This window comes from Mesoplodon densirostris, chromosome 4, assembly GCF_025265405.1.
Source record: "Mesoplodon densirostris isolate mMesDen1 chromosome 4, mMesDen1 primary haplotype, whole genome shotgun sequence".
Lineage (NCBI taxonomy): Eukaryota > Metazoa > Chordata > Mammalia > Artiodactyla > Ziphiidae > Mesoplodon > Mesoplodon densirostris.
This window is the reverse complement of record NC_082664.1, coordinates 53,375,621-53,447,709: the sequence shown is the minus strand read 5'-3', so window position 1 is coordinate 53,447,709 and position 72,089 is coordinate 53,375,621. Positions and strand designations below refer to the sequence as shown.

The following is a 72,089-nucleotide window of genomic DNA, read 5'->3' as shown; positions in this document are numbered from 1 at the left end:
TTACCTCATCTCCTCTTTAGAAGAGAAGCAAATGTTGACAATGGCTTTCCCATCTGTTTCTATGTAGCTCTACCACTTGTTTGAGGGAAAATCATGTAGCAAAAGTGAGCTTCTTTCTGTTCAGAAGGCATAATATACCATAACGTAGCTTTAACATCTATTAATCAAAAACAACTTGTCATTATTATAAATATACAGTAAACATATCTACTTATATTTTATTGTATGTGCCATTCAGCAATTTTCAGAGTGTCAATTAGTTAATCCTTTGAAATTGTGCCAAAGGAAATGTCCAGCATGCACTACTGAGAATTGAATATTTTTCTTTGTTGCCAAGTAAAAGAGTAAAAGTTTACATTAAAAGGATAAGTTTCGGGTTTCCCTGGTGGCGCAGTGGGTGAGAATCCACCTGCCGATGCAGGGAACACGGGTTCGTGTCCCGGTCCGGGAAGATCTCACATGCCGCGGAGGAGCTGGGCCCGTGTCCATGGCCGCGGAGCCTGCACGTCCGGAGCCTGTGCTCCACAACGGGAGAGGCCACAGCAGTGAGAGGCCCGCATACCGCAAAAAAAAAAAAAAATGTAGAAGTTTCTTTCTTAGTTTTTTTTTGTTTTTTTTTTGGCCATGGCTCACGGGCCTAGCCACTCCGCAGCATGTGGGATCTACCCGGACCAGGACACGAACCCGTGTCCCCTGCATCGTCAGGCAGACTCTCAACCACTGTGCCACCAGGAAAGCCCTCTCTTAGTTTTTAGTGGAAGGAAAATATCGGAATCCACAACCACTTGAAATTGCATCAACTAGTTTACATAATACTCTTTACTTTTTAGTTTACTGACAATTTTCCTATAGTTTTCCTTTTAGTAGTCCCTATTTAATATAGTACAAATATTAAGAATATGCTTTTACTTATGATAATTATATGATGGGTACATTTTTAGTCAAAACTGATAATGAACTTTATGTTCAGTGATGATGAATGACTGTTTATGATGAGCCACCAACAATGTCTTATGAATACAATATTTAGAAGACTAAGTTAAAGGCATGCTTAGTAAAAGTTTGTAGTATAGGATGAAAATTGGTCTATTCAGAGATCAAATGTCACCCTTTAGCAACCTGTTCTAAACTAATGGTAGGAATATTTGGTTAAATATCTATTTAAAGGAAGCTTGCTTAAGTGGCAAATAGAAAAACCTCTGTCTACAAGCCTTGTTAATTAAACATTATGTATTAATGTGGGAACCATTGAAGCAGTATGCTGATAAATGGCTTTGTGATTCTCAGGTACACAATAAATAAATTCTAAGCATAAGAGATAGTAATTAAAATGACCCATTAGAAAATTGCTGACTTAACTATGTGTGGCTTTTATTCTAAAAATGTATATGCACAGTCTGGAGTGATCATCAGTGAGTGCATTGTTGTGAATTATTGTTGCTATGATTGACTATTCACTCAGTAGGGCTTACCCCATCCTCAGTCCATGAATCATGCCATAAAATAGCCCTATGAGGGAGTCATCTGACTATCCTCAGTTTTTCATTTTTCTATCATACTCAACTCAACTATTTCTAGCCTTAGGTCGTCTCCTTGTCAAGAAATGCAGGATTTTTTTTATTAGTCTGTTCTGGTGCATACAGGTGTTATTTTATCTTTTATGCCTCTGTGCATTTCCTTTAGGGTATATGATGTAATTTGGTAGAGGAAATACTGGAAAATAATTTATTTGTAAACTACTTTTGAAAGGTGAAGGAAATAAATATGAATCTTCCTTTTTTCTTTTATAACATTATTATACTCTCTGGACATTAGAAAGTATAGTAAAATATTTTTCAGCTCTAGTCATGGTAACACAGTTGTTTAGAAAGTATGTTTGTATGTTTGAGAGAATTACCTTGTCTGCAAATCTCAGAATTAAGACTTTTTGAGTAGCAGCCTGAACCCCTGGTTTCAACTCCTAGCTATGGACATGAAGTTATTCCAGGATGAATATGGATGCCCAAGGATAGCCTGATATGTTCCCAAATTCTCTATTTTCACTGCTTTCAAAACAGCTCATTACTCTGTGTCATTTTCAGTCTTGCTAATCCCTATCATTCACAGAGAAAAGGCATTCTTGATCGCTACTGTCACTAGCTCAACAAAAGTCCATTATTTATAAGATGTCCCTAACGTGAATTCAAGTATCTAAGTTTATAATTTTCTCAGAAGAAATTTAGTTAAATATTTGTTACACTAGAAGGCTAATAAATCTTCACTTTCAATCATGTGTTAATTATGTAGGCTAGAGATGATAAATACCACTTTAATGCATATACACACACACTCATACCCACGCACTCTTAAATGTACTCATGTTTGCTATTTTTATCAAATTCTAAGGGTAGTCAGTTTACATAATATTTCCTGATAGTTAATTTCTTAATCCAAGAAGTCTCAGAAATAGCTAGAACATAGTATAAGAAGCTTATATTGAGATTAAGTTTCTATTAAATTATAATGAGAAATTTGATGATATGTTTATGAAGAAGAGATTAAAACTTTCCATGAAAATCTGAAGCTCCCCCCTCCTCTGAATGCTTATTCACTTCACCCCACTAAAAATCCTTGTGATGTGAGATGTTTCTGGCTCTGCAGTTCAGTCATCAAAGTTCTCAGCTATCCTAGAGCTTGTCTGAATGCTTGGGCTTTAACCCTCTCTGTACCCAAACTAGAGACACTTCCATGAAGATTGGGCCCTCACCTCTTCTCCTCACATATTATGCACTGCTTTTTGGAGGGGTTAGAAAACACACTTAATTCCCAAACTTTTCTCTGCCATGATATCAGAGTCTCCCAGGGGCATGTGTATAACCTGCTGACATTTCTTCCTCCAGAGACTGTGGACCATGTAGGCACTGAAGGCTGTTTATCCAGCTCTCACTGCATGGCCCCCCAAATGACAAAACAATACAGAGTTTGGGATTGTTTTCCTTCTTTGGCTGATTCTGAAAGTCAAAAAATCAGCTATGTTCCTCTTTGGAGTCTTGTATCTGATAATTCTCAAGGTCTAGTACTAGCTACTTAGTCTTTTGATTTTACAAGCCTCTGGTTTGACTTGACATTCTTTCTTTCCCATAACCATCAATTTTATTATAGTGTTTAATAAGAATTTGGAGGTTACCCAATCTATATTTGGAAATTTAGTCTCACAGATATCAATGTGACTTTGTGAACGCAATGCATATCTTAAGGGCAGAATTAGAATTAGAATTTTTACCTTCTGACTCCCAGCCTAGTGTTTCTTCTCATATATTTCTTTTATTATTTTATAGCAAGTGGACTCAATAATCCCTTGGCTGACTCTAAAGGTATTTTTAATGTAATAATATGACAAGGCATTATAACATGATATGGTAGGTAGAATACTGGACCCCCTCCAATGATGCCCATGTCCTAATCCCTAAAATCTCTGAATATGTTCAGTTACATGGCAAGGGAATTAAGGTTGTAGATGGAATTAGTGTTGTGAATTAGCATACTTTAAGATAAGGAGATTATCCTGGTTCTTACAGGTAAACCTGATATCATCCCAAGGCTCTTTTAAATGTGGAAGAGAGAGGCAGGACATTACAGCCAAAGATATTTAGAGATGCTGCTGGCTTTGAAGATGGAGGAAGGAACCACAAGCAAAGGAAAGTGGGAGGCCTCTGGAAGCTGAAAAAGACCAGGAAATAGATTATCCCTTAGAGTCTTCAGAAAGGAGCACAACCATGCAACCATGCTGACACCTGGGTTTTAGCCATTTCAGACTTCTGACCTCCACCACTGTAGGATAATAAATGTGTTGTTTTAAGCTACTAAGTCTTTGCTAATATGTCATAACAACAATAGAAAATTAATACACTTAACTTAGTGGGGGAGAGGGTAAATAGTTAATTTTCAGACCTTTCAGGCTTACATACATCATTTGCTCTGGAGAATGATAGCAGTGTCTTCCTTTTATAGGTATAACAAGCATAACTATAGAGTCCATAAGGTAACACACACTGTCCAGATATTACTTCACTATCCTGGGTCAGAATGGTGTTAAGGACTTGAAAAGGACAAAAGTCCTTATACAGTTAGCTATATCTATGCTACACATGAAGAGGTGAATAAGAATATTTGTAGTTATGATACACACAGCTGTATTTTTCCCTGATAATACATATACATTCAAAACACATTCCCAATTTGCAGGAAGAGCAAGTTCTGTCATCAAGTCCAATCCAATAAGTACCATTAAGGGTTTGTCTTTCTATCTACTGTCTTTTTTTTCTTCAAAGCTGATTTATTGTTTTTCTGCTATTCATGTGATCTGGTAATCTATTCATATATTTTCCTATATTTTTCACTTTCCAGAGTTATAGATATAAGTGTATTTGCAAAGACTTCAGAACTATTGTTTTAATAATAAGATTATTGCTTTAACACTAAGAACACCAAGGGATCATTCATTGTACCCATTTACCCTACAATTTCCAATAATGGAGAAAGGAACTTATTTCTACTCCCAAGATGAATAAAAATAACATATGTTTATGATGTAACTGATAGGGTTTTCCATATGAATACTAATATAATGCTTACTTGGAGAACTGGACTCTGAACTTCCAGCAAGCCATTAAATTAACTTTCTGACATGATTTAGATTCTGAGAAAGCCTACGAGCAAAAAAAGGTGAAAATAACAAACATGAAAAAAATAGAAAATACAATGTGAATAATCTATTTCACAGCAGAATTTTCTTGGAAATGACCTCATAATTCTCCTTATATTTGAAAATAATAAATCTTTAAATTAACAATATAATACATATATAAAATTAAGTTCTACACGTCATGCAAGTGTAAACATTTTCTATAACAGGTTAATACATTCTGTAGGATAGAATCTTAAAAATGAATGTTTTATTTTCATGCTGGCTTTCCTATATACATTTATTATAAATTATATATTGAATTGTTTTTTTATTAGATCATGAGTGGATTTAAAGAGCAAAACATGCAAATTTACTTTTGTTTTATGTAGTAATATTTTCTTCGGGGAAGGCTACATAAATTCCCATGTCACATAATTTGCTTCAGTGCTAGTATTTTATAGGCATTTGCATAACCATATAAATTAGAATATATATATTCTTTAAATTATAATGAACAGGGAAAACAATGAAAATATTAAAGAAGGCTGATAAAGTTAATTAAGTGAACATACCTCAGTATGATATTATGTCTAATTTTATACTACTTTTAGAAAAAAGTCCTCAATTACCACAAATTATTTTAGGCAAATCTATGATACTGTGAATAATGTGTCTATTGATAACATCTGGTAATTAAGTACTTTCATCATAAATACATCTTTTATTCACATATATTTATTAATATCTCTAAAATAATATTCTAAAAATCTATTAATTTGAATGAGCTAAAAATTAACCAGTTTTCTGTATTTTACTGTGCTACTTTTAGATGAGGATATTAAACTGTAATCAGGATTTAAAATACTGTTTCCCAGTTTTCTTTTGCAATGTAGCATATGTTTTCTTACAAGTTTTTATATCTTGAGAAACTGTATCATTATTCTGAAGGTTTTTCTCCCACTATAAAATACCTTCTCACATTAGATTGAAAATTATATATATTTTAAAATAATATTTTATATTAGAAATATAATCAGTAGTCCTAGACAGAAAGGACTTTCAAAATGTACCTAGTTATATATATGAGGAAATAAATCCATAACAACTGAGCGGCTTGCTTGTTAGCTGCAGAATCAATAACAGAAGTCACCCAGCTACCCTTACAGTGTTACTCCCACAAAATGTTAAGAGCCTACCAGAACTGAACAATTGATTGCTTGAAAGAATGAGATTTGAAATGCAGTTCTGGCATAATCTACAAATGTGTAGATTTCCAGCAAGTCACTAAGATTATCTGAACTTGGTTGTATACCCTGATAAAATGTTGATAAAAGACTCAGAAGGATGTATTTTGTGATTGTGGCTACCGTGAAATACTGTGAATGGTAGAGTAAAAAATTGTATATAAGAAGACATAATCAAGAGTAACTGAAGTAGAATAGACAATTAACTTATAGGAACATTTTTAAATATTTAAGAATTAATATAAAAAAAAAGGTTACCAGGTCTAGACTCTGACTTCTGAGAGCTACAAAGTTATCAAAAGTAAACAATATCTGTACTTGATAAACTGTGCAGAACATTGAAAATGATGGATTATTTCCTAAATCATTTATGAGGTTAGGATAACTCTCATATCAAAAACAAGCAATGATGAAATTTAAAATGTAAATATAGACAAATTTTATTTACAGATATGTGTGAATTTGTGGTTCTTAAATGTTAAATGTGTATTTAAAGAATAACTCATTGCCAACCTCAGCTTGTTCCAGAAATCCAAAGATGGTTCAACATTAGAAAAATGTTAGTTCAATCTAGCATGTTAGTTGGTCGAAGAAATTGAAGAGAAACAGTAATCTTGCTTAAAAAGCATTAGATAAAATTAAACTCCTCAAATTAATAAAATCTGTTATTTAGGAAAGGTGAAACAGAAGAAATTGTATTTATTAATAAGACATATTTCCTGGAAACACGAAACACCAATCATCCTTATTGGTGAAATACTAGAAAGAGTACCATTTAAAATAGCCATGATATAATTTCCTTCAATCAAATAAAAGGCAATGTGGTATTGGCAGTTCTATCCAATGCAATAAGAGAGAAAAAAAGAGCTATAAATGTCAACAATGAGGGAAACAAAACTTACATTCAGACAATAACTGTATTGTTTAGAAAAGAAAATAAATTTTTAAATTATTAGAATCAAAATGGTTTAGAAAGGTAACCATATATGTCTTTGAAATTCAATAGTTCTCTTAATAATCTTTAATAAGCAAAGAAAGTAACATCATTCACTAAAACAATTATATTATAAATTATCTGGGAAGATAGAGAGAGAGAGAGAGAAAGAGAGAAATATTTGTATAAAGAAAACCATAAAACTTTAACTGTAAAAACTTCTAAAATGTTACTTCTTTTCAGTTTATACTCAATTAAAAGCAAATTAATTTCTCTAAATTTTTTGGAGAAATTTAATGTTCATTATGAAGAGAAAATATTTACAATACCACAAAATTTTGTAAAAAGTTAATCAGATTTCAAAATATACTATGAAACCATATATATTAAATCATCCTTATGATTAACAGAATACAGAATTCCAAAAGGTAAGATAGATGACAGCCAAACAAAGATTTGTTCAATCTATAAATTTCAAAAGTCATTGAAGAGACTGAGGGCAGCTTTCCCCATTAAAAAGTCACAATCTCTGGTCTAATCTCTGAATCTAAGTCTGTCTTTGGACCTGCATCCCAGTGGCTTAAGGGAGAGGCTGTTTCAAAGGAAGAGGAACCCTGCAACTACACTACAAGGTCAGACAGTAATTACTCTCTTCAGGGATCTGTGGAAGTTTACTCAGGTCATTGTGTACTGGGGAAAGGATAATACCCAGACATTCAAGGACTATGGGACCCTTGGTCTGAGTTGACACAGATACCTGACACCTCAAAGCATCAGTATGCTCCCATCTCTTATTCTTTCTAAGGTGAGGTGGTATGGAGGCCGCTAATAAATGGAGTCCTGGCCCAGATCTGACTCCCTTCGGGTCCTCGAAGTCCACAGAATACCCCCATGTGGTCACTTCACCTAGTCTTTGAAGTGGACTTAGTTGATATTTAGCAGAACCCTCACATCAGAAGAGTCTTCTCCATTCCTATGGGGTAAGAGTTACAGTGGGGAGATCCAAATAGAGGCCCTGAAATTTCCCCAGCCAAATTAGTGTACAAAAAAAATACCTCAGGGTAATACAGAGATGAGTGTCACCCTCAAACTGCAAAGGATGGAGTGTGGTGGTTCTCATCTTTTCCAATTTAATTCACCAAAATCCAGCTTATACAAAAACTAGATGAATCCTTGAGTATGAGTGTAGTGTACTACCACAAATTTAGCCAAGTAGTAACCTCAACTATAGTTGTTTACCAGTTGTATCTTTGCTTAGCATGTAACATGGACTCAGGTCCATGGTAGACAGCCATTCATCTAGTAAATACCTTATTTAGCTCTAATAAGAAGAAAGATCAGAGCAGAAGCACTTTGTATTCACAAGAGATAAACAACCATCTGTCCTAGAGTTAACTTTTCTATCATATTTGACAAATAAGTGTGGACCAGTTAGGCATCACATTGGTCTAATATATCAATGGCATCCTGTAAATCAGAACATATGAGCAAGAGCTGACAAGTACATTAGAGTCCTTGGTAAGATACAAGTGTTCCAGATGACAGAAGATAACCTTATGACAGGCTTGCAACACCACTGAAGTTTTTGGGAGTCCAGTGGTCTGGGGCATGCTAGAATATCAGTTTCAAACTAGAAGACAAATTATTACATCTTGTACCTCCCAGAACCTGAAAGGCCTCTTTGAGTTCTGGAGGAAGCATATTCTCCATTTGAGATTACTGCTCCAAGCCTTTCAGTGAATGAGATGGAAGAGTACTGATGTCCAGTGAGTCAGAGGAGTGAAGGACCCTTCAGGAGTTCTGGGCTATTGTGTAATCTATTCTGTAACTTGAGGCATACAAATTAAGAACCTAGAGGTTCTTAATTGGAAAAAGACATGATGTGGGGCCTATGACAAGGTCCAATAGGAGAACTACAATGTAGACTCTTGACTTCTGGAGTACAGCCCATGTCATTTGCAACAGAGAACTGTATCAGTGTATCATTTGAGAAACAGCTGTGGCATGCTACTGTACCCTGAAAGGTATGAGATGTCACATAACCATGTAACCAGAACCTCCAATCATGAGCTGTATTTTCTCAGACACATCACAAGTTAAGGAGGAGCCAGCAGCAATCCATGGTTAGATGGACATAATATCTGTATTGTCATGATCAGGGCAGAAGGGTACAAGTAAGATGTACAAACAACCAGCTCAGATGCCCTGTCACCTACCATTATTACGTTAGCACCACTCCCTCAATTCATACCTATGGGTGGGCAGTATGGGGGTATATCCAGCTAACGATGGAGAAACAAGTCTCAATTTTGTCACAGGACATCTCAGTATGTGGGTGTAAACTGAAATGACCACTGCCACACTGCAGTCCCCTTTGCTGGTGGCTCTGAATGTCTTTAACTGGTGGCTGCAGTGTGGTAACTTCAGGCTTATTGTGCCAAGAGACTGATAGGCAAGGCAAGACACCATCATCCTGGCCAGGTTAATTGACCCTATCAGAGGGAAAGAGCAGCCACTCTTATACAAGAAAGGCAGGAAAGAATAAATTTGCTATCTAGGAGGTACTACCCTGCCCCAAATCAACAGTAAATGGACAAGCATGCAGCCATGATCTGAAAAGGACACCATGACCAGGGAATCAGACTCTTTAGAGAGGAGGAGCTAGGTCACCCTACCAGGTAAGGCACCTAGATTAGCAGAAATGCTAAATTCAGTTTGCCTCAACAATCTTCTTCTTGTAAGTTTTCTCAAGAAAAGAGGCCAACCAGAATTCTGGAGAAGCTGACACTAGGTGTAGTGTATTTATTTATTATGTAAATAAGTGGGTCTAAGAGGTACAAAGGGTAAATTGTAGTGTATGCTGTCATGCGTCAACTAGATGCTACCTTCCAGGACCAAAGCACTCAATACCCAACTGTCAGGAGTTGTGTCAGTTGAGAGTTCACGTCTGACTCCTTTTCCACAAACTGCCTTTAGCCAAGATGGCTGCTTTACCCAAGGTTATGTCCCTCCCTGAGGGCACCTTGCTTCCAGTGACTAGTAAACATGAGGATTACAAAAGCCGAGTTCTTTTGAAACACTTAGAGACATCTCATGAATGGCCAATCCAGATTCAGAATTCCCCGTGGGATTGTCTAAAGTGTTTGTTGCAAAAGCTTATGTGTTCAAACTCTTCCTCTGCCCAATCCTGCTTCCATCACCCTCTTATAGGATTTGCTTCTAAGAGTGTCACCGAGTGACCCATCTGCAAACAACCTCTGTCAGAATCTTTTTCCTATGAAAACAAGGAAACTAATGTACAACAGATTATAAATTGGTAGAATCTATTTTTGGAGGGCAATTTAATAGTATCAAAATATAAGTGCATTCTTCATGATCTGGCAAATCACTTCTAAGAATGTAACCTACACAAATACTTTTATATGTTCACAAAGCTATAAAAGTGAATATTAAATATTACATTTAATACTTTAAAATAGAAATCCTTAATGACTGGCAATAAGGGAAGATATAAATAATGATATACACGTTACAGGATGCTAGTAAACATTACAAAATGAAGTTCACCTATATTTACAGACATATTTATAAAACATATTCTTTATTGAAAAAGAAAATTTTAGAGCAAGTCATGTAATATAAATTAGACATATTCCTTATTGATTATTCTGAGCCTTTTTATTTTCAATCAAATCTTAGTAAGTAGGACATACCCCAATTCCCAGAAAATATTCTATGTAGGAAATTATTCCTTCTTAAGGAGAAATCATTATATAATAAGCAGAACATCTCATACTTTGATTTTTAAAAAAGGTTTCATTATCAAATCTTTCATAAGTTTAATTCTAACTGAGATAGTAGTCCCACAGTTGTAGGGGATGGACAAGTATGAATAAGAAAAGATTGTGCCACCAGTTCTTTGGCCAGGAAAAATTGTTGTATGACTGTGGATCAGACTATCTGATTCTAAATAGATTTATTTGTTACATATGTAAGTTAAACATATTAACGTATTTCTAATACCAATGTGTTGATAATTTCAAATATATAATTTAAAAGTACATTTAAAAAAATCATTTTCAAAAAAGTATCGATAGGCTTTAGGTTACATTAATAATGTGGTGTTGAATACAGTAATAATTATCTGCTCTTGTACTTGAAATTTCATGATTATGGTTTATTAGATAGTGTTAATGAACAAATATTAATTACTTAAAAATGTCCAAAACCAACTTCCAAGTGTGGCAGCTTATTAAATATTTTTTGTTTTTGTTGATTGTTAGACTAAATGTCACTGTAGTTACTATTTCTTCTGACTGATTTAAGTGACATTTGACAAGTCTTACCTTTTCAAGTTATTTACAAGTAGATGGTTTCATTGATTAAAATTTTGTCCATACTAGCTAAAAGATATATGATAGTATAATTGAAATATGGATATTAATTCATTCTGTTGTATGTAGTATTAACCATTATTTATAACTTCACAATAATACTTAAATTATTTTTATCGTCCAGAAAAAAAAATCACTTTGTGTTTCTTAAAAACTCTATTTGCTGCTTTACTGTTTTCAAAAGTAAATGTCATAAGATTGGAATGATTTGATTGATAAATGAATGTAGTTTCTATTAAGCATCATCATAAGCATCATAAGCAATGCATTTTCAAGTTACTTAAATTTTTTTTATTTCTACACAGTACCAGAGCTTGATTAATGTAAACTAGACAAGATCTAATTAAAATTATTCAACAATAACAGAATAATGCAATAAACATTTAAAAATTACACAACTGAAATAAAGGAATGTCAAATAACCATAACTCAATGATTTAATTAATAGTGGCTACATGTAAGTTACCACAGGAAGATTTCTTGTTGTGATTAAAATAGAATAAAGGTATAGAAAGCAGAAAATATGCTTTTCCTAGAGTGGGATTAATTTACCCATAGCCTTTGCTTTATTAAAACATGTAGGTACATTTAATGCTTAAGAAAAATTTTTATCAAACATGTCCAAATGCATATTCTACTTTATCACAATTTTTAAAATAAAATAACAAACACAAAAAGACTATTTCTTAGCAATGCTCAAAAAACAATAACTTTATTTAAAATAATTAATTTTTGAAATGCCCAAGAGCAATTACATTGTAGGAAGTTCAACACAAATAACTGATAATTTTTCCATCTAATTTTCAAAAGCTGCAACCAGTCACTAGAAGGCAATAAAAGTGAAAGAAAAACAATATAGTCTAAGGCATCAGCATTATAATGACCTTTTGCTCCTCAAAATGGCCAAAACATAGTATGTTAGACTTCTGATCTAAATGTGAGAATGTCATTCACAATAAACAAATACCTAAATAAATAAGTTGCAAAGTTATATTGGCTCATTAAAAAATATTATTCTTGATGGAGTTGAATTTAAATATGGGAACTACAGATGATCTAGACTTGGAAGGATGTAAATAATGCCATCTAATCATATTCGGTTTATGTCTAGGTGAGGAATTTGAGTTCTTTTTTAAGTAAGGAAAACAAGGAAAGCTTAAGGAAAATATCGCCTTTGGAATTAGTTTTACCTGGATTTGAATCCAACCTGTGTGTCATTGGATAAATGAATAACTTTTTGAGCTTCCTTTTCTTCTTCTTTAAAATAAGAATCTGCCAGAATATTGTTTTGCTGACTGAGTTGTGTAGGAGAATATGAAACTTTACTTAAATGCTGTGCTCCTAAGAAAGTGCTGTGGGCTAAGAAAGATTGTCTGCACCTGCTTGTCTTCCCTCTCTTCTCATTTACACATCTATCCTCTGTAGAATAACATCTTTTCTATCACTCTCTTAAAAATGCTCTCATCGAGAAAATAATGGCATCCTTATTAACTATAATGGATTCTTTCTTCTCATTATCATATCTGATCTCTTAGCAGCATTTGACTATGTTAGCATTTTGAAACTTTCACTGAAATCCTTTACCTGTACTCTACCAGTTTTCATTCTGTTACTCTGTTTTTGTTCAGTATTTTAAGGATGTTTCTTTTCCTTTTCTCTTCTAAATATCAGTATTTCTTATGTTATTTTTCCCCTTTTCCATCTACTTTTATTTTCCCTGGATCTAAAGAATCATCAAGTCAGTTTCAAGGGGAATATTTTAGTGCCCCAAAGGGTTCATACCTACTTAAGGGAAAAATAACCAAAAAATATTCTAAAAGCACAAAGATGTAAAGGTGAAAAAATATATTACTTATGTATATGCTTCTTAAAAATGCAAGTGCCTGATGTACTTTAGCAAAGATACACACACACACACACACACACACACACACAGAGGAAGTTTTGGCAGAAGAGTTTTATGCTAGACAATTATGATTGATTGTATTTATTCAGGATTATCATTCCCTCTCTGCCCGTGCCATGCTTTCCTGTAGGAGGAGTATATTTTTCCATTGGCCTTTAGTTTGGCCATGTGACTGCTGCTGGCCAATGAAAAATGACTTGACCTTATACACCATCATCCAAGCAGAAGTTTTACATGCACTTGCATGGTTTGACTCTGTCTTTTTACTATTATTCTTCACCATGCAAAAAGTATGTACCTGATGGTGCCTACTCCTTTAGCCTGGGTCCCAGTTGGGAAGACACATGGGAATGAGCCTTAATAAGTACAGGTGAGCCATGACAACTCAACACAGCCACAGCCAAACAATAACCTTCACATGACATAAGCAAGAAATAAATGTTCACTGTTGTAAGAAACTGAGTGTCTTAGTTAGTTCAGGCTGGTATAACAAGTTACCATAGATTGTTAGAAACATTTCTCACAGTTCTGGAAGCTGGGGAGTCCAAGTTCAAGAAGCCAGTAGATATGGCTTCTGGTGAGATCCCTCTTTCCAGTTTCCAGTTTCATTATATCCTCACATGGTTGGGGGCAGAAGAGAGAGCAAGAGAGTGAGCGAGAGACAGAGAAACAGAGAGAGAAAAAGGGGGGAGGGGAAGGGTACAGAGGGAGAAGGAGAGGAGAAGCTCTCTCATGTCTCTTTTTATAAGGACAGTAATCCCATTTAAGAGGGCCCCACCCTCATGTCCTGATTACCTCCCAAAGACACCACCTCCTAATTCCTTCACATTGGGGTTAGAATTTCGACATATGAATTTGGGGATGCAAACGTTCAGTCCATAACACTGAAATATTGGAAATATTTGCTATTACTGTGAAGGCAGACTAATAAAATATTGAAACAGTTAAACATGTAGTTAAATGTGAATGATTGTGTTGTTCAAACACAGTGCATATGTAAAAAAATATTATTCATGGAAAAGAATATATGTATAATTCAATGTTGATTGTATAAACCATAGTAGATTTAAAATTCTCATGTATTAACAAAGAGAAGGATGTGAGTTAATAATTGGCAAAAGCATGTTAAGTGCTTAATTTTACTTAAAGTGAAGTGAAAAGACATTAATATCTAAAATTGGAAAAATACTGGTTAAAATATAAGCAATGAAATATAACAAAATATTTTTATGCAATATAAAATATATATAAGCAAGAAAACTAAATTATAAATCATTGGAAGATGTAAATGAAAAGAAAGTATAGGTCATGTGACCAATCACAGAAACAAAAGTAACAGCAAGAATGAATAAAATATGTTGATAATGATCATAATAAGTTTTAATAATGTACATAAGATAGGTATTTTGCATGCATACCATGCACTGCATGTGCATTAAAAACTTAATATACATCTTCTCAATCTTTATAAGATTATGAGGTAGGCACTATTATTAAGCCAGTTCACGATTTTGGTTAACAAGACATAAATCTAAAACAAAGTGACAATGATTGTTTAAACAAGAAAAACATAAACAAGTATATAAAATACTAGGGATAGAAGAATTAATATTTAAAAGCAATACAAAAATTATAAAGACAAGAAAATACCATCATCATTCTATATTAATAAACTCTGTGGTTCATAATGAATATTATTAATTTTGAATATCTGTTAGTATAATATGGAATGTATAAAACTGAAACAACTGAAAATATCAAAAGAACATGATAGGGCTTCCCTGGTGGCGCAGTGGTTGAGAGTCCACCTGCCGATGCAGAGGACATGGGTTCCTGCCCCAGTCCAGGAGGATCCCACATGCCATGGAGAGGCTAAGCCTGTGAACCATGGCCACTGAGCCTGCACGTCTGGAGCCTGTGCTCCGCAATGGGAGAGGCCACGGCGGTGAGAGGCCGGTGTACTGCAAAAAAAAAAAAAAAAAAAAAGAACATGATAGAAATGCATTATTGGTGGAACACTATAAAGCAGTCTTAATCTATAACACAGAGAAAAAATAAGCAGTAATAATATATTTACTAAGTATGATTAGTATATATGTTATAATTATACTATACAGAATATAGACTAATTTTAAAGAGTCTTGAGGGTCAGAAAAAGAACAAAAAATAGATTTAAAAAATAAATTCTGAAATATACTATTATAGAGACCACATTCTTTTGCTATAATCTTCTTTTTAAATTTATTTTATTTATTTATTTTTTTCTGCATTGGGTCTTCGTTGCTGCATGCTGGCTTTCTCTAGTTGTGGCAAGCGGGGGCTACTCTTTGTTGCAGTGCGAGGGCTTCTCATTGTGATGGCTTCTTTTGTTGCAGAGCACGGGCTCTAGGCATGCGGGCTTCAGTAGTTGTGCCACGTGGGCTCAGTAGTTGTGACTCGTGGGCTCTAGAGTGCAGGCTCAGTAGTTGTGGCACACAGGCTTAGTTGCTCTGCAGCATGTGGGATCTTCCTGGATCAGGGCTAGAACCCATGTCTCCTGCATTGGCAGGTGGATTCCTAACCACTGTGCCACCAGGGAAGCCCTACCATAATCTTATAACACTAGAAATGAATAACCAAGTGTCAGTATTTAAACTTTAGCCCCTTTGGATCTGTAAAACACAAGTTTAATAAGAAATACAAAATCTGATTATAGACAATTTTAAAATAACATATAGAATATATCCTATATGCTAATTTAGATGCATAACATTAATATAACAAACATATATGCATAACAGAACATATAAGCATATATAGGGTATATATGTATGTGTATCATGAATATATACACATAAATTTATAAATATATGTATAGTATGTGTGTGTATATATATATGTAAAATTGGTCCAGTTCTTTTTGTCCAGTCTAGGGATTGTCTCACATCGGTCCAGTGGTTACTCCTTGGAACATTAACTGTGCATAGCAAGGAATATAGTTACTTAGAAGGCAGGCCAACTTCCCTTTGAAGATAAATAGGCAAACAGTATAGCAAATATCTATTTCTAAATCCTAGGGACTAAAAATTATAGGCTATACTTGCAAAATATCTATAAGTTTAAATCCTAGCATTAAATATGTTATCATTAAGTTAGAAAAATTACATATATTGATCTAAGCATTCAGTTTACACAGCTGGAAAAATAAAACCAACACAAGGAAGAGATAAAAGCAAATATCAGTGAACTAAACCCAGGAAAGCTTAAGAACTGATCAAAAGTTTAAAGATAGTTCTTTGAGAAATATAATAAATAAATATCATTCGTCCTGGAAATTTTAATTTAAAAAAGAACTAGAAACAGGAAATGAACATAGTTGGATTTTTAAGTGCTAAGTAGTTAAAAATACAAGGAATATAGCTATAATCATACAACAAATCTGGTTATCCACTTGAAGTAGATTATAATAAAATATATGAATGAACACAGTTGACTCATTACATAATAAAATCCTGAGCAGACCAACAACCTTGGTGAATATTTTTAAATTAACAAGGAAATATATCCACACAGTTTCTGGAACCAAATAATTTCATAGAAGAGTTATTTACAACTTTTATGAAATAGCTTATTATCATTTCATATAAGCTATTCTGAAGCATAAAAGATGTAATCAACTCATTTTGTGAAGGTGGCATATCTTTTATACTTAAATATTAGAACACAAAAGGGAAATCGTAAAAGACAAATCACAGTTAAGAACAAGAATGAAAAACAAATTAGGAACTCACAGACTAAGCCATCTAATAATGAATTTCAATAAACTAGGTTTTATCTCTACAATAAAGGACAGGGCTTCCCTGGTGGCACAGTGGTTGAGAGTCCGCCTGCCGATGCAGGGGACATGGGTTTGTACCACATGCCACGGAGCGGCTGGGCCCGTGAGCCATGGCCACTGAGCCTGCGCGTCCGGAGCCTGTGCTCCATAACGGGACAGGCCACAACAGTGAGAGGCCCGCACACTGCATAAATAATAAATAATTGAATGAATAAATGAATGAATGAATGAATGAATAAATAAAGGACAATTAATTGAATCTAATAAATTTGATACTCATTAGAGCCCATTTAAAAAGGTTATATTTTATAATGCACTAAAAGTGATAGAACTGAAGAAACATTGCTGTTATGAATACACAGAAAAAGTAAGAACTCAGAAAAAACATTTTTAGATGTATTTTAAAAGACACTTATCAAAAATAGCTGAATCCATATTCTTCTAAGTGCACATGGAACACTCACAAACATATATGATGTTCTTAAACATGTATTATTTGGGAAGTTTACTCAGGATGAAAATAAGCATACAAAATCTTAATTTCTATAAATAAAATTCAGTTGTACATAAAACAATTTATTAATTGTGTGAGATATTACCAATCAGAAATGAGTGGTTTTAATTACATTACTGTACAGTTTTGGCCTGGTGGAAACTAGGGTGTAACATCAGGCCAAAGAGAATCCTAGCTATTGAAGCAATGGAATCGCTTTGGGTTACAGGGACATTTTTTCCCCAGAACCTAAGTTTTTTGAGATACAGACTGAAAACTGGCAAAGATGGAAAACATGCAGCTGAGCCAATAATTGGTACACCTTAGGATGTTTTTTAGGGCTTACATATGTTTCTACCAAAAACTTTCAAGAATAGAAAAGATCCTAAATAATATTTTGAATATTCCTTGGTGTTGATGTGGGAAGAAGTACCAAAAGTAAGGAGGAAGAGGCAGGGAGAGGGAATGGAGAGATCACTGACTAAACTCACGTATGGAAATCACTGATGGAAAAAGATAGGAAGTTATTTTGGCAGATAATTCCTATGTATACCACTATCTCCAAATTAATAAATAAACAACCCCTTTACTCTCAAACAGTTTCTTCTTTCCATCTTCATTTTTCTTGACATTTTTCTGTTCTTGGCACTTTTAATCATAAATAAGAGAAGGAGAAAATATGGAAATCTTCCAATGGCAAGGAAACTAACATTGTATATAATCATTAACAGCATACATAAGAACAATAATATCACCTTTTGAGCTCTCAAAATATGCTAAGCACTAAACTGGATGTTTGTTACATACGTTATCATAGTCAATCTTCATAAACAATTCTTTGAACTAGTATTAGCATTCACATTTTATCAAGGAAGTTATTTTCAGAGTCTCACAAGTAGTAATTGGAGCGATCAGAATCCTACGACAGTATCCCTTCCTTTTCACTCTCTCTAAAATCCTTGTCTCCTGACTCATAGGTTCCACTTTGGATGTCTGGGAGAGATGACTAAAGAATTCCATGTAATGATCATTATTTGTTTGTTTGATTTTTTTTTTTTTTTTTTGTCTGTACCACACGGCATGCAGGATCCTAGTTCCCCAATCAGGGATCGAACCAGTGCCTCCTGCAGTGGAAGCTCGGAGTCCCTGATCAGTATTTCTTGATCTGGGTTTTAAGAAATTTGAAATGACAACTCCTAGGGTGAATTGCCTCAGTATGGATGTGAAAGAATCCCCTGTGTCACAGTGGTGGAAATCATTTTTTCCTGTCTGTGGTTTAGGCTTTTGCAAACAGTTAGGCTAAATAACTCTCTATGCACTTCACACCACCTTATTTGCTCTCTGAACTTAAGACTGCATTGGGAAAGATGGAAGGACACAAGCATCTTTGGCTCTGACTTAGACATTTCATTCAGCCTTTTTCATACTTTACCTCATATATTTCACTATACAAAGAGCACTGAATCTGCAAATAATGCGTTTCTGGGTTTATTTACCTTTTTTTATTCTCATTTTTATATTTTAAGGCATAATACACAGATAATAGATCATATGACCAACAGTAATGTAGTATTTGTCTTCTAGTAGGACAGTATCTCTTACACCAGGGATGTATGTTTAACATATTTAACAAATATATGGAAAAAAAAACACAAACCAGTCAGAACAGATATGAGAGTAGGATCCTGGATACCTTTTGTTGTGCCAGAAATTCCCCCTGGATTTAGGCAAGGTCCTCAGAATCTCTAGGAAGGAGTCACAGTGAGCATATTGCATAAGTGACCCTCAGGGACTGGAGGCAAGAGCTTTTCACCAACCAGTAGAAAATCATTTCAGTAGTTAACAGCTGACATAGGAGGAGATCAACCCTGCCTTAGAACTACAAATTCCCCATGGCTTTATGTGGCTGATTCCCTCTAAAGATCCCATATAAATGTTACATTTTGCAATCTTAAGGATAAAAAAGACAGTGAGACTTTTTAACTAATTGAGTTGGTAGCTTTAACAAGTTGGTACCAGTCAATCTCTTTTTGTGATTGCATATTGAAAATGTGTTTTCTCCGCTTCATCAAGTCAGCATGATAGTAAATACAGGTGTGGAAAACAAATGGTTGGCATAAAATAAAGAGAAATACATGTGAATAGAATTTCAGGTGTGGGCTGCATAGAAAGACTCTAGTTTGTGTTACTCTGAGGACACTGGGAGTAATTCCTTCAAGTTTAGAAACCTCAACTAACAGTCATCTCACTGCACAGTTGTGTCAGGAAATTCTACTTTTCTGTATGTGTGTGTTTGTTTTATCTACTTTACTGAAATTATTCAGATTTTTCTAAATATATTCGGTAAAGACCTAAGATATGTTTACTATTAAATGAGTCACAACAAAAGTATTCTGGATGAGGATAACTATAGGATAACTGCCTATAATTAAATTTAAATGTATGTTATGCAAGAGATTTAAGATAATTTTGGTTACTCTGTTCATCTTACATGGTTTCATTCTCAACATTGTGAATTAAACAGCGGTATAGTATTCTCTTAAGGAGAATTAACTATAATAGTTCTGTAGCTCTGATGAAGTGTAAAATGTGGAGACAATAACACTTCAAACGAGAAAAAAAAATACATAAAAAGTAAAAGAAACCAAAATCTAACTTAATTACTTAAACAAAAACAAATGAAGTCTCCAGGGAAGGGATAAAACTATATATGATAATTTATTAAGCCTCAAAAGTGATATGTGCAGAAAAGCTCCAGTTCTACTCTGAAATAGCAAAGGATGAATGTCAGTAGGTATAAAATTACCATTTAAAACAAAATCTAATATTACTTTGTGTTCCTGAAACTGTTCAAATTAGTATGATTTGGATGCTGCAGTTAAACAGTTACAGTACTGACCCTACAAGTTTTCCAATAATTTACTGCATCTTAAACATGCTGAAAAGCTATTTCCTATAATCATTTTTTAATTTATGCCTTTGGAAACTATGAAATTATTTAGGAGGTGGCTGCAATAGAATGAAATTATTTAATTAAGCCTTTTTAACTGCTTAGAGTTGATCCTATAGTTAGAAAGGAGTAGGGTACAATTAATAATTAAATCAATTCTATTTTTCCTGTTTGTGGGTCCCTAAGCTATGAAAACTTTTGAAGATATAATGTAGTTAAAGCTTTACACACCAACGTTTTCTGGGGAAATCAAGGAAATATACATCAAGCACTTGGGGGATTTCATTTAGTTGACTATTTCAGACTCCTGCTATATGAATTCCAGGTTGGTTTTATATCAGCAGTACTGATTATATCAAAGGCATCAAATTATCCTTGACATGATGAAATATCAATGTATTAACAAGTTTAAGACAGAAAATTTTAAATGAGCCTTAGGTTGAAAAAATATAAAGGATAGTACATCCTATGATGTGTTCTATGAATTACCAGTTAATAAAATTTTTCAGAAAGGTGTTTTTTATAACTTTAATGATTAAATTTCCTCAGTAATTAAAATGTTTGTTGAACATTGATGATGGAAGGACCTTAGTAACGTTATTTTAAGACATTTTTCTTATCGAAATAGAAACTAATTAATATTTCTAATTTTAATTATATTTGGCTTTAAAAAATGTATCATTTGGGAAGTTTTCTAAGGATGTAGATAAGCATAAAATATTAATTTCTGTAACCACACACAATTCAATTGTACATAAATTTTTATTCATTCTATGAGCTCTCTAAATTGTATAACTTTATTTCTCACCACTATATACCCAGGACTTAAAACACTTCCTCATACATGTGTGTGCCCCAAAATACTTCTTGATTAAATTAATAACTAAAAAGACAATAAAATATTACTAATTTTCCTCATCTATGCACATATACCCTAAATTTGGAAGCATCTGAAAAAATTTTATGACTCACAATATGTTTGCATTTACCCTTCTATTGTACAGTGCATTTTATCAATCCTCGTAAAACAAAAATCAAAGATTATCATGCGAGTTATGTAAGTTTGAGTTTGAATATCCAAACATTGTTTCTATTATAATGTCTCTAACATGTTTCCTTCTTATATGCAGAATAAATATTAGTAAGTACTATGTTAAAAATTAGCTATACCTGTCTAAATGGGAAATAAAATGGAATAGAAAGACATTAATGTCCATTTCTAATATTATTGTAAAATAGATGTCTTGAAAACAAATTCAAACCTAGTAAATTTTTTCTAAATAATAAATACATATTTTTCAAAAAGGCCCAGGGTCAAAAGGTGATAAGGAAAATTTACTAGGATCTGGGTAGAAAAATTAAAACACTCCTTTGATAATCTGTAACCAAAGTTAGCCCTTTGTGACTATAGGTTTGAACTCACATTACCTGCAGGTCCCAGGACATTCAAAGTTAGGAAATTAACACACATCCTTGGTTGATAGGACCAAAAAAACACCTGGTGGGGTGAAGAGGAAGAGAAGCAAGAGTAAATATTCTAAGAAAGCAAATGTACAATGACTTTATCATTTAACCATCTATCAGTAGTTTCATCATTTAAATAAAGGATGTGGTCCATTTTTGATGTTTGACTGATGACAGCTTTTAATTTTCACTCCTTCCTCTTTCCCTCGGCCCCACATCTGGACAACCATGTAAGAAAGCCTGGGTGTTCTCTCCTTTAGCACTGGCAAGAAGTTCAAACCACATGCCAGATCCCTCACTCCAGCCCCACCTCCTGCCCACAGGAAACCCCAAGCCAATAACATTTTCTTTCCCTTTCTAGCCATTTTCAGACCTGCTTAGGAGCCATGCCATTCTCCCCAGAAAGCTTCATTATGTGAGTAATAAACCTTTTCATAACCTTTTTTTTTGGGGGGGGTGCACGCACGTGCATGCACAGACATTGATCTCAATATCAAAACCAAATATTGGGTAGGGGTTCACACTGAAATTACAGACAATGAAAGAAAAAACCTAAATATGTTTTTCATTGATCCAGACTTTCTTTTGGGGGAACAAACGACTAATTCAAAACTTACTCTAGTATTATTATTAATATCAGTTCACCAGTTTATAATTTGTAACATTCATCTATTTCCCTTTGAGAAAACTGAATATTTTACATTATCTAGACTTTAAGGACCTTCCTCTTTATGATAATTTAATACCAAAATTCATTCACTAAATGCCACTGAAGATTTTCCTAATGTGCTCATAGGAAACAAGTTTGAGACATGAGGCTTACACTCACTGAGATCAGCTAGAAGCTCTCCTATAACTTCTTACCTAGTAGGAGCTTTTATCCTATCATAGATGCTCATGGGCTCTAAAACTCTAAAGGCTATATAGGTAGCCATTAAGAGCAACGGCTTGAAGTACACCTGGCTCTTTAAGATGCTTTATCATAAGTTGTGTAAACTTGAACCCTTTTCTTATCCTTTTGACCTTGAGTTTCCTCATCTATAAAATTGAAGTTTAGTTCATATCTTATAAGAATAGTGTACATGTTATTTTTTAAAATTTTTAAGAAATACTAAAGTTATCATAGCAACAAAAAATTCAAACCCAACTTACTCCCTAATTATTTCAAAACAGTCCCCTACATTAATAGCCTGAGAAGAGATATGCCCATTATTGGGTATAAATTCTATTTAGCTTTATCTCTCCTGTCCTAAACAGACAGGATGCCTAGCATTCAATAAAAAGTTATAAGACATATAGAAAAGGCAAAAGAAAACAAAATAATTAGCAGAACCAAAGTCAGAGAAGACTCAGATGCAGGAGCCATCAAAGAGGTATTTAATAATGTCAATGATTAACATGGTAAGGAGTCCAGTGGAAAAGGTAAATAATATGTATGAACAGATGGGGAATTTCAGAAGAGAGAAACTACAAGAAAGAATCAAAAGGAAATGCTAAAAAATACAATATCAGAGACATGAATAACTTTTTTGATATATTTATCAGTGAACTTCCTACAGGAAAGAAAAAAATCCATAAACTTGAGAACAGATTAGTAGATACTACCCAAAGTGAAACACAAAGGAACAAAAAGTGTGGTCAAAAGGATGTCCTAAGAACTGTGAAACAACATCACATGGTCAGTATACTGGAATTCCAGAAGGAATAGAGCAAAAGAAATATTTGACTATAAAATAGCTGGGAGTTTCATGGAAGTAATGAAATAATAAAAGATTACAAATCCATGAAACACAGAGAAACCGAAGCAGGATACACACACACACACACACACACACACACACACACACACACACCTAGACCCATCATATTCAAACTGCTGAAAAAAGAAATATATATTTATATAAATATATAAATATATAAAGAAATATTAAAGCAGCCAGAGAAAAAGACATATTCCAGACAGAGGAACAAAGATAAGAGACAAAGCAGACTTCTCTTCAGAAACAAATAAGTCAGAGACGATGAAACAATATCTCTGAAGTACTGAAGGTACCTGTGCTTGGGTTTGGGCTGGGTTGAAGAAGATTTAACTTAGGGATAAAACTCTATGCCCAGTTTTCAGCTGACCCTACCAGTTACTGCTTCAGAAGGAATCTTGTCTTTATTTAGAGTCAGAGTGATGTTGCTAACTATTCAGTGGTTCCTAAGCTTGTTGTGGGGCAAGAGGAGTTCTGTGTTTTCCTAGTCCAACCCCAGTCTTATGCAGGACACATGGGCCTTGGTCTTAGTGTCAAGGATTTCTTAATGTTCCTGTTGCTATTTTCGATAACCAAATTTCACAATTTATCTGTGGTCATTCTCGTGTGGAAGAGTTTCCTGACCATTGAAGAAGATCTCTGATTGTATTAGATTTGAAATCTGTGCTCAAGAGTGTTCCCATCCCCACTTGCAGAAATAGTTTTTATAGTCTCTATTCTTCCCGCAGCAAAAATGAGTCTTACTTGTGTCTTGGGTGTGAGGGTATTTACTGTTCTCAGTAGGGGCTTAAGGCTTTTGAGAAAGGAGCCCAAATAAGGCATGGGGTTTCGTGCCTTTCTTAAAGCAGTAGGCATCTCCTCCTGTAACACTGACAGAGGGTGTTCTCTTCAGAATACTTCTTATAATATTTTTGTCTCATGAGTATCCAGTGGAGGCCCAAGGAAACAAGCCTGTGAATGTTTGCAAACTCCTCTTGTGTCTGCATATCCTAGAGATTCTGTACCAACCCCAAAGCCCACTGTTGCCTTTTAGCAATTCATTAACATTTTAGTTGATTTCTTCTTGCCCGTGTTTATGATAGTCATGCAGTGGCAAGTAACCTGCACGAACTAGATGCCATTAACAGCCCCCCGCTCAGGTGTGATGATTAAAAATGCCTCCTGACATTGCCAAATGCCCCCTTAAGGAGAAAATCACTCCTGTTGAAGACCACTGCTCTAGATGAAAAGGTGTGAATAAGATGACATTTCTCCTCTCCACTTGTTCGTGGCATATCTGCCCTATAAGTAAACATGCATCAATATGAACCAATACTTGAACTATTTTGAGAGGAGTCAAGAAGACTTCCTTAATCCAAATCTATGTCTAAAATTTTACTCTTGGTCCATTATTCATCAGGTCCTCATAGCCTTTTCTATCTTCAGGAGAGATCCCTGATACCAAAATCCCTGACAATCACTCAGATATGTCATACCCTAGTTATACCATAACAATATATGGGAACCAGGATAGAAAGTCATCCAAACAAAAACATACTTTTATTCACTATTTTGATGGGTACTGTTAAATGAGTAGTATTTATCAGCCACTGTATTGGGCACTGGGAATACAGTTTTGAAAGTGGAGGCATGGTACATGCCCTCATTGAATTTACCATCTATGAGGGAGAGAAGTATGGAAAATACAGTAGAAAGTAATTTCATAATGTTTGTAAATAGAGTTGAATCCTTTGCATACATTTAAATAGTTCAGGCAATTACATACTCTCTTGAATGCAGGGAGTAGAAAGTCTAGATTGAAGCTGAGGTGGGATGTGTGAAACTGATTTGCCTTCGTTTCGTTTTCTGAAGGCCTTTAGTAGCATGGCATTTTGTCATGTAGAGTGCAATTCTAGTGCCTAAAAATACATATTTTCATTTACATGGCACTGAAACACAAGACTATTTCTTCATAGAAGGTGTATTAGAAGAAACAGAAGTCTGTTCCAATCTTGAAGGAATCTTGGTTTGCTTGGGCTTATTAAGACATGAAATATTTACCTCCAATGTCATACTTTTTGAAGGGATTTCAAAGCATAAGTCTCCTCTTAAAAGCTGACTCTGTAAACCCCACAGAATATGCATCATTATTTTATCAGTAATATGAAGAAAAGTATAGTGTATCACAAAATAATATAAGGAGACACAGTACAATCAAGGGGCTGTTAAGTGTTATAAAGATGAAGCTTTCCTAAAGAAATGATACTTAGGTGGAAACTTGCTTCATAAGTAGGACTAAGTCAGGCAGAGTAAGGTGTGGTTAGATGTGGAGAAGGAAGCAGGGAATTGGGAGGACAAAACAATGTAGCACAAAGGAAGTTTCTGAGAGTGGAAAGGAAGAAACATTTATGTTGGCGAAGCAGAGAAAAATGCAGTTCTGTGTGGCAGAAATACAATAGGAAGAGGACAGTGACTGGAGATAGATGTTAGTGTCAATTATGTAGGGCTTTGAATACCTTATTAATAATTTTGAATTTCACTTTAGGAGCAGTTAGAAGCATTAAGAAATTTTATCAAGGCATTTCTCAGTTCAGAATTATATTTGCTGTTAATCTAATGAGAGATGATGTTGACTTAGAGGAAGGTGGCATAAGAAGACATCATGAGAAATTGTAAATTGACAGAATGTGAGTTTATATTATGGGCTACATGTTTGTGTACCACCCCCCAAATTAATGTGTTGAAATCATAAACACCATTTGGATGGTATTTGGAAATGGGGCCTTTGGGAGGTCATTTGGTCAGGAGGGTGGAGCCTCATGATAGGCTTAGCATGCTTATAAGAAGAGATATGAGAGAGAACTTGCTTCTTCTCTCCTTTCTGCCATGTAAGCATATAAGTAGAAAATGTCCATCTGCAAACCAGGAAGAGAACTCTCACCAGACAAAAATGCACTGGTGCCTTGACCTTGGCCTCCCACCCTCCATGACTGTGAGAAGGAGAAAAAAAGTTTGTTTTTTAAGCCATATTATATTCTATAATGAGTAACACTGAAAAAAAATTCAGTTATTGGAAAACAAGAGTTCAGTTTGGGGACATAAAAAAATTGAGATGCCAATGTGACATTCAAGTGAAAATGTCAAAAAGCAAGTGTATATATAAATCTGGGGTTTAGAGGAGACGTCTGGCCTGGTGATAATAATTAGGGAATTGTCAAGTTACAGAACTTTTTTAAAGCTATGGAAAATGGATTTAATCATCTATAAAAACATATAACAAGAGAATAGAAGATGACCTGTGACTGAGCCCTGAGGGACACCAATGCCATTAGAGAAGGCATCCATACAAGTTTTTACCAGTTTACACAAGTTTGAGCTCCATGTGTGTATGGCACATCCAAATTCCAACTGAATAAATACCTTGAATTTCATCTTATAAATGCCAGGCAATGCGTTGCAGCAGTCTATGAGTCATTATAAAAGAGACCAACTTAGATTTTCTAGTAGAGAAAGTAGGACCCTGCACTTTGAAGGGAAGAAGAGTCATTGCAGGGCTGGGAGGTAATACTAATGCCAAGTTTGAGACCTTAAAATATGGAGTGCTGACAATCAAAAATTGAAAATACATACAATGTGCGTATTACTTATGAGAGTGTCACATTTTCTTTTTAAATTTAACTTCTGAAAATAGGAAAAATTAAGGCAGTTTAATTTTTTCATGTTGCCATATGTCTACAACCTTAAATTCAAATTGTATACTTCCTATAGTCAACAATATTTCTATACACATAGTTGTGTTTCCACTAGAGCTCCCTACTCTCCAGGAATCTCCAAGAAATGCATAAATTATTTTAAAATTCTATGAATTCAGAAAAGGCTTTAAATTCACTAGAAAAATGACAAATATAGTAAGGATATTTCTGCCAAGTGATTTGGCCTTGATTTCTATGAAAGCGTATGCAAATATGCAGACTACAGACAGAGAAGAATATTTTAGGCCAAACCATTTCTGAACTAGAATCATTTCCATTATTCTAAAGCTTATTGTGCAATTTGTGGATTATCTAGCCCTGTTCCATTTATTTTTTCTTTGTGATCCTTGGATTTTGCCAATTTTTCTGCTTCTTATAATTCTTCCAGAGGGTGATCCAGGGAAAAGAAAAAATAAAAGAGAAAGAAATCCGAATGAAAACATGGCTATTTGTGGAGTGCTATCTCACTTGGGAAAAAAATGTTTAGGAGGGTAGAAGGGTAACTATATTTGCCAAATTAAATTGTGAGATTATATGTGGATTTAAAGTGCATATGTCCCTAATTATTTTAGAAAAGATTTTTAGCTGTTTGCTGAGCTCCTTTTACATTTTAATCTTTCTTTAACATTGTTTTCCTAAATACAAACTTATAAGAAGCTTAAAAATCAAAATAAATGTAATTACAGTTCCCCTGAGTAGAGCAAGAGATGGATCCTGAAGCTACACTCCTTTGAATAACTTCCTACATACACACACACAAACATACACAAATGCGTACACATTCACAGACGTACTCATTCACACACGTACATACACACTCTTTCATACATGCATATACAATCATGTTACCTGAAAACTGGGTTCACCTTTTGGTGGGTGTCAAGCCAAAAGACATAACCAAGCCAAAGATTGGAGAAGGAAGGATTTATTATTTGCAGCAAGTAAGGAGAACACCAGGGATCTTTCCCAAAGCAGAGTCTCCCTGAACAGCAAAATTGGGGAAATTTTAAGCTAAGAGTATATGCATATTCATGAAGGGGTTTGGGTAGTGTATGCATATTCATGAAGGGGCTTAGGAGGTCTACAGAGTCCAAGCTTTAGCTGATTGAAATCAGGAGGGTCAGGAAAGTCAATATCTTCACCCCTTATGTTCCAGTTGGTCTGGTGGTTGAGTGCTTCAGGCTAATCTTTACCATTGAAAGAGAACCTGGAGACTTTACAGCCGATATATTATCTTTGCTATTGTTACTTCTTTTGCCTGATAACAGTCCTTTGTTCCTACATTCTTTTGTTCCCTTAAGATCATTGATTACTGAGAATTGTTCAAGGGCAAGCATTGTGGCCAGGCTTAAATCACAAAATGGCTTAGGCCAAAAATGTCTTCTCTTATGTCAAGAAAGCCATTCCTGGGCCTCTTTCTCCTGGGACCCCTTATCCTATCTGCTTACAATCATACATAGACATGTACACATACACACACCAGCCCCAAGAAAGTCCTTTGCCTATCTCTGCAGAACTCTAGGACTGGATGCAGTTTGAAAATAACTGCTGCAAATCACAAGAATAATGTCATGAAAGAAAAATTCTTTAATTTTTTAAGGATTGGAGAAAATTACCTGGTATGAACATACACAAAAAGAATGAGTGTCATAATCACCTAAGGTAGAGGATAAAAGTAGTATGTAATGCTTACAGAAATGTCTATTTATATTTGTTACACAAATGGACAGAAAGGGCAGTTACTGTTTATACAAATAACTAGTATTAGCATTTCATTATACAATTTGATTGCATTTATTAAGATAGATATCTACAAGAAATTGAGAAATGGCCAAAGGCAGAAATGTTCCACTTTTCCAAAGAACCCAGGATCATTAACATATCCAGACTAAGATTCCGAGTTATCAGTAGCAGATAGACTTGAGCACAAGGTCATGAAGAAACACTCTTGCTAATTCTCACTCCTAAATCTAAGAATACACTTTGGTGGAATAGCAGTGTGACTTAAATTAAGCCTTGGTACCTTTATCAAATTTATCACTCCCTATGGGGACAGAGTACTTTATTTAACTATGCTGAGGCAGATTTTCAAGCACTAACTCGAACTTGGAATGGCTGATAAACTTTCTATATCAGTCAGTATGGTTTGGCTGCAAGTAAGAAAATACCCAGGTCAAAGTAACTGTTAGAAAAATAAGGATATAATGAAAAATCTAAAATGTGAGAGTTTTGATGTTTATCCTGAAGATAAGTATGTAACTCCACTCTTTTTAGTCTTTCAATTCACCTCCACCTTCAGCCCTGATGGTTGCTCAAATCAGAAGTGATATGGTTCCGCATCTCTAGAAAGTAATCAGTCATTATGAAAGAAGGAATACAGGGGTCTAGCACCTATAGTAGGAGTCTGACACTGTTCAAACTGTCCTCATCTTGTGACCTCTGTACTCTGCCTTCAGAAGGCATTAGAACCTTTCTTGATATAAATTTCCAGAATAAGCCTGGTTTTTGCTGCATTTCCACTCCACCCAATCCCCCAGAACTGTTTTAATTTATCTTTCTGTGGTTTGCTAAGCTATTGTAAATTTTCTATCCTCTTTGCAATTTTTGTAATTTTTTTCCATCCTCTTTGTAATTTCCAGAATGCTATTATTTCTCCTTTTGCAGATCTGTTATTGGTCTAAGCCCTTTCTTTATTTTGTATTATCTTTTTTTTTTTTTTTTTGGTATGGGGTTTTGAGAAGGAGGAGGGAAAAAATGTATGGGATCAATATGTTAGATTTAACTTCAGGTAAAATTTATTTTGTATTATATTATCCAAAATGACCCAGAAATTTATAGATATAATGCCTGTAACATTAAAAAAAAACAGCAAATAAATGCTACTATTATTCTAACTTGCTTAGACTATACTGCTATCAACTTTGACAGTAATGCTTCTGACATCTGTTGAAAACAAGCAGTGATTTATGTTAGGCTACTGAGGTAAAATAAGTTATTGTTCATTAACTGGCAAAACTATAGGACAAGACAGGCTGACAAAACAATTTTGTCCTGATAAGTTGTTGTGTACTTATTTACAAGGCTGGGATAAATAATCCTGTTTCTTCAAGGTGCAAACAACAGATAGCAGGAGACCATTAGATGTTAAGCCAGCAAAGGACCAAAGCAGCAGTACAGCAACCTCAGGGCTTATTGCTTGAGAATCATTAACTTATGTGTTCTAGTGTGGGGCTCATTTCTAAGAAGAGTCAAAAGTCTATTTCCAATAATTTTCAATGATAAAATAGTCATTGTTGAAAATAATAGGTCTAGTTGTCTTTGTGCTATTATTTAAGGGAAAAAAGCCCTACATTCAGTAAGTTAACGTATTTTTCTCTGAATTATAACATGAAGCAAGAGTGGCAATCATTTTGAGAAGACATTTGTTTAGTCATCACTGTTTTTTATTGGTTGACCCTAATCTTAAAACAAATTATTTTAGATGGTAAATTTGTCATTAGTTGTAAAGCTCAATTTTTTTTAGAATTTTTAGTTAAGTAACTCTTTCTGCCATATTCAGAAAGGAGTAGTTGTATGTGATAAAACATTAAAATATTTAAATACAAGAATACTGTAATTGTGGTTGAGTGTGCTTAGTGATCCCCATATATGTTAATAAACTGTGACAGAACAATATGGGAACTTGAACTTTACCATTAATTAGCAAACAAGTATAGAATCTATTGCAGATTCAATTAAAAGGAAACTTTACTCAAAATTGGATGTAAAAAGTATCCTTAATTTAATTTCATTCTGTAAAATAGTTCAGTCATTCTGAACATGTTATTGATGAACACATTTTAGATAAAAATACAATTTCCATTTTATTTCTCAATCCTTTGATACAAAAAAAGAAACATCTGGGTGAATATGGAACACAGAGCATTGGATATTGTACCCACTGAGTTTCATATTGAGATATATGGGCTGTGTCTTGGTTCTGTTGGAGGGCTGAACTCTATTCTAGTGTTCTCCTCTATGATTAATTATTCACACTATGTTCTACATAGCCTACCTTTTCCCCACAATTTCCAAGTGTCCCCTGATAGGTCCCATTCCAGTTGTGTAGCCATTCTTTGTTCTTTTAGCAGTTGGTGTCTGCTTCTGTCCTAAACACAGTAAATTCAAGTTGTTTCAAAGTACAACCAATAACATGCCCTACAATAATGATTGAAGATGTCCAACAGTGACTGCTTAATTTAGACACTTTTCATATAAAGTGAACTTGCTTTTTTTATAAGGCAATATTACTTAATGCTTTGATGCTTTCAAAATCCCAACTGTAGATTAATGCTAAAAGAGACAAAACAATATTAGAAGCAAGCTGTTATTATGTAATTTAGATAATTTTGATAGACTAGAAATACTTACCTACTTCTGGCTCTATTAATAATCCATTTTGTGACCCTAGAAAATTACTTCATGAATCCGGATCTTGAATTATCCCCTATAAAATCACCAAAAAAATTCTTTTAAAAAGGAATCATATGAAGTTTTGTTAGTTTTTGCCTGATAAAATCACAGAGAAAAAAAAGTTGAGCTTTTATCAGGTTTATCAGATATCTAATCAGATTTTATTTACTTTGCCAGTTCTAGATAAATGTTATTTTAAATTATGAATTTATATTAATCCTACGGAATGTGCATGATTTGTTGTTAAAAACCATGAATACACCAGGAAAATAAGAAGGAAATTCTAGAGACACATAAGAGTGTACTCTCACAATCTAACAAATCCTTGGCAAAAATGGCTCAGACTCCTCACATTCATAAAATGTGAATGATTTGCTCTCTCATTCATTTCAAAACTTTTTCCTTTGAATAGCCAACTAATTTTATTCTTCAATGTATATTCACCATTAAATCCTTTCTTCAGTTTAAATATATATATGAATATAACAAGGAGGTTTAGTGCAGAAAATTCATTTTGGGTGAGAGCAAGGTGAAATCTGTTCATTACTAATGATTTATCCAAATTGTTTATGTTTAATCTTCCAAGAATAGATCAACTTTTCAGCATGACATAAATCTGCAGGAAGAATTATGGTACTTTACTTTGCTTACTGATTTTTAAAGGGAAAAGAATCCTTATAAATCAAGTGGCTAGGTTATAAAAATTTTGGTAGAGCAAAGTGTGCTTTTAAATTCTGATTTGCTACACAAATTTAAAACACACCTCTCTCTCAAGCTCTGATTATTACATTTCACATGCTCCTTTTCCAAAATATATTCCCCAATCCTGTTGGTAGTGAGGTTGAAGAGACCCAGATATGCTCTATTAACTTAATGATTATGTATTGGTGTGCTATTATATTCAAAGTATTGGAAATGACTAAGGAATGGAGGTAGAGAGGAAACCAAATTTAATACGACATTATCACTGGCCTCTATTTTCATATGGTGGAAGAAATAGGATTTTTTAAATGTATGATTTTATTAAATTTGGTATAAAAAGAAACATCTGTAAGTGCTTTTTATGCATAAAAATACTCCTTTGCTAGTAAAAAAAAAAACCCTCAATTATGCACTTATGAGTTTATACACATGCAGATAATATTTCTGGAAAAATACACCCTAAACTGTTTACAATGTTTGCCAGTAAGCTGAAGAAAGACCTACTTTTTATTAGCTTTTGACTTTGTTCTATTTGACTGTATTTTGTTTCGGAATGTATTACTTTCTTTTTTTTTTTAATAAATTTATTTATTTATTTACTTTTGACTGAGTTGGGTCTCTGTTGCTACATGCGGGCTTCCTCTAGTTGCAGTGAGCGGGGGCTACTCTTCGTTGCAGTGTGTGGGCTTCTCACTGTGGTGGCTTCTCTTGTTGTGGAGCATGGGCCCTAGGCACACGGGCTTCAGCAGTTGTGGCATGTGGGCTCAGTAGTTGTGGCTCACAGGCTCTAGAGCACAGGCTCAGTAGTTGTGGTGCACAGGCTTAGTTGCTCCGCGGTATGTGGGATCTTCCCGGACCAGTGATGGAAACTGTGTTCCCTGTATTGGCAGGCGGGTTCTTAACCACTGTGCCACCAGGGAAGTCCCTGTATTACTTTCTAAATCCACTTTATTTGGGTATAATTTACTTACCGTAAAACACAATCAAGTAAAATGTGTGGATAGAGCTGAATTTTGACAAATAACATGCAACCTTGTAAACACAACCTCATTCCTCAATTGAGCAACTGCTGATCTTACTTCCATCACTATAGACTTTTCTGAGTATTTTAGAACTTCATATATATAGAATAATAGCATATGCACTTTATCATTATTGTCGTCATTCAGTCTGCATAATAGTTTCTGAGATTCATCCATTTGGTTATATGTATCAGTAGTGTATTCTTTTTTAATGTTAAGTTGTATTCCATTGAATAAATCTACCACAATTGGTTCATTCATTTACCTGTTGATGAATAGTGTGGCTCTTATGAACAAATTTATATGAACACATACAAGTTATTGTGCAGTCATATGTTTTTATTTCTCTTGGTAAAATAACTGGAAGTATGATTGTATGATAAGTGTATTTTAATGTTATAAGGCATTGGAAAACTAGTTTTCAGAATGACCATACTATTTTGCATTTCTATCAGAAATGTATGAGATTTCCATTTGCTCCATGTCTTCACCAATCCTTGGTATTGTCACTCTTGTTTTGTTTTTTTGTTTTTTTGTTTGCAGTACGCAGGCCTCTCACTGTTGTGGCCTCTCCCGTTGCGGAGCACAGGCTCCGGACGCGCAGGCTCAGCGGCAATGGCTCACGGGCACAGCTGCTCTGCAGCATGTGGGATCCTCCCGGACCGGGGCACGAACCCGTGTCCCCTGCATCAGCAGGTGGACTCTCATCCACTGCGCCACCAGGGAAGCCCTGTAACTCTTTTTAATGTTAGCTTTTCAAGTGGGTGTGTAGTAATATATATTATAATGTTTTATTTTGCATTTTCCTGATGACTAAACATCTTGAACATTTTTTTGGCCCATTTTTGACTTCTAATTATTCTATTATGAGAGGTTTTTCTATGTTTTGATAATAAGCTCTTCACATTGTTAGGTAGTGTAGATATATTCTGCCATTATTTGGCTTGCTTTTTCATTTTTCAGTGTTGCTTTTTGAAGAGGATTTTTTAATGAAGTCCAATTTATTGCTTTTTTTCTTCTTTACAGTGTTTGCATCTTTTTTTTTTTTTTTTTTTTTTTTTGGTCCTAAGAAAACTTTGCTTACACCCACTTCACGGTGAGCATGATTTCATTGTAAAACTATGTTTTCCTCTAGAATTTCATAGTTTGGGGTTTTTATTTAGGTCTTTGATCCATTCTAGGTTTATTTTACATATTTTATTTGGTAGTGACTGAAGTTCATTCCTTTTTCTATAGACATACCCAGTTGTTCTAACAAAATGTATGGAAAACACAGTCTTCCCAAATTATCATGGCACCTTTGTTAAATTAATTGATCACTTACATGTGTGTCTTTTCTTAGATTCTGTTGTTATATTGATTTTTTTTTTTTTTTCTGTATGCGGGCCTCTCACTGTTGTGGCCTCTCCTGCTGCAGAGCACAGGCTCGGGATGCGCAGGCTCAGCAGCCATGGCTCACAGGCCTAGCCGCTCCACGGCACATGGGATCCTCCCAGACCGGGGCACAAATCTGTGTCCCCTGCATCGGCAGGTGGACTCTCAACCACTGTGCCACCAGGAAAGCCCTGTTATATTGCTTTTTATGTCTAGGCTTATGCTGATAACAGATGCTGTTTAATTCTGTATCATTACAGTATGTCTTCAAATAAAATAGTATAAGCTCTCCAACTTAATTTGGACTCCTACTACACACCTACATAAAAATTTCTTCAAAATGGATCATAGATTTTGATTTACAAGCTAAAACTATAAAACTCTTAGAAGAAAACATAAATAAATCTTTATGAGCTTAAGAAAAGCAAATGATTTTTTTTAGATATGATGCCAAAAACAAAAGAGATTTTTAAAAAGATTTTAAAAAGCTAAGTTGAACTTCATCAAAATTGAATACTTTTGTGCTTCAAAAGACACTGCAGCAATAAAATGAAATGAAACCTACAGATTAGAAGAAAATAGTTGCAAATAATATTTGTTAAAGAACTTGTATTTAGAATATAAAAAGAACTATTATAATACAACAAAAAAATAAATAAGAAATAAAGCCACACAAATATTGTCAACTAATAGTTGACAAAAGAGCAAAGGCAATCCGATGGAAGAAATGGTTCTAAAAAACTGGACACTCGCATAACCAAAAAATGTCTAGAACTGACATTATACCATTCATAAAAATGAATTCAATGAATTATAGAACCAAATGTAAACTATAAAATTATAAAACTTCTAGAAGATAATATGGAACAAAATATAGGTAATTTGGAGTTTGACAATGAGTTTTTAGACGTAGCCCCCAAAGCATAATCCATGAAAAAGAAATTGATATGTTGGATTTCATTAAAATTAGAAATGTCTTCTCCTCAAAGGAACCTTTTACAACAATGAAAAGATAAGCCATAGACTGAAAAAAAAATTTGCAAAATAATCTGATAAAGGACTTGTATCTAAAATATACAAAGAATTCTTAGAACTCAACAATAAGAAAATGACCAAGCCAGTTAAAAATAGGGCAGAAGATCTGAACAGATACCTCACCAAAGAAGATATACATATATATGGCAAATAAGCATATGAAAACATTCTCAATATTACATGTTATTAGGAAATTACAAATTAAAACAACAATGAGGTATCATTACACACCTATTAGAATGGCTAAAATCAAAACTATTTATAATGCCAAATGCTGGCAGGGATATGGAGCAATAGGAACTCTCATTTATGCTGGTGGTAATACAAAATAATACAACCACTTTGGAGGACAGTTTGGCAGTTTATTACAAAGCTAAAAATAGTCTTACTGTGTAATCCAGCAATCATTCTCCTAAGTATTTAACCACATGAATTTAAAAATTAGGCCTATACAAAAATCTGCACGTGAATGTTTATAGTAGCTGTACTTGTAGTTGCCAAAATTTGGAAGCAACCAAGATGTCCTTCAATAGATGAATGGATAAACAAATGTGGTGCATCCATACAATGGAGTATTATTCATCAATAAAAAGATATGGGTGATCAAGACACTAAAAGACATGGAGAAACCTTAAATACATATTGATAAGTGAAAGAAGCAAGTTAAAAACACTACATAACATACAATTCCTACTATATACACAACTTAGGGGACCGTTATTTTGTCTATGACTTCCTAAATGACATGCATGTGGGAAGAGAGGCATTGGACCAGGAGAGTCTCTGAGAGAAAGGCTTTGGTGTAGCAGGAGTACAGCAGTAAAACTGGAAAGAGAGGAGGGCACAGTGAACAGTGTCCTACCTCGGATGGAGAAAGTGCAGGTAGAAAGGAAAGATCCCTTCTCTGAGGCCTATTAATGGGCATTCAAGAAATTTGTCAGGGCTTCCCTGGTGGCGCAGTGGTTGAGAGTCCGCCTGCCGAAGCAGGGGACACGGGTTCGTGCTCCAGTCCGGGAAGATCCCACATGCTGCGGAGCAGCTGGGCCCGTGAGCCATGTCCGCTGAGCCTGCGCGTCTGGAGCCTGTGCTCTGCAGTGGGAGAGGCCACAACAGTGAGAGGCCCACGTACTGCAAAAAAAAAAAAAAAAAAAAAAGAAAGTAATTTGTCAGATAATCCTCAAAAGGAAGTATCCATGGCTAACCATGTTTACACTGGAAACATACATTAGAGATGCAGGTGGAGGCTTCTAAATGTAACCCTTGAACTAGAACCTCCTTAATAGAAAGAGTAAGCTTTTGGGGGGAAGTTTATGAAGGCACATGTGTTTTAAGTTGTCCATCTCACCCCCACTGAAATACCTAGCATAATCTCACTTAACATCACTCCCTTGAGAGTTGCTTACAGAGACCTTTGAAAATGAAAAGTCAAAACTGGAAAATGCCTTAAAATGGATATAAAATGGCAAATGAAAATTTCACCCTAAAGATTAGAGAGTTTACCTAAAATTTGCAGCCTGTATTTCTAAACCTAAACCTTACAGAATTATCAAATCTCTATAATTAAAATAATATTGTAATTGTCAAATTTCTTCCCATTCAAAAGTAGATGTGAAAAGATGTTTTGTATACCTGTTTCTCATTTGTGTAGATTTCAAATTCCATACCAATACAAAGCTCTCATAGATAGAATTTCTAGTTTTAACTGAATCATATCCTGTTCTTCTAAAATCCTCAAACTCAATTCTGCATCCAGTTACAAGCAAAATGTCTTACCAGTGTAAAACTTTTAAGTGCTTACAACTCCAGGTTTAAGCCTCCAGGCCTCTAATTTTATGTCTGTAATTCATGCCAAATGTCAGAATCATTGTAGTAAGAAACAGTGAGACATAGTGCCACTGTTATATGTCATATCTGTAGAGAAGATATCAAAAATATCTTCAATGTCAATGTTAAAGCTATAATTATAGAGGCAGATGGTGACATGTTATAGGCAATACTTTAACCTGAAGAGACCACCATCATTAATCTTTACTCACTGGCTAAGAAAATGGCTCCATTTCATAGCTTAAAGTCAAAATGGATTTGCAATCTTTTTGTAAGTTCTAAGCCTTTCTGTTCAAAGTCGTTGACTAAGCCTTATTTTCATGATGAGTTCAGCATGAAATCAGAAGCAAGAGTAATTTCATACTCTCAATGACTTTTTAAAAAATACTTTAACAGGAATTATTGCCTTTCAAAGCACCCTATACTTTTATATTAAAATTTATTAATCTCAAACATTAGTACTTAAGCTGTTTTAGTTTTCTAATATAATAAGGTCTAATTGCTTAATTTAATTAAGCAAACATAGCATTTATTTGGCATGCTGTATTTTCTCCAAAGGAACTACTGATTTTCTTGTTCTGGATAAGGAAGATGTGGCACATATATACAATGGAATATTACTTAACCATAAAAAGAAACGGAATTGAGTTATTTGTAGTGAGGTGGATGGACCTAGAGTCTGTCATACAGAGTAAAGTAAGCCAGAAAGAGAAAAACAAATACTGTATGCCAACACATATATATGGAATCTAAGAAGAAGAAAAAAAAAGTTCATGAAGAACCTAGGAGTAAGACAGGAGTAAAGACATAGACCTACTAGAGAATGGACTTGAGGATATGGGGAGGGGGAAGGGTAAGCTGTGACAAAGTGAGAGAGTGGCATGGACATATATATACTACCAAACGTAAAATAGGTAGCTAATGGGAAGCAGCCGCATAGCACAGGGAGATCAGCTCTGTGCTTTGTGACCACCTAGAGGGGTGGGATAGGGAGGGTGGGAGGGAGGAAGACGCAAGAGGGAAGAGATATGGGAACATATGTATCACTGATTCACTTTGTTATAAAGCAGAATCTAACACACTATTGTAAAGCAATTATACTCCAATAAAGATGTTTAAAAAAAAAAAAAGAACTAGTGAAAAGTTGAAATGGCCCCTCTGGAAATTTGAAAAGGGAGGTCAATTAGGAATTTAAAAAAAGATTTAAAATTAGAGAATGGATTACAAATGGTGGAACTCCTGTATTTATTGTAGCAGAGCCAATAAATAAGTCTATGGGATTTTTTTCCCTTCAAAATGATGCTCAGTGGCACAATAACATGGTAAAAACAAGAGTATATTTACAAGGGATATTTATGAAAATGGATAAATAGCACTTGATGATCCATTAGAGTAAGCATCAGGGCTAAGATGACTCCAGGGTTTCTGGCTTGGAAAAGTAGTGAATAGTAATGCTCTTCCTTAGCATAGAAAGTCAAGACAAGATGAAAGTGTGGTAAGGTGGAGAAGATAATGAATTCACCTTCAGTCCCTTAAGGTCAAGTTACTTGAGAGACATCCAGGTGGAAAGTCTATGAAATGCAGGCATTCAAGATCAAAATAAAATTTATTCAGTTTGACTTCTAATTGTTGAGTAAACTGGGCCTTGGCAAAGAACCTTGGTTTCCTTAGGAATCAAATGTTTCATCCTAGACAAGGGAGAATAAAAGGAAATTGTTCTACAGTAGAGTTATGACACATCCTCAGGAGAATGGTGTTGACAGTTCTATAATCATACAGTCTGAAGCAGTTCCCAGAAGACTGTTAAGTATACAGAGCCTGACAGAGAATCCTAATACTATGTTACCTGTCTAATGCCCTTAAAAACCTGATATATGGAACTATCTCCTTCAACTGTGCTCAAATATGGGGATTATTAACACTTATTTTACATATTTTTATTTTTGTAATTGTAATGATGAACACACATTGAGGTATGTCTTCCTATTGGCCAACTCAGTTATTCCTCATTTCTTTTTAACATTTGTCTTCTATATGAATAGGTTGCCACCTATATAATCATGTAGAGAAAAGGTTTATAGCATTAACAGAAATTACACTAATATTTATTATAATACTGATAATGCAAATATATTCAAATTTATATATTTTAGGCTTTGGGGTTCATAATTTTACTTAAAAGTATTAGAAAATAACACAACTATCTGTAATGCCACTCTTTCATAGAAAGATATAAAGTAAAAAGTGAAAATCTAGCTCTCCAGAAGTGACCACAACTAACAATTCTTGTAATAGTTTTAGTTCTCCCAAACATGCTCAGTAGGGTGAAGGAAAATGATCTCGGGTAGAATAATGGAGGTATAAGAAATAAAAAGGAAATGAAAAATGGGTAACTATGAAAGACTACCAACTGGTTAAAGCTACAGTGTTAACAAATCACTGTGGTGTTTATAATATATCGGGATGTAAAATATATAAAAATAGAGGAAAAGGAGCCAGAGGAGTTAAAAAGTGTTAAATATTGCTTCAAATTTTTGGCATTGTACTGGACCTGGTCTAATATAAGGTATATGATAATAAGTTATGGCTGTCTTTTAAAATATTTTTAATTCATTTTTATTGAATAGTAGTTGATTTACAATATTATATTAAGTTTAGGTGTACACCATAGTGCTTCAATATTTTTATAGATTATACTCTATTTAACTTTATTATAAAACAATGACTATATTTCCCTGGGCTATACAATATATCCTTGCTGCTTATCTATTTTTTACATAGTAGTTTGTATCTCCTTTTTTTTTTTATTTTACTGTTTCAATATAGTTTTATTAGCAGTTATTACATCAAAATTCACATTTACAGGATCCAAAGGACTGTCTTAGAAAGTTCTAAAGTATATGTAATTAGATTTTAACAGTAAAATAGAACATATTCACATAGCACACCCCTTAAAAAGTCAAGAATAATACTGGGAATTAAGTACAGTTCTATCAAGAACTAGAAATGAATTCTGTGTGCATAGTGTCACTTAAAGTTCCATGTAAGTATAATACATCTATGGATGTGAATTTCAGTGGCAAACATTAACTTGCAAACAACTGACACCAAAGGAATTTCCAATCAAAGCACAAGCATGGTGGCTTTCTCAATGTAGAGCTGTGATAATTCTATAAAGAGACCCTGAATCCTTAAGTCCTGTAATATGATTTTACCCTGTAACGCTAATACAAAACACATCAACTCTAATGCACAGATTCTGATGCATCATGATAAAAAGATAGCCTTTTTCTATATCAGAAAATGCTGAGTTGTCCAGTGCAGTATAGGCTGGTCATTGCTGATCTACTGAAATTCTACATCCTCCAGACTGAGCAGTATTGTAGGACTCACAAATATTACATTTCATGCCTAATATATGGAACTGGACTGTAGATTTTCCATTGCAATCATTGCAGAGAATATCCACAGTCATGTTCTGATATTCTGATGGCATAGGAGTCTGTGCTACCTCATCATCCAGCTGTCTCCAGTACCTAGTCATATCTAAAGCAGAGTGCATACATAATGGACATCTGTAGCCTTCTTTCAACATTTCTTCATAACACGTTCTGTGTAAAAGATGTCCACATGGCAAGACATGAGCAACGATGCGGATGTGTGAATGTCCTCCAAACATATTGGACGATTTTGCCGGGAAACATTTTCAATACACTTGTGCTTTCTTTGGAGATTTATTGTGAGGCATAAGTTACATTTCAGACAGTGGAAAAAAATCTTCCTTTGGACCAATCCTACAAATTCCACAGTTTTCACAATGATACTGTTTCTTGTCTTTGTCGAACAGATGGCACATACTACAATAATATTCTCCAAACAATGTGCTACATTCTTCACAAGTTTGTTGTGCACGTTGGATTTTTTCACAGATTATGCACTGCACTTCCTTTACTTTAAAGCGATCTAGCAGATGATCTTCATTGTTATCATGAACAACCGGCAAGAATAAAGCTTGTCACAGCATGGTGCCTTCAGGAGACCTCCTTTGTCATAGTGCTCGCAGCCCCGCCACCCTTGCGCTTGCCCGCAGGCGCCGTCTTCCCGCGCCGAGGCCGCCATCTCCTCCACCTCCCCTCAAATTCCACGGACCCTTCCCCCAGGACGAAAGCTACACCCTGAGAAGCAAAACAGCTCTACCCTACCCCCTCCCAGGTACAGCTCCCCAGTAGTTTGTATCTCTTAATCCCATAACTTTATATTGCTCCTCCTCCCTTCCCTCTCGTCATTGGTAACCACTAGCTTGTTCTCTATATCTATGAGTCTTTTTCTGTTTTGTTGTATATATTCATTTGTTTTATTTTTTAGATTCTACTTATAACATGTGGTATTTGTCTTTTTTTTAATAGATCTTTATTGGAGTATAATTGCTTCACAATGCTGTGTTAGTTTCTGTTGTACAACAAAGTGACTCTGCCATATGCATACATATGTCCCCATGTCCTCTCCATCTTGAGCCTCCCTCCCATTCTCCCTATCTCACTCCTCTAGGTCATCTCAAAGCACCGAGCTGATTTCCCTGTTCTATGCTGCTGCTTCCCACTAGCTAACTATTTTACGTTTGGTAGTATATATATGTCGATTCTACTAACTTCACCCCAGCTTCCCCATCCCACCCCATGTCCTCAAGTCCATTCTCTATGTCTACATCTTTATTCCTGCCCTGCAACTAGGTTCATCAGTACCATTTTTTTTTTATTCCATACATATGTGTTAGAATATGGTATTTGTTTTTCTCTTTCTGACTTACTTCACTGTGTATGACAGACTCTGGGTCCATCCACCTCACTACAAATAACTCAATTTCGTTACTATTTATGGCTGAGTAATATTCCATTGTATATATGTGCCACATCTTCTTTATTCATTCATCTGTCGATGGACATTTAGGTTGGTTCCATGTCCTGGCTATTGTAAATAGTGCTGCAGTGGACATTGTGGTACATGTTTCTGTGACTTATTTCTCTAATCATAGTACTCTCTAGGTACATCCATATTGTTGCAAAAGGTAGAATTTCATTCTATTTTATGGCTGAATAATATTTCTTATATGTGTGTGTATATATATCTATAGACATAGATATATACATATCTATATATATATATAGATATCTACATATATTTTATATATATATATATATATATATATATATATATATATATATATATATATATATATATATATATATATATATATATATCTCACACATCCTCTTAAATCAATCATCTGTTGATGGATACTCAAGTTGTTTCCATGCCTTGGCTATTGTAATAGTGCTGCTATGAATATTAGGGTGCATGTATCTTTTCAAATTAGAGTTTTCATCTTTTCCATATATATTCCCAGGAGTGGAATTGCCGGGTCATATGATAGCTCTATTTTTAATTTTTTAAGGAACCTCCATATTGTTTTCCATAGTAGCTGCACCAATTTACATTCCCACCAACAATGTAGAAGGGTTTCTTTTTCTCCACACCATCTCCAGCATTTATTATTTGTAGAGTTTTTGATGATGGCCATTCTGATAGGTGTGGGGTTTGATTGTGGTTTTGATTTTCATTTCTCTAATGATTAATGATGTTGAGCATATTTTCATGTGCCTGTTGGCCCTCTGTGTGTCTTTAAAGAAATGTCTATTTAGGTATTCTGCTCATTTTTCGATTGGGCTGTTGTTTTTTTTTTTTTAAATACTGAGTTGTATGAGCTGTTTATATATTTTGAGTATTAATCCCTTACAGGTTTTATCATTTGCAAATATTTTCTTTCATTCAGTAGCTTGTCTTTTCATTTTCTTGATGTTTTTCTTTGCTGTACTAAAACTTTTTAAGTTTAATTAGGTCCCATTTATTTATGTTTGCTTTTATTTCTTTTGCCTTAGGAGACAGATCTAGAAAAATATTGCTATAATTTATGTCAAAGAGTGTTGTGCCTATGTTATCTTCTATGATTGCTTTGTGTAGTATGGAAATTTTAATAATATTTATTCTTCTGGTTCAAGAACATGGTATGTCTCTCCATTTCTTTGTATCATTTTCAAATTCCTTCATCAGTGTTTTATAGTTTTCAGAGTATAGGTCTTTCACTTACCTCCTTGGTTAAGTTTATTCCTAGGTATTTTTGGTGTCTTTTGTAATATCTGAAATAACCAATAAAAGAATGATAATCAAAGTTATAGCAAGTCAGATAATAGAAATGATATGTTGAAATAATAAAACATATGCAATTAATTTTTTAAAAGCCAGGAAAGGAGAAATAAAAGGGCAAATTAAAAAATGCCACAAATAGAACAAAAAGAGCAATATTTTGTTCTCCAAATAGACAGACCTACATGCTATGTAAGCATGCTATGCAAGCAAAAACAAAGCTAGTGTAGCTGTATTAATATTACATATCATATTTTTAATTTATATTAACATATAATATTAATATAGCACAAAAGTAGTTAAAGTTAAGAGTAACAGCTGAGATAAATGGAGACATTTCCTAATGATAGGTAAGTTAACAGGAATAAATTTATATAAACTTAATAACATAGCTTTAAAATATATAAACTAAAAAGTAACAGAACTAAAATGAGAAATCAACAAATCCACAGTGTGTGTTGGAGATTTTATAACATTCTCCCAGTAACTTATAGAAAAAGCAAAGAGTCATTGTACAATGAAACAACATGATTAACCAATTTGACCTAATAGAGATTACAGAACACTTCATCCAACAAACGTAGAAAAATAATTTTTTTCAGTTGCACATGGAACACTTACCAAAATATTCTGGACCATGAATCATGTCTCAACACATTTCAAAGATTTAAAATAGAGCAGTGTATGTTCTCTGAATACTGTAAAATTAAATTAGAGCTCAATAAGGAAAAAGTAAGTAGAAAATCTCCAAATTTGTGAAAAAAATTTTAAGTCAATCACAGGGGAAATTAGAAAATATTGTGAATTTACTGGTAATGAAAATATAGCAGATCAAAATGTTGAGGATGCAGCAAAAGCAATACAAATTTGGAAACTCCCATTCCATAATAATAGAATACAGAGATGAACTTCAAAATAAGAATGTGACAGGTGGCACGCTTTCAGACTCCTTTGTAAGAGAAGCTTGGAGGCCAAGCATACTGAGAAAACATACCTCAGGTTCTCTCTGCAGGCAGAACTCTATCACTCCCCATTTGCTCCATGGTGAAGACCACTTTCTGGTACTTGGATGAGTCTTCTAGGACCTCACCTTCCCATAAGAGTATTTACTTCATCATTGGAAATTAAATAGTAAAATTTAGAACTTTGCCTATTAAGTATTTCACAACATCAAATCAAATAAAAAATATCAACAGAATAGAAATCAACACTAAATTTCAGTTGCCTGCAGTTAGAAAACTGAAATTGATATGACTTCAAACTGAGACAAAAATATGTAAAGCTGACCTCCAATCATAGTGTTTAGATGGCTCTGTGAAGATTTCCAGTCCCCACTCTGGATAGATGCAGGGTGCCCTGGGAAATTAATCAGCAAAGAATCAAATGTATCAGTCATTTTTGCCAGGCTGCCACATAGATTTTGCTGGCATTTGAAGAAAAGAGGTAGCTGGCATGATTAACAAAATCACTCTGCTCCATTTTCATAAATTTATCCAGAAAGGCTCATTGGAAGGTTAAGATACTTTAAGACATACAAAAAAGCAAGTAAGGAACATGGAGAAAAATTCCCTATGTTCAACCAAGCATAATAAACATCACAATTAGTAGCAGCATGTTAAATTATCCTTTTTTTTAATTTATTTTTTTAATTTAATTTATTTTTGTATAGCAGGCTCTTATTAGTTATCTATTTTATACATATTAGTATATATATATCAATCCCAATCTCCCAAATCATCCCACCACCTCCACCCCCCACCCCTGCCCTCCGCTTTTCCCCCTTGGTGTTCATACCTTTGTTCTCTACATCTGCGTCTGTATTTCTGCCTTGCAAACCAGGTCACCTGTACCATTCTTCTAGATTCCACATATATGCATAAATTATCCTTAATCATTAAAATTCACTTATGCATTCTTTCCATTTTATATTTTTCAAACTACTTCAAGTTTAATTAGCACTAGTCATTTTTTCTCTTAATCACATTCATATGAAAGTTATTGAAAGTTATCTCTAAAAGAGTACATTACATTGGGTTCTCTTAAATTCCCAATATTTCATTTATAAGTCAAATATAAACTTGATTAATAAACATGAGATAATCCTTATTTTCCTCTTTATTTTAGATGAGTTTAGTGGGTTTCCTGATACTGGTGTTATTTTTTTCTTCATCTAAGTTTATATTTCAATAAGTTACAATCTAAAGTGCTTATTTCTATGTCCACTTATTGAATAGTTGTCCCCACATATTCAGATAAATTTCAAGTTTTTAGATATGACAGTATTTTCTGAATGAGAAATGCTAGGTCACTTCCTCACACACAGAAGAAAAGCACTTAAACTAATGTTTTTCAAAATGTGGTTCTCAATCTAATTGCATTAGAATACTGGTTACAAATGCTGCCACTTTAAGGTCCTACTCCAGGCCTACTGATCAAAAAGGAGGGGCAGGAGCAAGCACTTGTACTGTTAATAAACTCCTCATATGAATTCTTACGTACACTTCAATGCACGAGAATGCTATAGACAGATACCTATAATACACCATTTTAATCTTATATAAATTATTTCCTATTTTAAAACTTCATTGAAATGCCAAATTTAGTGTGTAGAGTGAGAATTTTTTTAAAAAGTGGAATCTACTTATAAAAAGTTTGGAATAGCATCCAACTTCTCTCATAGAACTAGAATGGGTTAAGTTAGTAATTTCATTATAAACAGAGTAGGTCAGTCAGAATTTGGGGAGAGATAATTTTAAAAAGTAAATGGATAGAACTGCAGAATGGTTAGTATTCTCACCACTTCAAGAAAAACTAGCTTGTAGCACATTATGAAAATTAAAGATTACAGCTGTTTTGCATATATACCATTCCTGGAAATAGGACCTTCACCTTATCAAAATGACATCATAATGAAAAGCACATCTAAATAAAGTAAATGGTAATGACAGAAGGAGACTTATTTATTCTGAGTAGACTATTTGAGAAACATTGCTGACGCCAAGCCAAAATGAGGGCATGGGAAAGCAGCCAGGTGATTTGGGACCCAGCCCACCCACCAGTGGGACAGCGCCATACTCAGGACTCCTTGCAACACAGCCAGCCATACTGGGACATTGCCCTGCCCACCAGTGGCCAGCAGTCTCCAAGCAAGGAAGGGCCTGGCAGTCAACAAGGCCAGGACCCAGCCATGCACACCAGCATGCCCACAATAGTAAGCCCTGCCACAACAGAAGTGCCCACATCACTCACGTAGTGGGCACCCCTAGGACATATAGCTCTGGCAACCAGAGGGAAATGTGTGGCTGGGCCCCATAGGATGTCCCCTTCATAAGGCCACTTCAAGATCAGGAAACATAACCAACTTACCTAACACAAAAGAATAAAGACAGAGAATTCAGTAAAATGAGGCAACAGAGGAATATGTTCTAAGAGAAGGAACAAGATAAAACCACAGAAGAATAACTAAGAGAAGTAGAGATAAGCAATCTAATTTAACCCCTCATAAAGGGTTCAAGATAATGATTATAAACTTAGGAGAAGAATGGATAAACACAGTGAGAAATAAAACAAAAAGTTAGAAAATATAAAGAGGAACCAAGTAGAGCTGAAGAATACAATAACTGAATTTTAAAAATACACTAGAAAGAATGAACAGAGTAACAGATGAGTGAACTGGAGCATAGAATAATGGACCAGAAAAGCTGAATATAGAAAAGAAAAAAAGAAGTTTTAAAAATGAGGATAGGTTAAAAGGTCTATGGGAGAACATCAGCCATACTATCATTTGCATAAGGTCCCAGAAGGAGAAGAGAGGAAGGGGCAGAGAATTTATTTAAAGAGATAATGGCTGAAACTTTCCTAACCTGAGAAAGGAAACAGAGGTCCAGTAGGCACAGAGTCCCAAATAAGACAAACCAAAAGAGATCCACACCAAGACTCACTGTAATTAAAATGGCAAAAATTAAAGATAAAAAGAGAATATCAAAAGCATCAAGAGAAAAGCAACTGGCTATATACAGAGGAACTCCCTTAAGGCTATCAGCTGAGTTTTCAGTAGAAACTTTGCAGGCCTGATGGGAGTGGCACAATATATTCAAAGTGATGAAAGAAAAAACAATATAACCAAGAATATTCTACCTGGCAAGACTATCATTCATATTTAAAGGTGAGATAAAGAGTTTTACATAAAAGCAAAACTAAGAGTTCAGTACCAGTAAACTGGATTTACCAAAAATGTTAAAGGGACTTCTCTAAGCAGAAAAGACCACAACTAGAAATATGAAAAAGACTACAACTAGAAATAGGAAAAAACTGATTGGTAAAGGCAAATATACAGTAAAGGTAGGAGATCAAACACTTATAAAGCTAGTAGAAAGGTTGAAAGATGAAAGCAATAAAAACATTTATATCCACAATCATTAGATAAGGGATACACAGACCAAAAGATGTAATATATGATGTCAAAAAAAATTAAATGTGGAGGAGGGGGAGTAAAAATGTGGGGTTGTTAAAATGCATATGAACTTGAGATCATCAACTTATAATAATCATATATATGTGTATATTTATATATGTTATACCTAAATCTCATGATAACCAGAAACCAAAAATCTATAATAGATACACACACAAAAAAGAGAAAGGAATCCAAACATAACACTAAAGATAGTCATTAAGTCACAAGGTGAGTTATCAAAAAGAAGAAAGGAGCAAAAAAGAACTACAAAAACTACCCAAAAGCAGTTAACAAAATGGCAATAAGTACATACCTATCAATAATTTCTTAAGTGTAAATGGAATAAATGCTCCAATCAACAGACATAGAGTAGCTGAATGGATTAAAAAAAAAAAAACGCATATAGAAATAGCCTAAAAAGACTCACTTCAGATCCAAAGATACACAGAGAATGAAAGTGAGAGGATGGAAAAAAGTATTCAATGCAAAAGGAAATAAAAAGAAAGGTTTGGGGGGTGCAATACCTATATCAGACTAAATAGACTTTAAAACAAAGACTGTAATAGGAGAGAAAGAAGGACATTACATAATGACAAGGGATCAATCCAACAAGAAGATATAATAATTGTAAATATATATGCACCCAACATAGGAGCACCTAAATACATACAGCAAATATTAACAAACCTACAGGGAGAAATTGACAGCAAGGCAATAATAATAGGGGATGTTAACACCCCATTTACATCAATGAATAGATCATCCAGACATAATATCAATACAAAAACACTGGCCTTAAAAAATACATTAGATCAGATGGAGATTTCTCTCTCTCTCTCTCTTTGTATTATATATATATATATTATATATATATTATATAATATATATATATATAATATATATATAATATATATTATATAATATATATATATCATAAATTACATATATTATATATATATATATATATATATATATATATATATATATATATATAAAACATTCTATCCAAAAGCAATAGAAAACACATTCTTTTCAAGTGCACTTGGACCATTATCCAGGATAGATTACATACTAGGCCACAAACAAGTCTCAATAAATTTAGGAAGATTGAAATTATATCAAACATCTTTTCCAACCACACAAAATACAAGACTAGAAATCAACTGTATGAGAAAAAACTAGAAAAACTAAAAAAAAAAAAAAAATGGAGGCTAACCAATGTGCTACTAAACAACCAGTGGGTTACTGAAGAAATCAAAGAGAAAATTAAAAAATGCCTGGAGACAAATGAAAATGGAAGCACAACAGTCTATATGGGACACAGTAAAAGGAGTTCTAAGAGAGCAGTTTATAGCAATATAAGTCTACCTCAGGGAACAAGAAAAATTTCAAATGAACACCTAACTTTACACCTAAAGTAGCAAGAAAAAGAACAAAAAATCCCATAGTTAGTAGATGGAAAGAAATAATAAAGATCAGAACAGACATAAATGAAATAGAGACTAGAAAAAATAATAGAAAAGATTAATAAAATTAAGATCTGATTCTTTGAAAAGATAAACAAAATTGATAAACCTTTTAGCCAGACTCATCAAAAAACAGAAAGAGGGCCCAAATAAATAAAATCAGAAATAGAAAAGAAGTTACAGCTGACACCACAGAAATACAAAGCCTCATAAGAGATAGTACAGACAATTATATGCCAATAAAATGGACAACTAGAAGGAATGTATAAATTCCTAGGAATGTACAATTTCCCTAGACTGAATCAGGAAGAAATAGAAAACACAAACAGAATCATTGGCAGTAATGAAATTAAATCAGTAACTTAAAAAAAATTCCCAAGAAACAAAAGTTCGGAACCAGCTAGCATCACAGTTAAATATGAGTTAGCACATATTCTTCTCATACTATTCCAAAAAAACTGAAGAGGATAGAATGCTTCTGACCTCATTCTATGAGGTCAGTATCAGATTAATACCAAAACCAGATAAAGACACCACAAAAAAAATAAAAAAGAGAAAAATACAGGCAAATATCCTTGATAAATATAGATGCAAAAATTCTCAATAAAATATTAACAAACTAAATTCAACAGTACATTAAAAGGAACATACACCATGATAAAGTGGGATTTATCCTAAGGATTCAGGCATGATCCAATATCAGCAAATCAATAAATGTGATATACCACATTAACAAATTGAAGAATAAAAAACATGATCATCTCAATAGATGCAGAAAAAGTTTTGATAAGGCTTCCCTGGTGGCGCAGTGGTTGAGAGTCCGCCTGCCAATGCAGCAGGGGACATGGGTTCATGCCCCGGTCTGGGAAGATCCCACATGCCACAGAACGGCTAGGCCCGTGAGCCATGGCCACTGAGCCTGTGCATCTAGAGCCTGTGCTCCTCAATGGGAGAGGCCACAACAGTGAGAGGCCCGCATACCACAAAAAAAAAAAAAAAGTTTTGATAAAATTCAGTGTCCATTTGTAATAAAACCTCTCAACAAAGTGGGTATAGAGGGAATATACCTCAACATAACAAGCCCACAGCTAACATTCTACTTAATGGTGAAAAGGTGAAAGCACTTCCTCTGTGACCAGGAAAAAGACAAGGATGCCTCCTCTCAACACTTTTAGTCAGCATAGTATTGGAAGTCCTCACTATAGCAATCAGATAAGAAAAAGGAATCCAAATTGGAAAGGACGAAGTAAAACTGTCATTGTTTGCAGATGACATGATATTATATATAGAAAATTCTAAAGATACCACCAAACACCTATTAGAAAAATCAATGAAATCAGTAAAGTTGAAGGATACAAAATCAATATACATAAATTTGTTGCATTTTTATTCACTAACAATGAACCATCACAAGCAGAAATTAAGAAAACAGTCCCATTTACAATTACATCAAAAAGAATAACATACCTAGGAATAAATCTAACCAAGTAGGTAAAAGACCTGTACTAGGAAAACTGTAAGACACTGATGAAAAGAATTGAAAATGACACAAACAGAAAGATATACCATGCTCATGGATTGGAAGAATTGATATTGTTAAAATCACCATACTACCCAAGGCAAGCTACAGATTCAGTGCAATCTCTATCGAAATACCAATGGTATTGTTTACAGAACTAGATCAAATAATTCTAAAATTTGTATGAAGACACAGAAGACCTCAAATAGCCAAAACAATCTTGAGAAAGAAGAAAGCTGGAGGTATCACTCTTCCTGATTTCAAACTATATTATTCAAACAGTATATATATATATATATATATATATATATATATTCAAATAGTAATTGTAACAGTGTAGAACTGGCACAAGAACAGACACACAGATCAATGAAACAGAAAAGAGAGCCCAGAAATGAACATAAATTTATATGGGCAATTAATCTATGACAAAGGAGGCAAAAATATATAACGGGGAAAAGACAACCTCTTCAGTAAATAATGTTGGGAAAACTGGACAGATATATGCAAAAGAATCAATCTGTACTACCTTCTCACACCAATTACCAAAATAAATTCAAAATGGATTCAAGACTTAAACGTGAGATCTGAAACCATAAAACTTCTAGAGGAAAACATAGGCAGTATGCTATTTGACATAAGTCTTAGCAACATTTTTTGGATATGTCCTTTCAGGCAAGGGAAATAAAAACAAAAATAAACAAATGGGACTGCATCAAACTAAAAAGCTTTTGTACAGTGAAGGAAACTATCAACAAAATGAAAAGGTTACCTACTGAATGGGAGAAGATATTTTCAAATGATATATCCATCAAGCAGTTAATATCCAAAATATACAAAGAATTCAGACAACTCACCATCAGAAAATCAAACAACCCAATTAAAACATGGGCAGAGGACCTGAGTAGGCATTTTTGCAAAGAATACACACAGAGGCCAACAAGCACATGAAAAGATGCTTGACATCATTAATTACTAGGGAAATGCAAATCAAAACCACTATGAAATATCACCTCATACATATCAGAATGGCTATCATCAAAAAAGCCAACAAATAAGAAGTGTTGGCAAAGATGTGGAGTAAAGGGAACCCTTGTGTACTGTTGGAGGGAATGTAAATTGGTACAGCCACTATGTAAAACAGTATGGAGGAAGTTCTTCAAAAAATTAAAAATAGAACTATCCAGCAATTCCACTTCTGGGTGTTTTTCTGACGAAAACAAAAACACTACTTCAAAAAGATATATGCACCCCTATGTTAATCACAACTTTATTTATAATAGCCAATATTTACACTTATCAAAGCAACCTAAGCGTCCATCAATAGATGAATGGATAAAGAAGATGTGGTATATGTATACAATGGAATATTACTCAGGCATGTGAAAGAATGAAATCTTGCCATTTGTGGCAACATGAATGGACATAGAGGGTTCTATGCTGAGTGAAATAAGTCAGACAAAGAAAGACACTTACTGTCTGATTTTACTTATGTGTATAATCTAAAAATCAAATGAACAAACATAACAAAACAGAAGCAGAGTTATAGATACATAGAAAAAACAATTGCTTTCCAGAGGGGGAGATGAGTGACGTGAACAGGTGAGGGAGATTAAGAGGTACAAACAAAATAAATGAGTCACAGGGATGAAATGTACAGCATAGGGAATATAGTCAATAACATTATAACTTTGTATGATAACAGATGGTAATTAGACTTATTGTGGGGATCATTTTATAATGTATAGAAATATCTAATCACTATGTTATGCACCTGAACTAACATAGCATTGTAGGTCAATTATGCTTCAAACAACAACAGCAAATAATGAGAAAATGAGGGTGTGAGGGAATGTATATGAGAGATTTAGAAAAGGGTTAGCTTGAGTCTTCATACCTAAGAAAGCGAGACCTTCTTTCCAAATATTGCTGGGCTGTTATTTAGTGACTATTCAGTAAGTTTTGGCATTAAATAACCCATTATGTCCCTACATATTCATGTTGCCTTACCTGCTTTAATGTATTGGTTTGTCTACTTGGAAAAAACATAAGAAATCTGTGGAGCCAGACTTGCAAAAGATAAGTTCAGCAACCAAGGTACTTGCTGCTTAAATTGCCCTCCTCATTACCCTTAGGACCCAGGAATAAGAAACTGTCCAAAGTAAAATAAAGTTGGTCCTTTCATTCAAGTAGGTAGCCTTTATTACCATGATTTATTTTCCACACACATTGTTTGGATCAAAGTAAATATATACATTTTAAAAGTCTAACTATAAGGAAAAACAACTGACCCCTTCCTTATTTCTCACTAACTCTGAATTCCTCTCCCCTAAATTTTTTAACTATTTTTTTCTGGCAACTTCCTGTTATACTTGGCTATAAATAATAGAGCTATACTTCTATTTGTTGAGTTATCGATTTAAGACATTAACATTTCCCTTGTATTATTATGTAAGAAGAGGTTTTAGACTTTCCCTTATTAGCTCTTTTTTAATACCAGCCTCTGTCCCTCTTCTACTGTGCCTTGGGTGTCCTTGGGTATAGAGCATCTAGTTCAATTTTTCCATCAAATAAAACTCTATTCTTTTGCAAGGAGTGAAAGAGGCAGATGCTTGGCTACACAGGATTGGGAAGGGGCCCTGTGGTTAAGATGCTTGCAAACACTTTCAGTTCATTCTCCTCATTTTAGTCCATGTTTCATCCCACCTCTATCATACCTGGTCTTCAAATATGAGAGCCCTTCAAGCGAGAATTATCGTGCTTGCCTTTGACATTCCCTTTCCATCTTGTGTCCACTTCAAACTTCTAAAAGCTATGCTGTCATCTCCTATATGACTTTTTTGTTGTTGTTTATACCATAATTACTTCTTTACTCTGACTTTACCCAGATTTCGGGAAAAAAGCACAGATAAATGTGTATATACAGTGCACAATGTTTAACCTCAAATCTCATGAACAGATAGTATAATCCATTTATTGCTTCATTGGAATACTTCTGTATAAACTAAGAGTCACCAGTTTTTGTTTTTATAGACAATATTCCTATTGTTTTGATTCTGATAGCATAATATGAGTAGAGTGAAACAGGCACTCTCATACATTGATTGTGACCATGTAAACTGGTACAACCCTTTTGGAAAACAATTTAGCAGTATGCATTTAAAAGCCATTAAATTTTTAACACTCTTGGGCTCAGCAAAATTCTACTTCTAAATGTCTGTTTCTAGGAAACAGTCTTAAATCCAAGCATGAGAAAATTACGCACAAAGATACTTTTATGTGCTTACTATAAGAGGATAAAATAGGCAATAATCTCATACTATCTGTAAGAAAATGGCTAAGGAAAGGCACAAATACCCAATAGATGGTATACAGATATTTAAATGTTGTTTACAAAGACTGTGTGGAAACAGTTGGAATTTGGAAACTGGGCTGAAAGCTTACTCAAAATAGTTGTAGTTTCAGTGAGAAAGGTTTTTTTCAAAGAGAGAATAAAGCCTGGGAAATATATTTATGGAGGATATATTTATACATCATTAGTATGTTAGAGTTGAAAAGCAGTTATATGGTCTTGAACAAGACTTATTAAGTATTTAAAATATATTCTAAGAATTAATTATTATTACAGAAAACTGTAAGCTGTGTTTTACAAAACAGAATTCAAGTACTTGAAAAACACAAGGCAATTTGGTTCAAAAGTATTTGGGATGTATTGGAGTCAACATAGCTTATTTTTATAGCAGTGCTAAATAGCTTCTGAATGTCTAGTTTGATAATGATGCATGAATACTCTTACTCCAGGGGACAGTGAAACTAATTACTTTGGAACATTGGTGTTTTGAATTTGTGCCAGGATTTCTTGAGAAGAGTGCAAACAACTTCATAAAAATGAATCCATTTATTCTCATCCTTTCTTGCTGATACAGATATGAATCAGATAGTTTCACAGATTTATAATATGTAAGCCACAAATAATATTTAGCATCTTGTTGAAATCTATATTTCATAGAATCCAAATCCCCTGTAACCTAAGTCAATTGTTCTTTGCACTGGCCTTCACTGTCATTTCATTGGATGGAGAAAGCATTCCTCAAGTGTGATCAACTAAAATGCAGAGGAGATTAGCCTCTCACTTCCTCGTAATGATGTTAGAGTATTAAAAATTAAAAAAGAAACCTACAGTGAGCCTGAAGCAGATAAGAACGTTAACTATCAATTATGTTGTTTGAACAAAGTTTATGATTGAAATTCAATGACTGAAGCATTTGTGACATTACTTTAAGTGAATCAGGATGGCTTAATGGCCTATGTCAAGTATCATTATATATCATTTATATCATCATATAAGCACTGAGAAAATAAGTAACTTTAGATATATTTTATGCTGATTGTCTGGGAAAGAGTATTTATTTAAAACATTTTCAAAAGGAATTCATCCTTCTTGATTACTACTGACTACCTTAGTCAAACTAATAACACATACTTCATTGTCTAAGATGAAAATTTGACCCATAATTAGTATTGTACCTTGAGTGATTCTCCAATGTAGACAGAATTCTATTTTAATGATTACTATCATAGCATTTCAGATTATGCTGTAACTACTTCCACTTTCCCCAAAAAGGTTCTATTAACACTACTTTGGTGCTATGAATATAATACAATTTATTAAAAGAAAGTCCTATAAAACATCTGTATGCTTGTAAATCCCTATCTATAAATCTGTTTGAAATAGTATTCTTTTGGTTCAGTGTTAAAATGTATATGTGCAATGACTTTGTATGAATGTATATTTAAGTTTAAGTGATCAAAGTGCATTATGATACTTTTTATTTCAAGAGGTGCTGGTACAGTGAGGGATGCAGATGGAATTATAATAGGAACTTGAAGCATGGATAAATTCCCTTCTTTAGTGATGTGTACTAGTAGCAATAATACAATCATCTTCCTTAGACCCAGTCATGTGGTGATTAGAGACAAAAAGCAAAGACATGCGTAACCTTGGACAACCTAAAGGATTAGCAAAAGTGGGGCATGTTCCTTAATGAAACATCAAGTCCTGTGATAAGGTGGAAAATGAAATATACTTGCATTGAGAATAAGATTTAAGTCAGTAATTCTATTGTGCTACCAGCTGTCAAATTTACATAGGAAAGGCTTTTTTAACAAGAAAAATAAAAGCATCTGTATTCACAAATGATCGATACAGCATTTTTAAAAATATGCCAAGTTTTATTGGAAATGTATTCAAACACATTTACTCTCTTCCCTCAAGACTGTAATCCAATAATAAATTCTTGTTAAGAATTTTTCTTTTTTTCTTTCCTCTTTTTTTTTAACATCTTTATTGGAGTATAATTGTTTTATAATGGTGTGCTAGTTTCTGCTTTATAACAAACTGAATCAACTATACATATACACATACCCCCATATCTCTTCCCTCTTGCATCTCCCTCCCACCTTCCCTATCTCACCCCTCTAGGTGGTCACAAAGCACAGAGTTGATCTCCCTGTGCTATGCGGCTGCTTCCCACTAGCTATGTATTTTACATTTGGTAGTATATATAAGTCCATGTCACTCTCTCACTTCATCCCAGCTTACCCTTCCCCCATCCGTGTCCTCAAGTCCATTCTCTACATCTGAATCTTTACTCCTGTCCTGCCCCTAGGTTCTTCAGAACCTTTTTTTTTTTTTTTTTTTTTTTAGATTCTGTGTATAGGAGTTAGCATATGGTATTTGTTTTCATCTTTCTAACTTACTTCACTCTGTATGACAGTCACTAGATCCATCCACCTCACTACAAATAACTCAATTTTGTTTCCTTTTATAGCTGAGTAATATTCCATTGTATATATGTGCCACATTTTCTTTATCCCTTCATCTGTAGATGGACACTTAGGTTGCTTCCATGTCCTGGCTACTGTAAAAAGAGCTGCAGTGAACATTTTGGTACATGACTCTTTTTGAATTATGGTTTTCTCAAGGTATATGCCCAGAAGTGGGATTGCTGGGTTGTATTGCTGTATTTCTATGTTTAGTTTTTTAAGGAACTTCTATACTGTTCTCCATAGTGGGTGTATCAATTTACATTCCAACCAACACTGCAAGAGGGTTCCCTTTTCTCTACACCCTCTTGAGCATTTATTATTTGTAGATTTTTTGATCATGGCCATTCTGACTGGTGTGAGGTGATATCTCATTGCAGTTTTGCGCTGTACTTCTCTAATGATGAGTGATATTGAGCATTCTTTCATGTGTTTGTTGGCAATCTGTATATCTTCTTTGGAAAAATGTCTATTTAGGTCTTCTGCCCATTTTTAGATTGGGTATTTTCTTGATATTGGGCTGCAAGAGCTACTTGTATATTTTGGAGATTAATCCTTTGTCAGTTGCTTCATTTGCAATTATTTTCTCCCATTCTGAGGGTTCTCTTTTCGTCTTGATAATGGTTTCCTTTCCTGTACAAAAGCTTTTAACTTTCATTAGGTCCCATTTGTTTATTTTTGTTTTTATTTCCATTTCTCTAGGAGGTGGGTCAAAAAGGATGTGGCTGTGACTTACGTCATGGATTGTCCTGCCTATATTTTCCTTTAAGAGTTTTATGGTGTCTGGCCTTACATTTAGGTCTTTAATCCATTTTGAGTTTATTTTTGTGTATGGTGTTAGGGAGTGTTCTAATTTCATTCTTCTACGTGTAACTGTCCAGTTTTCCCAGCACCACTTATTGAAGAGGCTGTCTTTTCTCCACTGTATATTCTTGCCTCCTTTATCAAAGATAAGGTAACCATATGTCTGTGGGTTTATCTCTGGGCTTTCTATCCTGTCTCATTGATCTATATTTCTGTTTTGGGGCTGGTACAATACTGTCTTGATGACTGTAGCTTTGTAGTGTATTCTGAAGTCAGGAAGCCTGATTCTTACAGCTCCATTTTTCTTTCTCAAGATTGCTCTGGCTATTCAGGTTCTTTATTTATTTATTTATTTATTTATTTTGCGGTACGCAAGCCTCTCACTGTTGTGGCCTCTCCCGATGCGGAGCACAGGCTCTGGACGTGCAGGCTCAGTGGCCATGGCTCACAGGCCTAGCTGCTCCACAGCATGTGGATCTTCCTCGACTGGGGCATGAACCCGTGTCCCCTGCACCGGCAGGCAGACTCTCACCCACTGCGCCACCAGGGAGCCCCTATTTGGGGTCTTTTTTTTCAACACAAACTATGAAATTTTTTGCTCTAGTTCTGTGAAAATGCCAGTGGTAGTTTGATACAGATTGCCTTGAATTTGTAGATGGCTTTGGGTAATATAGTCATTTTCACAATGTTGATTCTTCCAATTCAAGAACATGGTATATCTCCCCCTCAGTTTGTAATATCTTTAATTTCTTTCGTCAGTGTCTTATAGTTTTCTGCATACAGATCTTTTGTCTCCTTAGGTAGGTTTCTTCCTAGGTATTTTATTCTTTTTGTTTCAGTGGTAAATGGGAGTGTTTCCTTAATTTCTCTTTCAGATTTTTCATAATTAGTGTATAGGAATGCAAAAGATTTTTGTGCATTAATTTTTTATCCTGCTACTTTACCAAATTCATTGATTAGCTCTAATAGTTTTCTGGTAGCATCTTCAGGGTTCTTTATGTATAGTATCATGTCATCTGCAAACAGTGACAGCTTTACTTCTTCTTTTCCAATTTGAATTCCTTTTATTTCTTTTTCTTCTCTGATTGCTGTGGCTAAAACTTCCAAAACTATGTTGAATAATAGCCGTGAGTGGACAACCTTGTCTTGTTCCTGATCTTAGTTGAAATGGTTTCAGTTTTTCATCATTGAGAATGATGTTGGCTGTGGGTTTGTCATAAATGGCCTTTATTATGTTGAGGTAAGTTCCCTCTATGCCTACATTCTGGAGGGTTTTCATAATAAATGAGTATTAAATTATGTCAGAAGCTTTTTCTGCATCTACTGAGATGATTATACAGTTTTTCTCCTTCAATTTGTTAATATGGTGTTTCACATTGATTGATTTGCATATGTTGAAGAATCCTTGCATTCCTGGGGTAAACCCCAATGGATCATGATGTATGATCCTTTTAATGTGCTGTTGGATTCTGTTTGCTAGTATTTTGTTGAGGATATTTGCATCTATGTTCATCAGTGATATTGGCCTGTAGTTTTCTTTCTTTGTGACATCTTTGTCTGGTTTTGGTACCAGGGTATGGTGGCCTCGCAGAATGATTTTGGCAGTGTTCTTCCCTCTGCTATATTTTGGAATAGTTTGAGAAGGATGGTGTTAACTCTTCTCTAAATGTTTGATAGAATTCGCCTGGGAAGACATCTGGTCCTGGGCTTTTATTTGTTGGAACATTTTTAATCACACTCTCAATTTCAGTGCTTCTGATTGGTCAGTTTATATTTTCTCCTTCTTCCTGATTCAGTCTCAGAAGGTTTTGCTTTTGTAAGAATTTGTCCGTTTCTTCCGGGTTGTCCATTTTATTGGCATATAGTTGCTTGTAGTAATCTCTCATGATCCTATGTATTTCTACATTGTCAGTTGTTACTTCTCCTTCTTCATTTCTAATCTATTGATTTGAGTGTTCTCCCTTTTTTTCTTGATGAGTCTGTCTAATGGTATATCAATTTTGTTTATCTTCTCAAAGAATCAGCTTTTAGTTTTATTGATCTTTGCTATTGTTTCCTTCATTTCTTTTTTATTTATTTCTTATCTGATTTTTATGATTTCTTTCCTTCTGCTAACTTTGGGGGTTTTTTTGTTGTTCTTCTTCTTCTTTCTCTAATTGCTTTAGGTGTAAGGTTAGGTTGTTTATTTGAGCTGTTTCTTGTTTCTTGAGGTAGGATTGTATTGCTATAAACTTCCCACTTAGAACTGCTTTTGTTGCACCCTATAGGTTTTGGGTCATCGTGTTTCATTTTCATTTGTTTCTAGGTATTTTCTTATTTCCTCTTTGATTTCCTCCATGATCTCTTGGTTATTAAGTAGTGTATTATTTAGCCTCCATGTGTTTGTATTTTTTGCAGATTTTTTCCTGTAATTGATATCTAGTCTCAGAGGGTTGTGTTCAGAAAAGACACTTGATACAATTTCAATTATTTTATATTTGCCAAGGCTTTATTTGTGACCCAAGATAAGGTCTATCCTGGAGAATGTTCCATGAGCATTTGAGAAGAAATTATATTCTGTGTTATTGGATGGAATGTCCTATAAATATCAATTAAGTCCATCTTGTTTAATGTATCGTTTAAAGCTTGTGTTTCCTTATTTTATTTTCATTTTGGATGATCTGTCCACTGGTGAAAGTGGCATGTTAAAGTACCCTACTATGACTGTGTTACTGTTTATTTCCCCTTTTATGGTTATTAGCATTTGCCTTATGTATTGAGGTGCTCCTATATTTGGTGCATAAATATTTACAATTGTTATATCTTCTTTTTGGATTGATCCTTTGATCATTAGGTAGTTTCCTTCTTTGTCTCTTTTAATAGTCTTTATTTTAAAGTCCTTTTTGTCTGATATGAGAATTGCTTCTCCAGCCTTCTTTTGATTTCTATTTGCATGAAATATATTTTTCCATCCCTTCACTTTCAGTCTGTATGTGTCACTAGGTCTGAAGTGGGTCTCTCGTAGACAGCATATATATGGGTCTTTTTTTTTTTTTTGTATCCATTCAGCCAGTGTGTGTCTTTTCCTTGGGGCATTTAATCCATTTATATTTAAGGTAATTATCAATAAGTATGTTCCTATTACCATTTTCTCAATTGTTTTGGGTTTGTTACTGTAGGTCTTTTCCTTCTCTTGTGTTTCCTGCCTAGAGAAGTTCCTTTAGCATTTGTTATAAAGCTGGTTTGGGCCTCCCTGGTGGCGCAAGTGGTTGAGAGTCCGCCTGCCGATGCAGGGGATACGGGTTCGTGCCCCGGTCTGGGAGGATCCCATATGCCGCGGAGCGGCTGGGCCCGTGAGCCATGGCCGCTGAGCCTGTGCGTCCGGAGCCTGCGCGTCTGGAGCCTGTGCTCTGCAACGGGGGAGGCCACAACAGTGAGAGGCCCGCATACCGCAAAAAAAAAAAAAAAAAAAAAAAAGCTGGTTTGGTGGTGCTGAATTCTCTTAGCTTTTGCTTGTCTGTAAAGGTTTTAATTTCTCCTTCAAATCTGAATGATATCCTTGCTGGGTGGAGTAATCTTGGTTGTAGGTTTTTCTCTTTCATCACTTTAAATATGTCCTGCCACTCCCTTCTTGCTTGCAGAGTTTCTGCTGAGAAATCAGCTGTTAACCTTTTGGGGATACCCTTGTATGTTATTTGTTTTTTTTCCCTCTCTGATTTTAATTTTTTTCTTTGTATTTAATTTTTGATAGTTTTATTAATATGTGTCTTGGCATGTTTCTCCTTGCATTTATCCTGTATGGGACTCTCTCTGCTTCCTGGACTTGATTAACTATTTCCTTTCCCATATTAGGTAAGTTTTCAACTATAATTTCTTCAAATATTTTCTCAGTCCCTTTCTTTTTCTCTTTTTCTTCTGGGACCCCTATAATTTGAATGTTAGTGCATTTAATGTTGTCTCAGACTTTTCTAAGACTGTCCTCAATTCTTTTCCTTCTTTATTCTGCTCTGCAGTAGTTATTTCCACTATTTTATCTTCCAGGTCACTTATTCATTCTTCTGCCTCAGTTATTCTGCTATTGATTCCTTCTAGAGAATTTTAAACTTCATTTATTGTGTACATCATTGTTTGTTTGCTCTTTAGTTCTTCTAGGTCCTTGTTAAACTTTTCTTGTATTTTCTCCATTCTGTTATGAAGATTTTGGATCATCTTTACTATCATTACTCTGAATTTTTTTTTCGGGTAGACTGCCTATTTCCTCTTAATCTGTTTGGTCTGGTGGGTTTTTATCTTGCTCCTTCATCTGTTGTGTGTTTCTCTGTCTTCTCATTTTTCTTAAGTTACTGTGTTTGGGGTCTCCTTTTCCCAGGCTGCAAGGTCATATTTCCTGTTCTTTTTGGTGTTTGCCCCCAGTGGCTAAGGTTGGTTCAGTGGGTTGTGTAGGCTTTCTGTTCGAGGGGCCTGGTGCCTGTGTTCTGTAGATGAGGCTGGATCTTGTCTTTCTAGTGGGGAGGACCACATCTGGTGGTGTGTTTTGGGGTGTCTGTGACCTTATTATGATTTTAGGCAGCCTCTCTGCTAATGGGTGGTGTTGTGTTCCTGTCTTTCTAGTTGTTTTGCATAGGGTCTCCAGCACTGTAGCTTGCTGGTTGTTGAGTGGAGCTGGTTCTTAGCATTGAGATGGAGATCTCTGGGAGAGCTTTTCACCATGTAATATTTTTTGGAGCCTGGAGGTCTGTGCTGGACCAGTGTCCTGAACTTGGCACTCCCACCTCAGATACACAGGCCTGACATCGGCTGGAGCACCAAGACTCTGTCAGCCACATGGCTCAGAAGAACAGGGAGAAAGAAAGAAGGAAAGAAAGGGAGAAAGAGAGAGAGAGAAAGAAAGAAAGAAAGGAAGGAAGGAAGGAAGAAGAAAGAAAGAAGAAAGTTATAAAAATAAAAAATAATTATTAAAAATAAAGAAAAATAGTAATAAAAAAGAGAAAAGGAAAAGAAAAAAGAAGGAGAAAGCAACCAAACCAAAAAACAAATCCACCAATGATAGCAAGTACTAAAAACTATACTAAAAAAAAAAAAAATGAGTAACGTCTTAGAATAAACTTTAAAGATCACATACAATTCTCTCTAGCTGGTTAATCATTTCAAAGATAGTGTCAGTTATCTACAAATGATTGAGGGGGCTTTATAAGGACCGTGGAAAGGCTTCCAGGAATTTTTTTAAAGTTTCAAGAATCTTTTAACCACACCAAATTACTAAAATAAGCTTGTCATATTTTTCTTCTTAGGCTTACACAGTTTTCAAAAGTTAAAAGTTCCATCAGCAGGGTACAGAATAGACTACTATGATATCTCCTGAATATGAACCCTCTACTGCAACATCAGGTTTTTAACCTTCTGATTCAAAGCTACTTTGGAAAATTTCCCATTCACTCTGCATAGTACTCCTTTTGGAAGACAACTATGAGGATTATGATACATAATACTATTTGTCCTTATGTATATGACCAATGCAGAATTATTTCAATGTTAAAATTTGGCCTGGAATTACTGTTTCCAAAAATGGAAAAGAGAAGGAGGGTCTAAATTATAGTGTTTTTTATTATTGTCATCCTTCCTTTGCTTTTGACACAGGAATTCCTCCTCCTCTCCTTCCTCCTCCTCTTTCTTTTATTTATTTATTTATTTTTAACAATTCTAGGCTCCCATTAGTATTGCTTTGTAAAGTTATATGTAAAAACCCAAAACAAGAGGGAATAACACATTTGAGGTAAAATATAACTTTTATTCTCTTTTCTCTCTTTCCTGGAGGGAATGTTAGTAGTATCATTAAAATAATTATGAACACTTTTTTCAGATCTTTATGAAATGTTAGACTTTCTGTGTTTGGTTTACAAATGTTGAGAAAAAAATTAAAGGCAACTTTAATTCATATTATTGTCAGAAAACTTAAAACAGATATATTACATTACATTAATATAAAGCATTACTTTTGTCAAACCACAATTACATATCAATCCTTTTTACCTAAAAAAAATCCTATATAAGAAGTTATAAGAAACATATTATCATTTTTCAAATGAAGTAACATAAGCAAAGAACAATTGTAAAAAAAATAGTTACCAAATGTGGACTAAAAATGCCACCTGCCATATCAGTAAACAAATGATGTTGCAGCCATCAAGACATCAGCCACTACAGCCACCTGTGAGGGTGCACCCTGATGAAACTCAGTATGAGAAAACACAGGATACTGGCCTCAGATAGCTGAGGTGCATATCAAAGGAATGATTTCAGTGAGCCCAGATTCTTGCATGTTCCATATCATAGAAAAGTGCTAAATCCCTTAACTTGAGATATATGGTTTTCTTTTTTTTTTTTTTTATGGTTTTCTTTTATTAACAGTAACCTTTTGATGTTTTGACTACCTGGTCTTTTATTGCAAAATCTCCTATATATCCTGGCTCTGCCCCCTACCCCACCTTGCCTCTTTGGAGCAGTTTCTTAGTGTTATCTGAGATGTTGTGTCCTGAGCTTGAAGTCCTCAGAATGTCCACTGAATAAAACATAACTCCCAACTTTTAAGTTGTGCATTTTTTTCAGTCAACACAAAGATAATTTCCAGTTTTCTGTTTTCTTTCCATAACAAGAGAAATCATATAACAAAGTTCAAAGAGTTTCAAATTACCTCAATCCTTGATTGCATTAATATGAACTACTTCTCCCTTAACTGTCTGAAAAAAGCAAAAGGAAATTCTGCCTTGAAAAACATCAATATCTAGATACTCAAATTATCTCTACATTTTTATATATAACAATCAACCTTATAAAATGCAGACAAGAGGACATCAATTGACAAAAAAGGAAGAAAAGAGAGGAAATAGGAAGAGAAACTAAAAGGAGAAGCAAATAATACAAGTAACAGACAGATATAAAAACAATGGTAATTAATTTTGTCATAAAATTATAGGAAAAAATGGAGAATTTTCAGGCAGGAAGCAGAAACTATGTCAGGAATAAAATGGGTATTCTCATACTGAAAAACATAATAACTGAAACTAAGTAGTTAGGCTTAATAATCACATTATATACACTGAAGATAATTAGAGAATTGGAAGATAGACCAAAAGAAAATATCCATAATCAATAACAGAAAGACAAAATGATGGAAAATAATAGAAAATGTTCTGAGAGACACTCATTCTGTGAAGTGGTAGAAAGGTTTACACATGTTTAATTAGAGTCCAAAAGGAAAAAGAAGAGAGGAGTAATGTTTGAAAAGATCTTTGCTGAGAAGTTTTCAAAACTAATGAAAGACATCAAGTCAGAACCTCAAGAAATGCTACAAATTCCAAGCATGATAAATACAAATAAAATGATACATAGAAAGATGATAATAAATCTGATGGAAATCAAAGACTGAGAAAACGTTAAAAGCAATCAGAGAAAAGACATGTTACTTTCACAGGTGTGACATAGCTAATGTATCAATAAAAATTATGGAAACCAGAAAATGATAAAATTATATCTTCAAATGACAAAAGTAAATGACTGTCAAACTAGAATTCTAGTTTGACTAGAATGACAAGCAAAAGTATTGTTCAAAAATGAAGGTGAAATTAAGACATTTTTAGATAAGCAAAAACTCAGATAATTCAGCATCACCTGATTAACACCAAAATAAATATTGTAGAATGTTTTTAAAGCAAAGGACATGATACCAAGTTGTAGTAAGAAATGCAGGAAAGAAGAAAAGTACGTAGAATTGGAAGAGGCGTATCTGTGAGAAAATATAAATTCAAATTGACTATACTTTTAAAAGACTGGTGAGTAAAATAGACAGCTAGTGAGAAGCAGCTGCATAGCACAGGGAGAACAGCTCGGTGCTTTGTGACCACCTAGAGGGGTGGGAGGGAGGTGCAAGAGGGAAGGGATATGGGGATATATGTATACATATAGCTGATTCTCTTTGTTATACAGCAGAAACTAACACAACATTGTAAAGCAATTATACTCCAATAAAGATGTTAAAAAAAAAGACTGGTATGAGTTAAAATATATATAAAATAAAAATACATTACACAAAAGTTAGGAAGGGAATAAGAGTTAAAGTTTTGTAGAGATCTTGCTTTGTCTGGGATATGGGACTGTCAGTGTCTCCTGGAACAGTGATAAAGAATCAACAATCTGATAGAGGAGAAAACTGGAATAATTCTTCAGTTATTGAAATTGGACTGATTCCAATTGGACTGATTCAATTGAAAGAAATAAAGTAAAAGGATAATAGAATTAGGACAAATAAACACCAAACAATACATATATGTGGAACCAAGAAAAATGGCACAGATGAACTGGTTTGCAGGGCAGAAATTGAGACACAGATGTAGAGAACAACGTATGGACACCAAGGGGGGAAAGCGGCGGCAGGTGGGGGTGGTGGTGAGATGAATTGGGAGATTGGGACTGACATGTATACACTGATGTGTATAAAATGGATGACTAATAAGAACCTGCTGTATAAAAAAATAAAAATTAAATTTAAAAAAGTATACATCAGTAACTATATTAAATGGAATAAATAACCTAATTTAAAGGAGAACAAAATTATTAAACAGGAAATAGATAAAATTGATTCCAACTATATGCTGCTTACAAGAAGCACAACTTAAATATAAGTACACTAAAAAGTTAAAAATAAAAAGATGGAAAAGCTATACCATTCAAATGTTAACTAAAAAAACTGATAAAAGCCATCCTATTAGAAGAAAAATTGTAATTGAAAGAAAGAAGTATTCATACGTATAGAGAGCTTTCATAATTACAAAAGAGCCAATCTAGCAGGATGATATGAGAATTCTAAGTTGTCATATTGTATCAAGTACATATCAAGTTGGTATATACCAAATAATTCAGTCCCACGTTAGTTATATAAAGGAAAAAAAATGATAGAAAATCAAAGACAAATAAAAATTCACAATTATACTGAAAGATTTTTAATATATATCTTTCAGTAACTAATGAATCAATCAATTAAGGATAATTGTTTGTCATATCCTTAATTATATCCATAATTAAGGATATAAAAGTTTGAATAGGATTTACAAAGTAAACTAATTACATACATAGAATAGTATAATCAACATTTCCAAATTACACAATTTTAATAGACTTTACTGTTTAGAGCAGATTTAGGTTCACAACAAAATTGATCAGAAGGTACAGAGATTTCCTATACACCCCTTGCCCACATATGTATAGCCTCCCCCATTATCAACATCCCCCACCAAAGCATTTGTTACAATTAAACCTACATTGACTTATTATTATCACACGAAGTCCATAGTTTACATTGTGGTAAACTCTTAATGTTGTACATTTTGTGGGCTTGGAGACATGTATAGTGATATGTATCCACCAGTATAGTATCATATAAAGTAATTTCACTGCCCTAAAAATCCACTTTGCTCTGCCTATTCATCCCATCCTCCCCCAATCCCTGGGAACCTGATCTTTTTAATGTCTCAATAGTTTTGACTTTTTTCGGGAAGTAGCATAGTTAGAATCCTAAAATATTAGGATTTTCAGATTGGTTTCTTTCGCTTAATAATATGCATTTAAGTTTCCTCCATGTCTCTTCATGGCTTGGTAACTCAGTTATTTTTAGTACTGAAGAATATTCCATTGCCTTGATGTACCACAGTTTATGTATTCATGTACCAAAGGGCATCTTAGCTGCCTCCAAGTTTGGACAGTTATGAATAAAGCTACTATAAATATCTGTGTGCAGGTTTTGTGTGGCCATAGTTTTTTACTCCTTTGGGTAAATTCCAAGGAGCACTGTTGCTGGAGTATATGGTAAGATTATGTTTGGTTTTATAAGAAACCACCAAACTATCTTCCAAAGTAGCCATACCATTTTGCATTCTCACCAGGAATGAATGAGAGTTCTTGTTGCTTCACATCCTTGCCAGCATTTGGTATTCTCAGTGTTCTGGAATTTGGCTATTCTAATAGATGTTTAGTGGTGGTGTCTCATGGTGGTTTTAATTTGCATTGCTGATGACATATGATGTGGAGCATCTTTTCATACGCTTATTTGCCATCTGTGTATCTTGGGGATGTGTCTATTAAAGTCTTTGGCCCATTTTTTAAATGGATTGTTTTCCTATTGTTGAGTTTTAAGTGTTCTTTGCAACTTTTGTATAACAGTCTTTTATCAGATATGTCTTTTGCAAATATTTTCTCATAGTCTGTGGCTTATCTTTTCATTCTCTTGACATTGTCTTTAGCCAAGCAGAAATTTTAAACAAAATTTTGACAATAGAACAAAAATAGTCTTCTCAACAGATGGTGCTAAAACAGCTGGACATCCACATGCAAAATATGAATCTACATACAGGTCTTATACCCTTCACAAAAATTAACTCAATTAACTTAGCTCATAGACCTAAGTGTAAAATGCAAAATGATAAAACTTTTAGAAGGTAACAGGAAAAAATCTGGATGACTTCGTTTTCATGATGACTTTCTAAACACAATACCAAAGTCATGATGCATGAAAGAAAGAATTGATAAGCTGAAAATTAAAATCTTCATCTCTTTTCACTTTACAGATTTTCTTTAGACAATATTATCCACACTTGTGGTTTCATGTCTCACTTTTATGTTTGAACTAAAAAATATATCTTTAATAGAGACTTCACTCTGGAGGGTACTCTCAGCCAAAGCCTTTTTTTTTTTTTAACACCATTTTTATTGTTGACCTGACACTTTCCTCAGGTTGATGAAAATTGGACTTTTTATTTTATTGGAAAATATTCTTAAATGTTTATGCAAAATGTACAGTTCTACAATGAATGGGACGTGTGTTATTGAAAACATTTAATTACTCTGCCTCCTTGGGTATTTTTTCATTTATGTTTCTCCTAAACGTCTAAACATGTCCTATTTTTCAGGGATGTTTTTCTATAAACCTGATAAATGGCTGTGGGTGTTCTTCTCTGTAGTCTCTCTTCTCTAGAACATGAAGTTAAAAGTTAATCACAGATCAGAGTTCCAGAGTTTTCATGGTCACAGCACAAAGCAACATCACAAATACATATAAAACTCTTAACTCTGACGTAAAAATGAATTGTCTAAACTTTACTTTCTGTTGAGAGGATAAAGGTAATGATATTTGTGTTTTCTAGGCCAGGGAATGACAAAATGCCCTGGGATACATGAATATTCTTAGGACAAAAACTTCTGTTTCCTACTCAGAAAAAAGCTCAACTTTTAAGCCTTTGTAGCAAGACAAAAACATTAAAAATGCAAGGGGTATCAGAAGTCTTAACTTTGAAGCTTTTAGCAAACTTGGAAAAAAAAATTAATACCTTCCATAGACTATATCACTCCTAAATCAAACTAGGTGTTCGAAGCTCTTTTTTCCAAGTAAATAGTTTTAGATGAGAGTATAAAATCTACTCAAATATCAGTTTAACGTTAAATGAATTACACTATTTAGATTCGGAAAACCTGAATTCAAGTTAAGGTCAGTCACTGAACTTCCTGGCTGCTGAATTTCCAGCAGATTTGCCGTCTCTCAGAAACCTTATTACCTAATCTCTAAACGGGTGATTGCAAATAATACACGTCACATGATTACTGTGAACATATGAAAAAAATTGCATTGAAGAGCTGGGTATGCTGTAAAATATTCTGCATATACTAGTATTATATTATTTTATTATTATTATATTATTTGATTATAATCTTTCCCTCCTCAAATTCCCAGATTATAAATTATATGATCTAAGCATTTTATCTGCTTTTAACAGAAATATTTAAACTTTTTTCACTAAAAGATGATAAGTAAGCTTGTTTTTGTTTGGAGGACCTTAAATGTTAGAATAAGGTTGTTGATGTCATCATCTGAAATTATGTATGGTCCCTTAAAAAGTAAATCATGGAGCCCCTGATCTTCATTAATTATTTTTTGGCCTAACTTCTGAATTATTGCTATTCATTTATTCATCCTCTTTATTATTCATACAACAAATTGTTATCAAAGCTCATGTCATTTTCTAGGCATGTATTATATAAGACAAAATCCCTAACCTCAAAGGGGTCATAATTTATTGGAGAGAAAGACAAGCAAATAGCTCCTAAAATGAAATATGACATGTGCTGGGATATATGGATGCAGAGGATATATACTGTGAGAAGGTGGCTTCCTGGGGGAGATGACTCCAGAGCTGGGTTCTTAAAAGTGAGTGGTAGAGGCAGTTGGCTAAGTGAAACAGTAGGATGAGGGGTAGGGGGTGGTGGTGGTGAAGAGTGTTCTCAAGTCAGGGAAGGGCATGTGTTTGCCAGAGAGAGGAGCATGTATAAGCATAGTAATGGCAAGAAACATAGTCTGTTTCAGCAAAAATCACTGTAATACTCACGTGCAAGTTTCTCTTCCCTCTTATGGGGAGAGAGAAGAGCACATTCAGGAACTCTAAGAGGTTCAGTGTGGTTGGAGTACTAGATGAAAATCACAACATGGCTTGAGGGAGATGGGAAAGAAAAGCAGAGGACAGACCACGGAGTTCAGTAGGTGTTGTGCTGAGGAGTGTGAATTTTAGTACTGAAGGCTATGAAGAGCTATGGAGGAATTTTAAGCAGGGTTGTGACTTAACTGGGTTTGGATTTCATGAGTATAAAAATCTAATGATGTAATATGGAAGAATAAACCTGACTCCATATTGGATCTGTTTCTTTTACTTTAACCTTTGTATTCTATTGCTTTTGCTACAAGTTAAGAATGTTACCTATAGTCTGAAATATACAGGATAGCCCATTCTCAAGGCTCTGACCTTTAAAGGTATAACACTTTTCCATTCATATAGAGATAAAAAGTTGCAGAACAGAGAATAACATTTGTCTTGGAACATTGTGACTGGACCTCTGTGGACAGCTGCAAAGACAAAAGATTCTGGCACCAAGAAGTTTGCAGCAACTAAACACACACCCTCCCCTTTTAGTACAAAAGAAGCCTGAATTCTAACTCAGGGAAGATGGTTCTTTGGGACACTATTTCACCATCTCCTTGGTCTGCTAGCTTTCCAAATGAAGTCACTGTTCCTTGCCCCACCACATCATCTCTCGACTTACTGGCCTGTTGTGCAGCAAACAGTATGAGCTTGGACTTGGTAACAATGGTGATGTGTAATGTGTATTAACCAAGACTGAAGGTGGAGGCTGATGCAATGACCTGGAGAAGCCAAGAAAATGATATGAACTTGTCCATGTAGACAAACTTCAGAGGACTTCAGGGTGTAAGCATTGTCTCCCTTCTTAAGAAATTTTAGTGTCTTTTCAATTCCAATGAAATTAAAATCCCCACTCCTTACCACACCCTTACAGTCCCTGCACAACCTGGCTCCTATGTGACAATAGTGACAAAGGAATGAGCTTGCCTATATTTAAATCTCAGCTCTCCACTTAGTACCTGTGTGACTTGGTGTAAATTCCTTAACCTTCTTGTGACTCAGTTTACGAATTCCCAAAATGAAGATGAAAATAATAAAGTAACTATGAATGTAAAACATGATAACATACTTAAAGTTCCAGCACAATAATTTGGCCATGGAAAACACTCAGTAAATGCCAGCTAATAAATATATGTCATGCCATTCTCTCCATTCATTCTACTTCAGCCACACAGGCCTTCTGGCAGACCACAGAATGAACTCTCCAGTGTTGTCCTTTAGCCTGAAACACCCTTTTTTTCCCAATGGCCTGGTTCCTTTATATCTCAGCTCATGGCTTGAAGATCACCTCCTCAGAAACCTTTCTTGAACAATCTGTGTAAAATATATACCCTACCATCAAGTCCCTGTCATGGCAACCTGGTTATAGTTTTCATTGTATGTAGCAGAAACTCTAAATATTTATCAATAGTGTATTTATTTGCTCATTTATTAATTGTATGTCTCCCAAATAGACTATAAACTCTATGAGAATTCCCTGTTCTCTTGTGTAACTTCGTATCCATTGATCCTAACTCAGCATCTTGTGCACAGAAGGTTTCAATAAGTTTATATTAAA

General features: G+C 34.4%; 1 pseudogene; it reads right to left on the bottom strand.

Annotated features, from left to right (window-relative positions):
* Window positions 1–41,032: 41,032 nt before the first annotated feature.
* On the bottom strand, window positions 41,033–41,884 carry LOC132489204 (RING finger and CHY zinc finger domain-containing protein 1-like; annotated as a pseudogene).
* Between the last annotated feature and the right edge of the window lie 30,205 nt (window positions 41,885–72,089).